The sequence below is a fragment of the Durio zibethinus genome, chromosome 9 (genome assembly GCF_047325235.1).
Source record: "Durio zibethinus cultivar Kanyao isolate XHJ-2024 chromosome 9, ASM4732523v1, whole genome shotgun sequence".
Taxonomy (NCBI): domain Eukaryota; kingdom Viridiplantae; phylum Streptophyta; class Magnoliopsida; order Malvales; family Malvaceae; genus Durio; species Durio zibethinus.
Genome location: NC_143170.1, coordinates 25,202,555 through 25,274,643, shown reverse-complemented (window position 1 = coordinate 25,274,643; position 72,089 = coordinate 25,202,555). Strand labels below are relative to the sequence as shown.

Genomic DNA, 72,089 nt, shown 5'->3' with positions numbered 1-72,089 from the left:
TCATGGTCCACTATCTACTTTAGAGAAACTCTGTTTACAAAATGGCTGTCCACCAATGGAATATTCCTAGTATCAACAAGTTATTAGAGCCATCCAATATCTCTCTTTTACTAAGCCTAACATCTCTTTTGATGTCAATTATCTTTCCTGATTCATGCATTCTCCTACTGCCATTCATTGGTTAGTTGCCAAGCAAGTTTTTCGCTATCTCAAACAAACTATAGCTAATGATCTTCTTTTATGACGTTCATCTTCCATGGCTCTTCATGCCTTTTTTTTATTCAGACTGGGCTAGCGATGCCGATGATAACACATCTATCATAGCTTATGTTGCATTCTTTGGTACCAATCCCATTAGTTGGTCGTCTAAGAAACAACGTAGAATTGCTTGGTCTTCTGTTGAAGTTAAATATTAGGTTATTGCCTCCACTATTGTTAAACTTAACTGGTTTCAAAATCTCTTTCAAGAACTTCATTTTTAACTGTCTACTCCACCCACTATCTACTATGATAATATTGGTAAAATGTATCTTTGTCAAAACTTTATTTTTCACAGTCGTATTAAGCATATCAGGATAGACTTTCATTTTGTTCAATCTCAAGTGTAAAACAAACAGCTCCATGTTGTTCAAGTGCATTCTGCTAATCAACTTACTGACTCCATTACCAAACCTCGTAATCGTCAACAACATCAACGTTAGTGTATCAAGATAGGCATAATGGATACCATGTCTATCTTGTGAGGGCATAACAAAGCATAAACTCCAGTCCCCCACAATTGGCCATAATTCAAGCAATCATATTAGTCAATAATCAACCGAATTTGTGTATAATTATAGGCCTAATTATGTACCAAATATAGATCCTTGATTTACTCTTCATTATCTTTATTTTCTAGTAAAGTTTGTTGTATACAATCCTTACGTTATAATGAAAAAATAGTGAGTCTTATTCCATTTCAATTACTTTTACATATTTTATCTATAATTTTTTACTATAATACTAAAGGTGAAAAAATATCAAGAAAACTAAAAATTGATTCAAAACCGTAGTGTTCAATTCAATTCGATTCGATTTGGATCAAATCGGATTTTTTTATTGGGTTTGAATTAAATTCGAATATTAAATGTATATATATTATATTTGAATAAGATTTTGGATCAAAAAGTAAAAAACCAAAAAAACTTTGAACCAGACCAAATTATATATTTTTATTAGCTTTTATATATTTTTTAAATTTTTATAAAATAAAAATAATTATTTTAAAACTAATCTATTTAAATATATTAAAAATCATATTAAAAAATTTAAAAAAATTTAAAAATTAATGAATCGAATTAAATTAATAAAATTCAATTCAGATTGAATCGAATTGGATCATATAGAGATTTAATTTGGATTCAGATCTAATTTTAAAAATTCATAATTATATGCATTATCCAAATTTTGAATTGAATTAAATATAATCCGAACCATTAACACCTTTATACAATATTACAGTTGTTTAACTACAATAAAAAATTATATAGAGATCCGTCACTTATAAATGTGAATTTTATATAAAATTTTGATAGTTTCCACATAATTCTTAATTATAATTAGTTAATTATATTATAATTTACAATGATATGCTGTCAATTGAAATATACCACTCAAGGTGAAATGCAAGTTTGCAATAATATAAATAAAATATCTTATCCTTGGATATAATTGATCAAGATTTAAAGATTTTTAAATTTATATAAAGTACAGATGTTTACATACGAAATTGATACATTTATCTCTTGTATGTTTAATAGATCCTTCTTCTATACTAGTATGTTCATTTAATTAATGTCGTTAATTTTAAATTAATTTATTTAAAATAAAATAAAATAAAATATTTTTATTTTTATTAATTAAATTAAATTAATTAATTTTAAAATTTTAATTGATTAAATTTAGTTCAATTAATTTAATTAATTTTTGAATTAATTGAGTAATAAAATATATAAATCTCATCTATGGATGCAAAATTTTTTAATTGTCTATTTATAAAATGTATGAAAACTTAAAGTAATATATTATTATATTATTATAATCATTGGATAAATTGACTTAGAAATCATGTTTTGAAAGCATAGAATCAGGTGTTTCTTAAAATTGTTCGACGGATTTATAAAATGTAATGCTATATTTGATTTAAAATGCAATCAACATTTATTTTAATTGTAAAAACACAATATTTTATTTAATTAAAAATTATCAACGGAAAAAAAAAAACAGTTGATGCCTTTCGAAAACTCAATTTTGATTTCTCACTTGCAAAAATATAATATTTTTTTCTGTTTTTAAAGTTTTTAGTTTATTTTTAAATTTTTTTTATTTTATTATATATCTTATTGAAACAAAATTATATATTTAAACTTTATCGATCTCATAATCTTCTAATATCAATTTTAATAATATATTAATTAATTTAAAATATAACCGACAATCGATCGTGTTATTTAATGTATTGTAATTTTATCGTATTTTGAGTTTACGTAATGTACCGAAAAATTACTCATAAATTTTTTTTTGAAAGTATATAATAAAATTTTTTAATTTTTTAATTTTTAAAATATCCGTAAACCCTTGACTAACAATCTGTCTCGGTTCAATCCCATGTCAACCGTCATTTTCTGTCACCTCAAAATTCTTGCACGACCGTAGTAACAACATGCAAAGTCTCTAGGGCCCAGCTTACATCAACATTGCCTTCCCACATTTTTTCTAGGCAGTTGCTGTTCATTTAATATAACTTCTATGTCAGATTTTTAGCTAGCTCTGGCCCTCTCTGTGTATGTGTCCCTTTCGTCACATTTTTTTATTTACAATTATTTTTAGGAAGTCTCAATTTATTTATTTTTTATTTAAAAATTATTTTCTAAAAATATAAAACAAGAAAACAAATAAAATATTAAATGACATTAATATTAATGAAATCAAATTATAAATATAATATATTTTATTAATTAATGATATTAAAAAATATTCAAATATGATTATTTGCAAAATATAAAAAAAAGTAAGCTTTCCCTTTATCTTCATAATTAAAAACATCTTTTTTATTTTCATATTTGAGACTATTTTTATTTTTCTTTCATAAAAATTTTTCAATATTTTAGCTTTTTAAAAAATTATATTTCTTGAATTTTTTAACAATCGGATTTCAATTAAAAAAATAATAAATTTGAATTATTTAGATTTGTTATTTTAAAAATATTACTCCAGAGTTGCAAACACTGTTTAATTTTCAAGAAGTTGCCCAAACTAATGTTTAATGCCGATTTATCTGTTCAAGCCAGCAACCATGTGATGTAACTATCCAAAAAAAGAAAAAGAAAAATACAATCCTGTATGGTGTGATAAAGGTAGCGGAAAGAGAGCTCTGTTGAGATCGGTTGCCTTCATTTCTTTAGGTAATCCCTAGGTTAGCCATGCGGACAAATGTAGTTGAGCTTTGGCAATCATCAGTCTTGACTAGAACAGAGATTTTAGGCTTCAGATAAGACCTCAAAATCACCAGTCCACGAGATTTACTTGAAAAAGGGAAGCAAATCCCACATTGGGCACTGAATAGTATAAGTGGTTGTTTAAGTGAAGCGGAAAGACCCCTGTTGCCCGCCGAGCTGGATAACGTCAGCTTGTTACCCGGGTGGGGGCATGAGGGTGATCGAACATTGGCTCAATTCACCGAGTCGGTTCTGCTGTGGCTCTTCACTGGCCTGCCCGTTCCAAGCAAGGAGTTGAGCACTGGGACTTGTGCGAAGGCTCTGAGTCTCGTGGCTCCTAGAGTGGATGGTACCGCGTGAGGTTGGATTCACAGAGCAGCGAAAACCTCCCTCTCTTTGCAGTGGAAGGATGACAGGCCGGTGCCATTAGGAACCACCATGGCTATGTGGGTTGATCCTAATTGAACCTTCACCTTTTTGAAGCCTCAGGTCAGTTATTTTATTATCTAAAAGTGGATATTCTTAATAAAAGTTTAACTTAGTATTAGATATATGTAAGAAAAATTAGGTCAACTGGTCATGTATTCTATTGAAATTTGAAGTTTAATTTTTTATTATAATTTATAGAAATGTACTCGTTATACTATTTTAATTTAATAATTTTAGTCTAATAAAAAATTTTAATTTTATTAACTCTTATAGTTAAAAATATCGACATGATGTTAGCTTAACGATATTAGTGTTAATTTTACTGATATGATATTGATTTTGCTAAAATGATAACATAGATGAATAAAATTAATTGTCAAATAATACAACTGATTATTATATTCATATGAAATTTAAATTTTTTTTGTTTGGTTTGAAAAATGTATTCGGTAAACGAAAATAAAAATTATTTTCTAAAATTGTAAAACAAGAAAATAAATAAAATATTAAATGACATTAATATTAATGACATCAAATTATAAATATAATATATATTAATTAATTAATGACATTAAAAAGTATTCAACTTGCAAAATATATGAAAAAAGTAATGTATATCTCTTATTTTCATAATTAAGAACATCTTTTTTGTTTTCATATTTTAGACCATTTTCATTTTTCTTTTATAAACATTTGTTTTTCATTTTCTATTAATAAAGATGTTTTCATTCATAGTTTTTTATTTTCCAAAAAAATAAAAAATAAAAAATGACTTTGTGTACTAAAATCAAATATTACATTAGTCTTTTTTGTAAAATTTATGAAAAATCTTGTCCTTGTACAACTTGAATTTGATAATATTAGTCCAATTACTAATAAGATTAATTACTCTCCATTAATTTTGCTTACGTGACTCTAATCTTTTTTTTTAAATCTTAAAATTAAAAAAATCCTAAAAGAAATTTTTAAAAAAATTTAAAAATTTTGATTTTTAAGCTTTTTTGAATTTTTTAAAAACCTTAAAAAAATTATATTTCTTGAATTTTTTAACAATCGGATTTCAATTTAAAAAAATAAAAAATTTGAATTATTTAGATTTTTTTTATTTTAAAAATATTAACTTTATTTTTTTCAATTTTTTATTTTTTAAAAATAATATATATTATTTTAAAAAATTTATATTTCTTGAATTTTTTAACAATCGGATTTCAATTTTAAAAAATAAAAATTTGAATTATTTAGATTTTTTATTTTAAAAATATTAACTTTATTTTTTTCAATTTTTTATTTTTTAAAAATAATATATATTATTTTTAAAAAATTTAAATTTCACTTTTGAATTTATCTAATAAAATAAAAAAAATTTAAAAATAAATATTTTTAATATTTAGTAATTGAACTAATATTATTAAATTCATTTTTTACGATGAAAGGATTTCTATAAATTGTACTAAAATGTTAAAATTCAAATTTTGTATGTGTGGATAAACTATTTACATAATTTGATAACTGATTTCATTCATTTATATTATCATATCAATAAAGTTAATGTTACATTAATAAAATCAACCTCAACATGTCAATGCCTATGTTATCAAACTAATGTCATGTCAATATTTTTAATAATAAAAATTTAATAAAGTTAATAATTGAAATAAAATTATCAATGAAAATAATATGAGTACTATACTTTTGTTAATTATAGTAAAAAGATTAAATTTCAAAATTTAATAAAACACAAACTATTTTCATAATTTGATCAAAAAATTATATGAACGATATGCTTCGATGCGTGTCTGCAAAAACGATGCTGTTCTATTTTAAATGTTTTTATCCGATGGGTGTTTGCTTGTAAAAAAAAAGTAGTTTAGTTAATTTGATCAAAGTTCGAGCTACCATTAACAACTGTTTGAGTGACAAAGTTAGCATAAGCAGGGTCTTGTTCAAGACCGGTTGCTTCTGTTTCTACTAGAAATCCCTAGATTTTTTACTTAACCGTACCATGTTGATCTTTGCTAATCATCAATACTTACTTTGAACATTCATTTCAAGTTTCTGAGAAGGCCTCAAAATTCACTGCCCCAAAAGGGAACCAAATCCCACATCGCGTAGTCTCAAGACATATTTGTTATTTATATTGAACGCAAGCCACTAGAAAACAAGAAGAGTATTTTTGCGCAAGCTTGTAACCCAAGCAGGGCCAATGAGGCGTTGGAACAAGGATGCTAGTGGCTGATATGAAGAATTACATGCTAATGCCCGCTTGAATCCAGTATGGCTGTGGGTTGACCCTAACTAAACCAACGCCTTTTTATTTTTGCCCTTATATAATTTTCTGAAATTGTTCCAAGTTGACAATGTGTGACTGGAATCTGAATGTTTCCATAGTGGCTGTACCGTGAAAATTTTTAACTTAATGGAGAGTCCTACCATTTATTGCTAAGTTTGCTTGTTAATTTCTTGTTCAAGTTTACAAACATTTCCTATGGCGAAATTTTGAAATCTTGAATTCCGATAGCAGATAAAGCAAATAGTATTGCTTTTAAATGCTAAGACTATGAAGCAGTTCACCTTTTCTGATCATGAACCAAAATCTGGATTTAGAATTAATATTCCTTTAAATAGCTAGCTTCTGGCCACAGCAGCCAATTTCAGGGTGCTGGGGACAGGGGTGTTTACTAGATTATTGGAGGACTTTATACAGTTCTGCCTCCTGAATCCTCATTCCACTCCAGCAGCTAGTTTTTGACAGACCATAGCCCCTTGAAGTGAAATACAAATTTATTTCTACATGCTGATACATAGGCATATATACATACCTCTTTGTGATGAATCTAGTAATAGCGGATCTAAGATTTTTTTCTTAGAGGTGTCTAGAATATATATAAAAAAACTGCTCATACAAAGACAGGCAAAGCTAACTGAAGGGTTCCCCTTTCCTCCCTTTACATCTATTATATATATTTATGTTATGTTGTTAATTAAAAGAAATTTTTTCAGGACCTAGATTTATGAATTAAGCATACAACTTAGCATCAACAACATGGCAGAAGTAAGGGAGAAAAATAGTACTTGTTTACTTTGTTTTGTTGCGCTATGAAATCTGGATGGTTCCATTCCATGTATGTTACCATTAAATTAAAGCCATATTTTTCATGTTTCAATATCAGTGGCGGTGCCGCATAGGGGAATGAGGGGCCATGGCCCCCCCAAGAATTTTAAAACTTCTTTAGCCATTTAATATTTTCAATTAATTTTTAAAATATATTTCTCAAAATTAATGAATAGCCTCCTCAAGATAATATAATTATTTTAATTTTTATTTATAAATTTCTAACTTATTATTATTTTTTTAAATCTTGAGTATTATTTATTTTTCAAGTTTAATAAAAATTTAGACTGTCTTCAATAAAAAAAAATTTAGTACAATTGAATATATTTGTAAAGTATGAAAATTTTTTTTTATAAAACAATTTATTATAGTGTTATTAATTAAATAATATAAACACTTTAATACTAAATAAATGATAAGGTATATAAATTTTTAAATAAAATTTGTGAAGTTTACAAGTAAAAATGATTTATACATCATAAGAACTACCACTAAAAATCAAAACTAAAACTACAATTTATTTAAGAGCTTTTGAATGTACCATCTATATGTAAGTTTTGAAAATTTTAACAAGTTACGTATTTTAAATAAAAGTATTTGAATTTCTTTTATTTTTAATAGTTATATTTTTTATTTCAATATTTGAATTTTTATATATTTTGTTTATGATTACAATATGAAATGTTATATTTCATGTATGTTTTCATAACTTTTGATAAAATAATATCATATTATAAGCTAAAAAAATTTTCAAATTACAAATATTTTTTTATATGGCCCTCTCTAAGAAATTTTGAATCCGCCACTGTTCAATATCCTTTGGTTTGTTCTTCCAATAGTTTTTATTAGTATTATTACTGCGGTTTTGGGAATGTAAGGAGTGTTATGGCTTGAAGGGATAATCTCTTACCAAACTCTCAAGGCTCTCATCCCATCCTTGTAATTCATTAAGTCATTCTTATTTGCATTTCCTCATCTATTGGGAAAATGGGAGATTCACTGCAGATTGAAAGTAGGAACTGTTTACTATTTTTATGACTAGAAGTAGTAATGGAGTGAACTGGGGAATTGCAAAGATTATTGTTAGTTGAAGTAAGAACTCCCAAGAAACTGGTTTTGGCAGCTAATGTTTTCAAGCAAAATGGGGCCCCAAGACCATAACTTTTTTTTTTCTTAAAGTTTATTAAGGATAAACAATGAAGAATGTAAAACATGGAAACACTTACGTTTGATATACATAGTTTATATTCTTAACTGCATGCTTCGGAATCCCAGTCAAACTTGGATATAATTAAGGAACAATGAAACATGACAGTTGCACAGGAAGAAAAACACATATTTTTGTCTGTTGTTGGAACTATTTCAGACAAACTGATAAGAAAGAGAACTGGAAGTGGTACTTTGGGGGGGGGGGGGGGGGGGGGCTTTACTGCTGCAGCAAATTTCTAAGAATCTCTGCATCAAAACTAGTTATATCCATGGAACCTGGACGTTGAGATAGTCTTTCGCTCAAATCATCTACCTCTTTCTGTAGTCTTCTGATATAACTGCATGTTTCGTTCAAAACCTTTGTTGCTGATACCTACGGAAAATAAAATTATAGAAACAATGGTTAGTCTTGCCCCTTGAAAATCTTCCCAAGCATAAATAGACATAAAAAAAAAAAAAAATTCACGTGCAAATCCCCACATATCACAACTTTATTCTCTTGATGCAAAGGGGTTTCAGCTGTGGATTTATATTTCATTAATAGGTTCTACCCTGGCATTGCGGCCTTGATTCAGCTGTGGCAGCAATGTTTGTAGTTTTAAGATGAGAGCATTGAGCTCATCATCAGTGATTCTGCTTGAAGCTCTTGATCCATGGCTAAACATGAAGAATTAAACCTTGCTTCTTGCTCCTTTCAAGACTCTCTTTGCGGGGAGTTTTGAAATTGGAGGGCACAGGCACACGCAGCATATAAAGAGACTTTGAGGATGGGAATTGCTCACAAAAACATTTCTGATTTACGTAACGTATACTCAAACAGGAACCCATTTGTCACATATTTCTGTATTACAATGGCCCACAACTACGCAGGCCTTGGTTAATTTAGTCTGCCAAAAATTCCCCGCAAAACTCTTCCATATATATTTTTTATTATATCAGGAGGGTATAGTTTTAATATAAATAAAAGGAAGAGGAGAAATTTGATTTGAAACCAACACTTTAATATATTCTCAAGCGTCTTTAACCATTGAACTAAAGGCGTGAGACAAACTTTATCATATCTTAAAAACCATTTCATTGTTTAGTTTGACGCGTGATTTTGTCGCATGATATATTTTAAAAATTTTATATTATTTTTAATACATCTTATATAAAAAATAATCTCCTTTGAAGTTATTTGATGTTTGACACAAATTTTTTTTAATTTTTATATAATTTATATATTATTAGTATTATTTTTATTAAAACAATTCTTAAAAGGGATTGATTTCTTTACCTATAGTTTTTCAGGTCACGTGATAATTGAAAATTTATTTTTATTTAATTGAAAAAATATCAATTAATAGTTATAATTTTTTAAAAAATGATCCATTGATTGACACATGTCTTATAGTAAATAATGTTTGGAAATGACATTGGCTGCATTCTAGAGTTATTAGTTTAATTTAATTAATTAATAATTAATAATGTGTTTGGATAATAATTTGTATTATAATTAAAATTATAAAATATTTTTCGTATGGATTATGGATTTGGATCCTAATATATTTTGCAAGAATTTTCATATATAAGTTTTATAAGTTATAGCTCCATTGGACACAATAAAAAGTGCATATTTTATTAAAAAATTATCAAATATATTATTAGTGAAATTTTGTAATTTTATAAGCAGAGTTAATAAAATTATATGTATTTTTTAAGGTAATTTAAAAAATTAAAAATAATTAAAAATAATAAGGCATATGTTACTTTGTTAATTTGACTTGTAAAATTAAAAAACTCTATTATCAGTCTATTAAATAAATTTTTTTATTTTTTTATATTTTATATAATAATTAAAATATTATTGGGTGACAAATTTTTATTTTTAAATATTAGATACTATGATTTTTTTATCGAATTGAATAAACAGTGCATATTTAATAAATTTAATTATATAATTAAAAAAATAAATTTAAATATGATTTTATTTATAATTTCAATTAGCTTAATGCGTATAGCAACTTAACCATTTTATACATGCTTATGATTTATCACTTTTTATTAACCAATTTTGCAATTATATATAATTGAAATGGGAGTATTTTAATAGGGCATCAACTCCTATCCTTTATAATCTTCCATAATTCAAGCAACTATATTAGTCAATAACAAATTAGATTTGTATATAGTTATAGGCCTGATTTTGTACCAAATATAGATCCTTGATTTACTTTTCATTCTTTTTATTTTCTAGTACAATTTGTTATATAATCTTTACACTATAATAAATAAGTAGTGAGTCTTCTTTCATTTCAATTACCTTTACAAGGTATCAAAGCCCTATAATTCTAATAAACACAGCCTTTCCACCTTAATAACTTTTCTTTCTCCAACAACCTATGATTGAGATTTTCATTGTAGAATCTCAAAACACCATCATCCAAATAGTTGGTAACAACTCACAAACCAACACTTTAATAACCTTTAATGTAACTTTACAAATTCCTCATAAACTCATAGGTAACAACACATATTCAACTTAGAGAGCACAAATCACCACCTTACTTTATGGATATGATTTAATGGGCTATATTGATGACTTATATCCATGTCCAATTGAATCAACCACTTCTAAATACAAGTTATGGACCGGATAGGATAGCCTCATCCGAAACGCCATCATGGCCTCAATTGATGGCACCATTGTTCCTATAGTTGCAACAGCTAAGATTGCTAAGCAAGCCTGGGGTAATCTCACCACCACATATGCCAATAAATCAGGAACTAGAATTTATTGTCTACATGCAACCTTGGCCAACACTGTCAAACCCATTAAGTGGTTGAATATATACGAGATATAAGAATCATTTCTAATAAATTTACACTACTTGGATCTCCTCTCAATGATGAAAAAACAATGATAAAAGTCTTTATAGGTCTTGAACTCAACTACAAGGAAATCAGTGTTGCCATACGGGCATGTGACTCACCAATAACATATGAAAAACTGTTTAACAAACTTACTGATCATGAAACATTCTTGAAACACAAGGCAAGTAGAATGACTAGCCACCATCATAGCTCAATTCAACCAATGCTTTAACAATTTTAATAAATCCAAAAAAGGTAACAATAATAGTAACAAAAACAAGAAAAATTTCTCCCAAATAGGTGAACAACAAAATGTCAACACTTAGCAAGGGAATTATGCTCCAACCAACCACAGATTTAGTCTTACCTGGCATTCCCCATTACCAACCCCAATGGTAGCTATAATAGAAGTAAAATTCAATGTCAAATATGTGATAAGTTTAGACACTCAACCAAAGTATACAGGTCTTAGATGTCATTCAAACTTTAAGCTCACATCTCAATTTGCACTCCATCATCACAAACAGGCAACTGAATCATGGACTCCAATATTTTTCATCAATCATCTTTGATTTGTAGAACCTTTCAGTGCACTCTAAGTACAATGGTGACAATGATATACTTATTAGTGACAGTAACAATATTCCCATCACACATATAGGTTCTACCATGCCTAATAGACCTCACTATTCATTTTAACTTAACAATGTTTGTGTGCACCTAATATTACGAAAAGTCTTTTATCCATCTCACAATTTTGCAAAAGTAATAATACCTTCCTTGAATTTTTTTCATCTTATTTTGTGGTGAAAGATTTGAGCACAAGGGTATCGCTCATCTACAATTGGAGTAAAGAGAATTTCTATGAGTGGTCATTATCTTCAAAAATAGTTGTTTCTCTTTTACAGTAAACCTATCTATCTTACCTCTATCGATAATACTATCATTTGTCAAACCATTTCTTTTTGGCAACAATGCTTAAGCCATCCTAATCAAAGAACACTCAATCTAATTATCTCATCTTATAGTCATTTTGTCTTACAGAAAGTTTCTTTGGATCCATGTAACTCTTGTTTCTACAATAAAAGTCATAAACTACCTTTTGGTATTTATTCTATTCATAGCTCCAAACCACTTGAATTACTCTACATAAATGTATGGGGTCTCGTTCCCATTACCTCATTTAATCATTTCAAATATTATGTAATCTTTGTTGATTACTTTATCAAATACACTTGCTCTATCATCTTAAACAAAAATCTGACATTGCAAATGTTTATGAGCAATTTAAGAACCTAGTTGAGAAATGCTTTCAACTACCAATTGTTATTGTTTACTTTGATGGAATAGGAGAATATCAGGGTTTTCTCATGATTTTCATCACTTTCTCTATCAACATGGCATTCAACATCTTTACTCTCTCTGCCATACTCTTCAGTATGTTGGCATTGCATAAAGATGGCATCGTCACATCTTTGAAACAACATTAACTCTTCTTCATCATACTTCGCTTTCACTCAAATTTAAAGTCATGCTTGTTAAACTGTAATTTACCTCATAAATCACATGCCGACATCTATCCTCGAAAATCGATCTCTATTTGAAGCCCTCTTCCAAAAAAAGCCAAAATATCAAAATCTCAAGGTATTTGGTTGTCTCTGTTATCCCTGGTTTAAACTATATACTCATCACAAACTAGAATCCAAGTCCAAACCCTGTGTTTTCTTGGGTACTCTATCACTCATCATTGCTACAAATGTTTTGATCCTATGAAATCACATATATATCTCTTAAGACCTATCATTTTTATTAAACATCATTTTTTTTCAATCCTTCTTTTTGTATGCTTATAAAGTAACTAAAGCAAATCAACTTGCCAGGACTTTTTCTCTTCATGATCCTTCTATATCATCTCTCTTTAGCAACTATCTTAATTCAACCACTATAATTTCATCATTCTTTTCCCTTGACCTTATTATCCCAACATAGGTTTCCACTCTTATCAGTTCAGTCTCTGTAATTTCTAAGCAAACAACCTTATAGTTTTTCACCACATCATCAGATTCATCATCTCAAGCCTCCGATAATGTCACCCTGAAGATATTTTTTTCGCTATAGGTAAGTTCTTCTCCTTCACCACCACCTCTCCATATTATTACCAGATCTAAAAATAATATTTTTAAACCTAAAAAGTTTTTTGATTATCTTGCAATTTTTAAAACTTTTGAACCTTTCACACTTATTCAAGCTTAAAAACACTTTTATTGGCATAATGCCATGTGTGATGAATTCGAAGCCCTTATTAACAATCACACTTAGGATTTGGTTCCTCATTATAATACACAAAATGTAGTTCGTTGTAAATGGATTTATAGGATTAAATGCTAACCTGATGGGATTATTGATTAGTATAAAGCCCACTTGGTTGCCAAGGGCTTCACCCAACGTCCTGGCATTGATTTTCATTCCACCTTTAGCCTAGTAATCAATGAACAATAGTGCGTGTTATTCTTTCCCTTGCCATTTAAGTTTAAATGTCCTAAAAATGAATGTTTAAATGTCTTTCAAAAGTAAGTAAATAGATCTGAAACATATAAAATACTATTAATCTGACCATAGACCAAGTTATTATTGTAAAAAGTGGTGAATACAATCAACTATCACTAAAAATTTCATCTTTCAACCAAAAATAAGTAAGGGGTGAAAACTACAAAGAAAAAGTGTACCTACTAAAAAAGTAATTTGTGTAACTGGCATATGGCTTCTTTGTCAATTGGATGTCAACAATGCCTTTCTCTAAGGCAATCTTAAGGAATAAGTTTTCATGTAACAACCTCCGGGTTTTATTCATCCTCAACTTCCTCATCATGTATGTCACCTTTGGAAAGCCCTTTATAGTTTAGGTCAAGCTCTACGAGCCTAAGTATATTGAGCTCAAATAATTTTTCCTCTCTTATGGCTTTCTTAATTCTCAGTCTCAAATTTTTTTTTCATCCTTACTTATGGCCATACATTTACTTTTCTCTTAGGTTACATCAATGACATCACCATCACTAAAAACAACATAAGCATTTTTGAGCAATTGGTTCAATCTTTAGCTAACTAATTCTTTCTCAAGGACTTTGGTGATATTCATTTCTTTCTTAACGTAAAGGTCTTATGCACCAAAGATGGCATTGTTTTATCTGTAAACACTATTTTGTATTTATTATTATTATTTATTTTTTTATATTTTTATATTTTTTTATTCTTTCTTTCTTTTTGCTTCTTTTTTTTCTTACCCGATTCAGTTTAACAAAAGTATGAGTGCATTAAATTCGTCAAAGTCTAAAATCTTAGCCACTGCCACCACCGGCAGCCACCTGACACCCTACCTAACTTGGCATAGTGGATTTTAGCTTGAAAATATGAGATTTGAATCCCAGAAAAGCTCTATAAATAGAGCTTGATTTTGGCACCAAAAAATAAGAAGGATCAAAACAGCTGCTGAAAAAATTTTCAGAATAAAAAAAAACTTTTTGTCAAAAAATGATACCCTACAAAAAATTCAAAAAAAATTTAAAAAAATCTAGAAACACAGTCCCCTGGAATGAGGAACCCAGTGCTTAAAAGCCCTTCAAACAAAAAGAAAAGAAAAGTCAGTAAAAAAATAAAAGTCAAAATAGAAAAAAAAAAGGGTTTGGTCGAAAGTTTGAAAGTCGATCTAGGCTGTTTGGGGCACTTACAAGTAAAACCAAGCTCAGATCTGTGCTCAGGGGGCAAAGAGAAATTTTTTATGATTTTTCGACGACTGGCGATCGATGGCTAACATGGCAGATGACCATTGGCCAATTATCTTAGAGAGAGTCTGAGAGACTGAGAGAGGTTTTTTTCTTTGGGAAAAGGAATAAGTGATCAAAAAAAATTTTAAGGCCCTTTATATAAACTATAAAAGCCAAAATGACGCCATTTCAATAAATACCAAAACGACATCATTTTAGCCCTTGAGAATCTGCGTGTTAACCAGTGACCTGACCTGGGTCCACGCGTATAACCCGATGACCCGTCCATCCCTCAACCTCTAACCGATTCAACTGAACTGACTCAAACTGAATTGAATCGTCCTTGAATCGCTAATGCTGAACCCCCTAACTAGATCGAACCGCTGATGCCAGACTAAACCGTTGGATCAAACCGTGCATTGACTGGTCCGGTTCAGGTAAAAAAATTTTTTTTTAATTTTTTATATATTATTTTTGTTATTTTAATTATTATTCTTAATATTTATGTATGTTATAATGTTTAAATTTAGCAGAATAAATTTTTGTTGTTCATAATAAAAATTAATAAAAATAAATGATGAAATATATAATAAAATGTTTTGATAATTTTGTTATTTTTAAAATAAATCTTATAAAATAATAAAAAATGTAAGGAAAAAAAATTTTTTTATCCGATGATGAGATTCAAAGGTACTTGAGTAATGATACCTATGAAATCTCTAGCTGAAAAAAATTTTTTTAAACACTACCAGTGTATTAGAGTATTTATAAAAAATTTTCAATACAATAAAAATTTTCTTTTTATAAAAATAAAAAAGTAAAAAATTAACTAATTTATTAAAAAACAAAATGATAAAGAAATAGAAATATAAATAAGGAAAAATGAAATTTTATCCAATAATAAGATTCTAAAAGTATTCCGAGTAGTGATACTTTATGAAATTTCTTGGTGAAAAGATTTGTTTTTAAATATTACTAGTGTATTGAAATATTTATAGAAACACTTCAATATAATAAAAATTCTTTTTTTCTTCAAAAAATTAAATTAAAAATAAAAAATAAAATAAAACAATTAATAAAATTTCTAAAAAAGAGAATAAAATGTGTGCATCAACATGGTAACATTCTACGTTGCATGCACGACATAGTATTTTTACGAAAAGTAAATTTGAGCCTCTGAGGATGAGATTCTATAAGATTTCAAGAAGTGATACCTAAAAAATCTCTAGGTGAGAAAAATTTTTTCTAATGTTACTAACGTACTGGAACATTTTAAGAATTATTTCAATAAAAAGGTTCTAATTTATTTTTCTCAAATAAAAAATAAAACAATAAATAATAATATATAAGAAAAAAACTAATAAATGAAAATTCAAGGAAATTATTTTTCAAATACCGAAAATAAGATGATTTTTATTAAAATTAACGGATAACACATAATTAATTGGTACCGTTTTAAATGGGCGTTGTGGGGGTGTTAATCTTTCCCCATACGTAACCGACTATCGAACCCAGATTATTGCACAGATCCTAAAATTATTCTTTTAATAAATTTTAATTAATTTTAAGATTTCATTAAAAGGATATGTTTTAATAGGTGGCCAATCGCATCTAGCCAAAAAAGATTGATGGCAACTCCGTTATTATTTATTTTTTTTTCAAATTCGTCAAGCGAATACAAAACTATTACCATAGGTTGGCAACTCCACTGGGGACACTTTTTATTTTCAAGAGTTAGGTAAAAATTAAGTACATGTTATATTTAAATTTTGATTTAAACAGTCCTAATTGGTTTCTTAGATTTTTATTTTATATTTTGAATAAAAAAATGAAAAAAAATCAAAAACAAAAAGAAAAAATTCACACACGTATATATTATGCCTTTTATGCTTTATTTTTCTGTATATATTACTCTCAATAAATTAGGATATATTTGCATATAATAACACAATGCATCTCATACATGAGCTCTATATCCAGACTCTGTCCCTTATAGGAAGAAATAGAGTACCTATGCCCTCGTGAAGTGATAACATCTGAAATGACAAGCAAAATACTTCCATTCAAATTAAACCATTTTTGTTCATAGCCTGTAATAAATGAGGATTAAGGTGCCTCACTAGGCCAACATGGACAATAGTGAGGAATAATTTGGAAACCTTTAGACACGTGTCAATCTAAACCCAACATGTAATAAGCTTAGGAAACCAACCTTAGGTAGAGCGTCATCCACCTTCTTGTAAGAAATACCTAAGAATAAAAGTTGTGTGTAATACAAAACAAAACAAAACAAAAAAAATCTCAAAACTCAAAAAAATATTTTTTCTCAAATCGCATCCTCACACTAACTCAATTTTGTTTCGTTTTCTTTTTCTTATTTGCATTAATCATATCATATAATTTTGCATCGAGATATTTACTCTATGACATATTTCTCCCAAGAAGTCTTCATGGATCCCATAGAACTATAGATTTGCTCATCTTCAATTAGTATCCTATGTGAGCCGTATAATAAAGTACATGTTTGATAAAAAAAAGCCCAACAAAAGAATGGAAATTGCTTGCCTATTAGCTATATGCCTGAGTTACCCGAGAATGTGCATTTGGATCTCACAGAGAATGATTTAGAAGACTTAGCCATCATCTAGGGTTAGTTAAATGAAGAAAAAAAAGAAAGCTTTTACAAAAAAGGATAGGGAGATTACATCTTTCATTTCAGTAGTGATTGATGAATAGCTGGTCAGGGTGGCTATACAGTTTTGGGATCTATCCTATAGATGCTTCACCTTTAATAAAGAAGATTTGGTATCAACTATTGAGGAGTATTTGATTTTGCTTGGGATAAAACTACAGTGTCTAGATAAAATATTTACCCGAAAGTCAAAATCAAGTTATCATAAAAAGTTAACCAAGCTTATGGGGGTTAAAATAGAAACCATTGATTCTTTCGCAAAGCTTAAAGATGGATATCTCAGCATCTGTTGGGACTTTCTTCGAGATTTTATTCAAGAGCATTAAATGATGATCAAGGCATGACTGTGTTTACTCTATCATTGTATGGCATGATAATCTTTTCAAAGATTTTAGGTTACATTGAGATAACTATGATAGACTTTTTTAAGCATATTAAAACTAAAGCAATTAATCCTGCACCAACAGTTCTAGCTGAAACCATCAGGTTATTGAATTTTTATCGAAGAAATGAAAAAAGATGGTTCATAGGGTGTACACCACTATTATATGTGTAGGTTAGAAGTCATTTCAAGTATAGAAAAAATTCATTTTCAAAATCGTATCTATAGAACAAAACACCAATTGAAGAGTTCTGTAAAAGTCGATGGCCAACATTGAAGACTAAGAAAGAGTGGGTCTTTTTCTTGCAAAGGCTTATCGGGGATGAAATTGAGTGAATGGTGCCTTAGATGCCTCATGCGCCTTTGTTGTATCGTGGAGAAAACGAGCTGTGGATATCGTTGTTACGACTATGGGGTGTTATGAGTTATGCTCCGTTGATGGTACTTAGGTAATCTGGTGTAAAGCAGTGTGTTCCTGCTACTCATGGCTTGATTCAGGTAGAATTCATTTACGGAGAACCAAATCCACCAAGAACTTCGGAGCAGTTGATTCAAGCATGAAAGAAAACTTGAAGAATGAGATTAGGGCCTTTCATTGACAAAGTCACCCCTGATTATCAAATTTGAAAGGTAAAACTACTTAGAGACATAATACTTCCTCTTGATGACAGTCTATATCAATCGATTAATCTTTTGAAATAAATGTAATTATCAAAAGTTGAGTTTGTCAAGAAAGAATTAGAAGCTAAAAAAGAAGAAATAAGAAGAGACAATTTGAGACTTAATGAGAATGTGAGACAATTGAAATATGAGGCAGAGATACAAAGGAGTAAATTGGAAAAAGTCATAAAAAAATGAGATGTGGCTAATAATAATTTGAAAAATCTGCACTAAAAAATTAAGAGATTGCGAGTTCAATTCAAAACTAAAAAGGTCACTAAGTTTTACCTTAGTTGGTAATGCGAAGTGGATGAACTCCGATAAGAAATGAACCAATGAAAAGATAAAGCTCAAGAAAAGTAAGAGAAGACCATCAGAATTTCTCAATAATGTTAGAATTGGAAGGGTTTATATACTACGACTTCAACAAGATTGGTTGAATGTAAAAAAAAAAAGAAATGTTGAAGGCTATGGTCACAAAATAGAGAAAAAAACACTTAGAAGTACTGAATGAGAAAGAATCACTTAACCAGGTGATCCAAGGGTTAGAGTTACAATTACAAGACCACAAGAATCGTATCTCAGCAATAATAAATGAGTGGCAGCGAAGGAAAAAAGATTGAATCTTCACATGTGATTCAAAAAGAAATGTCCACATGAGATGAAAGGTAGAAAGTTTAGAGAGGTAACAGTATATAAAGTACATAACCAGTCAAGTTCGTAAGGTAGTAAAAAAAGTATGAGAGATGGTTGAAAAGGTAAAAGCGTTAAGAAGAGAGGTCAATCCCATAGCAGAATATGGACAATGCCTAGTAAACTTTTTAGACAGGGTGAAGGACCATTATGAGTAAGTCAAACATTTCTATAGATATAATTCTAGGATGATAAATCTCATGTAATAAAAGTTATATGGAATTACTGAAAATTTATAGTGCTGAAATTTATCTAAGAGCAAATATCTCCCATTTGCATTCATGCATCATCTACATTATTTTTGTTTTCTTTCAAAAAATAAAAAATAAAATTTCGATACATGACATTTTGATTTTAAAAAAAAAAAATTTTTTAGTAATAAAGGTTCAAGAATAGCTCGCCCTTCAAAAATTTTGACTCAACCCACTCGTCATTCATACAACACTAGGATTTAAATAAGAATTATGGAACAAGAATAGGCCAGTCGATTTGAGAAAATCGAGAAATCATAAGAAAAACTAAAAGGGGATCTTAATATAATAATGGAGATGATAAAAAAACTTGACAAAAAAAAGCAGTGGAAGGAAATCCTAGCCTTCAAGAGCAATCACCAAACATGACAAATCCTATACACCTTTCAAGGTTTGAGTTGCGACCAACCTAATCTTATCAATGAACTAGAGTACAAAGGCATATTCCCGATGAATATTTTAATCCTTATCCAAGAATGACATCCACACCTACTCCAGGACAATTCCAAAATTTTGTTAATCCTATTATGATGAAAAAATCATCTAAGCCAATCTTGGTTTCTGATTTGGATGATCCCAATAAGAGAGAAAAGTTAAGGATGAAGACACTTGAGAAAGTAAAAGATATCAGTGCCTAGGAAAAGATGAAGTTATTAGAAGAAAAGCTTAGGGTCGTAGAATGAATGAATTTTTATGGCTCCACAGATGCATTCGAGCTTTGTTTGGTTCTAGATGTGGTCATTCCTTCAAAATTTAACGTTTCTGAATTTAAAAAATATGATGGCATGAAATGCCCAATGACTTATGCCATCATGTATTATTGTAAAATGGTGATGCATGCTTATGATGAAAAGTTATTAATGCATGTATTTCATAATAACCTTACAGGATGTATAGTCAGATGATATGTTTAATTAGACAGGACTCGTATTCATTTTTGGTAAAAGCTCACAAGGGCATTTCTTACACAATATCAACATGTCATGGATCTAGCTCCAGACCGTCTATCTTTACAGAGTATGAAAAAGAAAGTAACTGAAAGCTTCAAAGAATATGCATAAAGATAGAGAGATATGGCCGCACAAGTACAACCTCTTCTCACTGAGAAAAAAATAACTGTCTTGTTTATGAACACCCTGAAAGTACCATACTATGAGGGATTGATAGGCAATGCAACTAAAAACTTTACAGATATGGTGATATTAGGTGAAATTATTAAAAATACCATAAAAAATGATAAGCTCGATGCAAGAGAGACAAGTGGATCAACGAAAGACGGAGCTCTTAAAAATAAAAAGAATGAAGCCCAAGTAGTGAACTATATGAAGCGACAGATCAGAGGCTTCACGTGATACCCCGCACCAATCTACCAAACTCATTACCCTCCTATAACAATGTTACATCTACCTCTCTGTCTTATCAACCCTACCAACCTCTACAATAACCAGTTTATCCACTTCAGTTCTAACCATCTTTTTGGACACCCACTTATTCCTACAACTGTCCTATTGTACCTACCTAATCAGAATGGAGGCCTAGTCCAAATAATGGTCTAAGAACTTCAAGAAATACCTATGAAAAACCCACTTTTAATCCCATTCTTATGACATAAATAGATTTGTATCTCTGACTTGTTGAGAAATATTTACTCACTCCTATTATTGTTGAGCTTTTGAAACCTTCATTTCCTAAATGGTATGACCCCAATGCGCATTGTGATTATCACTATAGAAATTTAGGTTATTCCACTAAGAATTGTACTGCTCTGAAATGTAAAGTGTAAAGGTTGATTAATGAATGGGTGTTAAACTTTAAGACCAGCCAACAAAGGACTCTAAATGTTAATAGAAACCCTCTATCGAACCATACCAGACCATCAATAAATGCCTTAATTGATGGGAAAACAAGCCACATAAAAAAAAAGATAGATGAAGTTAAGACTCCAATGGCTAAGGTATTTGAAGCCTAGGTTAAAGCTGATTTGTTAAAGTCAATAGAACCTCAAAATTACTCTGAAGTGATAAACTTAATCGAGAGTTGTAATTATCACAAAGGTACTTTAGGGCATTCTATCGAGAGTTGTCATCAATTTCGTCAAGAGGTGTAGAAGTTAATGGATATGGGTCGGATAGAGTTTTACGAAAAAAAAAGAGTTGATGAAAGTTGAAATTTCTACCATTAATAGATTTGTGAGTAAATCGGTAACTATTTATTATGATGAAAAACTGACATCGAGGCCAAAAAAACCCATCTCATGATTAATAGTGACAATTAAAGTTTCTGGCCCTTTTTTATATTAAAATGATAAAGTAATATCATGAAAGTATAATTGTGATGTCGTAGTTAATTCAGATATTACAAACATAATAGGTGTAGAAGGTATGACTCGAAGTAAAAAATGTTATACTCTAGAAGCTTTAGAGAAAGCTAGAAAAGAGAAAGTAAAAGTGGAAGAAGAAGAGAGAAGTTAGAATAATCCTATTGTAGTCTCAGAAAAAAAATGTCAGAAGCCAATTTCTGAGAGTGAAGCTTATAAATTTTTAAAGCTAATAAAACATAACAAGTATAGCGTGGTAGAACAGCTTAACAATATGCCAGCTAGAATTTCGTTATTGTCATTATTGCTAAGTTTAGAATCATATCATAATGCTCTACTGAAGGTGCTGAATCAAGCATATATGTCCCACAATATCTCTGTTGAATACGTGGAATAGCTTATTGACAATCTGATAATTTTAAACTATATCTCTTTCAGTAATGAAGAGATTTCTTTTAAAGGTCAAGGAGCTACCAAGACTCTTCACATTACTGTAAAATGTAAAAGTCATATAATGGTTAAGGTTCTGATCGATAATGACTCATCCATCAATGTTATACCCATGACTACTTTCAAAAAATTACCTGTGAATGAATCTTATATGAAACCTAGTCATATGATAGTTTGAACCTTTGATGAGACCCGAAGAGAGGTGCTATGAGACATAAAAATGCCATTGTAGATTGGCCCATCATTTTCAATGTGAAATTTTAAGTTATGGATATCTCTCTCTCATAAAGTTGCTTGTTAGGTAGGCCATGGATTCATATGATGGGTGCTGTTTCGTTCTCATTACATAACAAAGTCAAATTCATTATTGATAGAAAATTGACATATATGGTAAAAGAAAAAGATTTATTGGTCACCAAACTGATAAATACTCATATAAATATTTTGAGATTGGTAACGTAACAATATGACTGAAGGATCTAAATTATATTCGTCACACCTAACTACGACTATTAAAATGGTCGTTAAACAACTCACTAGAATGGGATGGTAACTTGGAATTGGACTAAGGAAGAATTTACAATGGATCATGAAGTTGCCATCAATATATGAAAAGAAAGACAGATTCAGCTTGGGTTATAAACCAACAAGAGGGGATAGAATGAAAATGATGAGTGAAAAGAAAGAAAAAAGAATGGCTAATCTCAAGGGATATGAGCCAGAATCAGAGCCCATAGTCATTTCCTACCTCTATTATTTTTTTTGTTCGGAAGGATGTATCTACCCAGATTCACCAGAAACCCTAAGTGTAGAATCTATGAAAGGGTTTTTAGAGCTAGCCATTCAAATGGTGGATGAGAAAGAAAAGAAAAGTCAAAATACAAAATTGTTTGTGCATCCTCGTCCTCCAAATTTTGAGCTAGATAATTGAAAAGTCATAAAGCTACCTACTGTCTTTAAAACTTTTGAAAAGTAATGTATTATGAAACTTTAAATCCTTGATTGCTTTTTACAAGCATTATGAGATCTTTTGTGACTTGTTTTTGTTTGTCGTTTTAATAAAAAACTTAGAAGATGTATCATTATGCCTTAATCATTTTCTTGCCATTTCATTTTTGTATGCCAATGTTCTCTCCATTTTACCCTTTTCAGGGTATCAAATAATGAACATGAGGATAATCATGAGAATAATCTCGAATTCAATTTTGAAAACTTAATTCATATTGACGAACTTGATAATAAAAAATATTCAGATAATTACACACTACCTCATGATTTGTTAAAATTAATAGAACATAAAGATAAGCCAATAGAGCCCCACCAAAAAATTACTGAATTAGTGAATTTGGGGGACAATGAAAATAAAAGAGAGGTCAAAGTTGGTATATCCCTTTTATTAGCTGAAAGGCAAAAGCTAGAATAGCTACTCCAAAAATATGTAGATGTGTTTGCATCATCTTATCAGGATATATCTATACTCAACACTGATATTATAGAGCACAAGTTATCTTTAAAATCAAAATACAAACCAGTATAGTAAAAGTTAAGACGCATGAAGTCAAAGATACTGTTAAAAATTAAAGAGGAAGTGAAAAAGCAATTTGAAGTTAGATTTTTAGAGGTGATAAAATATCTCGAATGGGTAGCCAACATAGTGTCAATTTCCAAAAAAGATGAAACATTGAGATTGTATGTCAATTATCAAAACCTGAATAAGACGAGTCTTAAAGATAATTTTCTTCTGCCCCATATCGATACTCTAGTGGATAATACTGCTAGACACTCTATATTTTCTTTTATGGATGATTTTTCAGGCTATAATCAAATCAAAATAACTTGAGATGATATGAAGAAAATCACAGTTGTGACCATGTAGGGGACATTTTGTTACAAAGTTATGTCTTTTGGGTTAAAAATACTGGTGTCACTTATTAAAGAGTAATGGTGACTCTTTTTCATGACATGATGCATAAAGAAATAGAAGTATATATAGATGATATGATTATAAAATCTCGAGAAAGAGAAGATCATGTAGTCAATCTCAAAAAGTTGTTTAACAGGTTGAGAAGATTTCAGCTAAAGTTGAATCTTGCCAAATGTACATTAGATGCTAAATTAAAAAAAATTATTAGGTTTTGTGGTTAGTGAAAGAAGAATCCAAGTGGACCCGAATAAGATACAAGCCATCCAGAACTTATCTCCTCCTCGTACCCAAAAGAAGTGAGAAGTTTCTTATAGAGATTGAACTATATTGTTTACTTCATCTCTCAACTCACCTATAAGTGCGATCTTATTTTCAAACTTCTTAGAAAACATGATCCAGGAGAATGGAATGATGAATGTCAAGAAGCTTTTGATAAGATCAAAGAATTCTTGTCAAATCTACCTATGTTGGTGCCGTCAATCCCAAGAAAACCTTTGATTCTGTACTTAATAGTGCATAAAAATTCAATGGGATGTGTGCTGGAGCAAAAAGATGAAACTAATAAGAAAAAATGAGCAATTTACTACGTGAGCTAGAAATTCACTGATTATGAGTCAAGTATTCACCATTAGAGAAACTGTATTATGTATTGGCCTAGATAGCTCGAAGGCTTTGATAATACATGTTTTATCATACCACTTAACTTATAGTAAAGTTGGATCTTATTAGGTATATATTCGAGAAGCTGTCATTGACAGGGAGAATAGCACGGTGACAAGTTATTCTTTCAGAATATGATATTATTTATATGACTCAAAAGGTTATTAAAAAAAATGCAATAGCCGAGTTTCTTATCGATAGTGCAACTGAAGATTATGAGCTAATGAAACTAGATTTTTTTTATGAAGATGTGATGGCCATTGAAGAGAATAAACCTATTGAAGAGTTTTGGAAGATGTATTTTGATAGAGCTACTAATACTTTAGGTCATGGTATTGGGGTAATTTTGATATCTCCTGATGAACACTATTATCCTATCACAGCTAGATTGAAATTCAATTGTACAAATAATGTGGTTGAATATGAGGCTTGTGTCATAGGTTTACAAGCAGCAATTGAAAGGAAGATCAAGGATTGGATGTGTTTAGAAATTCAGCATTGGTCATTTATCAGTTACGAGGTGAATGAAAAATAAAAGATTCCAAGTTGATCTGATACCATAAATACATCTTTGAGTTGGTCAAGCAATTTGAAAAAATTCAGTTTAAGCATTTGCTCAGAAAAGAGAACCAAATTACTGATGTATTGGTTACTTTAGCTGTAATGATAAAAATAGATGCAAATACAGAGATTCGACCCATCAAGCTAGATGTGAAAGAGGTACCAGCACATTGCTTAAGTGTCAAAAAAAAAGTTGATGAAAAGCCATAGTTTCATGATATTATGCAATATATTAAAAGTTAGCAATACTCAAAACATACGACAAAAAATGTTAAAAGGACTATTAGAAGGTTAGCTATGAGTTTTTTCCTGGATGGAGATGTCCTTTACAAAAGAGGTTGAGATCAAGTGCTCTTAAGCTGTGTGAATATAGCTGAAGCAAAGAAAATTATTGAAGAAATGCATGATGGGGTTTATAGGACACATGCAAATGGTCATATGATGGCTAGACAAATTATAAGGGTTGTTACTATTGATTGACAATAGAGAGTAACTGTATTGATTATGCTAGAAGATGTCATAAGTGTTAGATCTATGCTAACAAGATTCAAGCTTTTCCATCAGCATTACACATTTTAGCTCCTCCACGACCATTTTTTTTCTATGTAGGGCATGGATGTCATTCAACCTATCACTCCAAAAGCTTCGAATAGGCATAGATTCATCTTTGTGATAATCGATTATTTCACGAAATAGGTAGAAACTGCATTGTATGCTAGTGTAACCCGATCTGTGGTATGCAAGTTCATAAAAAAAGAAATAATATATAGATATGGGCTTCCAAAGATAATTATTTCTGATAATACTAAAAACTTGAACAATAAAATGATGAAGGAAGTGTGCACTCAATTCAAGATCCATCATTGTAATTCGATACCATATTGCCCAAAGATGAATGGGGTAGTGGAGGCTGTAAACAAAAATATCAAAATAATCTTGGAGAAAATGATTGATACTTACAAAGATTGACATGAAAAGTTACCTTTTGCTTTGCATGCTTATAGAACATTAGTCTGAACATCTACTGGGGCCACCCCGTTCTCTTTGGTATATGGAATGGAAGTTGTGTTACCGATCGAAGTGAAAATTCTCTCGTTAAGAGTCCTGATGGAAGTAGAGTTAGAGGAAGCAGAATGGGTTCGAAATCGCTACGAGCAATTGAACCTCATTGAAAAAAAAAGACTTACAGCACTCTATTATGGTCAATTATATCAAACAAAAGATGATGAGAGCACATGATAAGAAAATTCATCCTCATCGCTTTAAAGAAAGAGACTTAGTGCTGAAAAAGATCTTTTTAAATCAACATGACGATAGAGAAAAATGGACACCAAATTGGGAGGTCCCGTATGTGATGAAAAAAGCCTTTTCAGGTAGGTATTGATTTTGGCAAAAATGGATGGAAGTGATTTACCTACTCCAATAAATTCAGATGCTGTGAAAAAATATTTTGCTTAAAGAAAAAAAAACTTATCTAAGCTGAAAACTTGAAAAGGCAACTTGGACATACTTACAATATATAGGGCAAGAGTAATTTAACGAACTCTAAAAAATCAAGAAAGTCATCTGATTTAGTTTTAGAGAAAGAATCTGGAAATATTTTGTTCATGATTATCTTACGATCGTTTCTTGGGCACCTTTGTTTTGACTCAAACACTTTTGTTGTCAGCACTTATTATCAGTGTAATGAAATATGCTAGCTTTCCTTTGAAAATAACACATATCCATTCTTTTATTCTCATTTGATATCTTTGTTCACTGTACAAATAAGAGAAATGTGTAATTGCATTTTATTTGTCTTGAACTTAAAATGATGAAAAGAAAAACAAACACGAAAAATCTTAGCATTACTTTTTCAAAGTTGACAAAGGCAAATAAAAAAGGATAAGAAAAGCATGATAAGACATTGATGTTGCAGACTTTTGAAGAAAAATATTGTTAAGAAAGAATATAATGGTCAGATGTTAAGAACAGATTGATCATATGGCAATTGTTAAGAATTTTGATAAAAGAAGCAAAAAGCAAGAGATTTCGATAACTTTTTTACTACAATAAATAATTTTAATTGCATTATATGTATTACATTTAGAGCACTCAGTACATTCATCCATGAGCAGTTATAATAAGGACAAAGACTTTTCATTCCAATGAAAAATAAGATTTTGATCTTCAGGTAAAGATAATAATCAAACAAGAGATGTCAAAAGAGAGAAATTTGCTTGTTTAAAGATGAAAAATCAATTTCGAGAAAAAATGAATCTTTAAAGTTGTTGAGCCTCTGCTGAGAGAAAACTTTCCAAGATAAATTTTAAAAGTTGTTGAGCCTCTACTTAAAGAAGCTTTTTCAAAATGAATTTTTAAAATTATTGAGCCTTTGCTAAGAAGAGCTTTTCCAAGATGAATTTTTAAAGTTGTTGAGCCTCTACTGAGAGGAGCTTTTCCAATATAAGATTTTAAAGTTGTTGAGCCTCTACTGAGTGGAGCTTTTCTAAGATAATGAGACTTTAAAATTGTTAAGCTTCAGATAAGATTTTTAAAGTTGTTAAGCCTTTACTTAAAGGAGCTTTTTCAGGATGATGAATTTTAAAGTTGTTAAGCCTCTGCTTAGATGAGCCTTTTTAAATTTTTTAAAGTTGTTGAACCTCTGTGAGAGGAGCTTTTCTAAGATGATGAGATTTTAAAATTGTTGAGCCTCTGCTAAAAGGGACTTTTTCAATATGAGATTTTAAAGTTGTTGAGCTTTTGCTGAGAGGAGTTGTTGAGCCTCTGCTGAGAAGAGTTTTTTCAAGATGAGATTTTAAAGTTGTTGAGCTTCTGCTAAGAGAAACTTTTCTAAAAGGAAAGTTTTAAAGTCATTGAGCCTTTGCTTAGACGAGCTTTTCCAGATAAGATTTTTAAAGTTGTTGAGTCTTAGCTTAGAGGAGCTTTTTCAGTATAATCATTAAAAAGATATATTTTAATAGGTGATCAATCGCATCTAGTTAAAAAAGATTTGTGGTGACTCCATTATTATTTATTTCATTTTCAAATTCGTCAGACAGACACAAAACTTTTACCACACTCTCTCAATGAAAATATATCACTGATCTCTTTCATAAACATAATATGAATGATGCTAAAAGTGCTCATAGTCCACTCTCTACTTTAAAGAAACTCTATTTACAAAATGGCTTTCCACCATTGGAATATTCCCAATATCGACAAGTTGTCGGAGCCCTCCAATATCTCTCTCTTACTTAGCTAGACGTTTCTTTTGCTATCAATTATCTTCTTTTGCTATCAATTTTCTTTCTTAATTCATGCATTCTCCTACTACCATTCATTGGACAATTGCCCAGTAAGTTTTTTTCTATCTTAAACAAACTATAGCTCATGGTCTTCTTCTATGATGCTCCTATTCCATGGCTTTTCATGCCTTTTTTTATGCAGACTGAGCTGGCAACGTTGATGATAATATTTTTACCATAACTTATGTTGCATTCCTTGGTGCCAATCCTATTAGTTGGTCATTTAAAAAACAATGCACAATTGCTCGATCTTTCACTGAAACTGAATATCGGGCTATTGCCTCCACTTTTGCTAAACTCAATTGGCTTCAAAATCTCCTTCAAGAACTTTATTTTTCATTGTCTGCTCCACCTACAGTATATTGTGATAATGTTGGTAGAACGTATCTTTGTCAAAACCCTATTTTTCACAGTTGTATGAATCATATCAAGATAGACTTTCATTTTGTTTGATCTCAAGTGTAAAATAAATAGCTTTACATTGTTTAAGTGCATTATGCTGACCAACTTACTGACTCCCTTACCAAACCTCGTAGCCACCAACAACATCAATGTTAGTGTATCAAGATAGGCATAATGTCTACCACGTCTATCTTTCGAGGGCATAACAAAGCATCAACTCAAATCGCCCACAATTTGCCATAATTCAAGCAATCATATCAGTTAATAATCTACCAAATTTGTATATAGATATAGGCCTGATTCTATACCAAGTATAGATATTTGATTTACTCTTCATTATCTCTATTTTCTACTAAAGTTTGTTGTATAATATCCTTACACTGTAATGAATAAGTAGTGAGTCTTCTTCCATTTCAATTACTTTTACATATTTTATCTACAATTCTTTTACTATAATACTAGAGGTGTAAAAAAAAAGAAAAAATTGAAAATCGATTCAAAACCATAGTATTCAGTTCAGTTAAATTTGGATCATATCAGTTTTTTCTTATTGGGTTTAGATTAAATTTGAATATTAAATGTATATATTATATTCGAATCAGATTTCAGATCTAAAAGTGAAAAACCAAAAAAAATTTGAACCAAACCAAATTATATACTTTTATTGGCTTATATATATATTAAATTTTTTTAAAATAAAAATAATTATTTTAGAACTAATCTATTTAAATATATTAAAAATCATATTAAAAGAATATAAAAAAATAAAAGACATTTAAAAATTGATGAATTAAATTAAACTGATAAAATTCAATTTGGATCAAATCAGATTGGATCATACAGAGACTCAGTTTGGATTTGGATCTAATTTTACAAATTCATAATTTTATGCATTAATTGAAAAAATTGAATCGAATCAAATCAAATCAAATCTAATCTGAACTGTTATCACCTATATACAATATTACAATTGTTTAATCACAATAAAGAAGCATATCGAGATCTACCACTTATAAGTATGAATTGTATATGAAATTTTGATAGTTTTCACACAATTCTAAATTATAATTAATTAATTATATTATATTATATTATAATTTACAATGATATGCTCTCAATTGAAATATACCACTCAAGGCGAAATGCAAGTTGCTCAATAATATAAATAAAATATCTTATCTTTGGATGTAACTGATCAAGATTTAAAGATTTTTAAATTTATATAAAGTACAGATGTTTATATACAAAATTGATACATTTGTCTCTTTTATGTTTAATAGATCCTTCTTCTATAATAGTATGTTCATTTAATTAATTTTGTTAATTTTAAATTAATTTATTTAAAAATAAATTAATTAAATTATTTTATTTTTATTAATTAAATTAAATTAAATTAAATTTAAAATTTTAATTGATTAAATTTAATTCAATTAATTTAATTAATTTTTGAATTAATTGAGTAATAAAATATATTAAATCTCATCTATGGATGCAAAATTTTTTAATTGCCTATTTATAAAATTTATAAAAACTTAAAGTAATATATTATTATATTATTATAATCATTGGATAAATTGACTTAGAAATCATGTTTTGAAAGCATAGAATCATCTTAAAATTGTTCGACGGATTTGTAAAGCGTAATGTTATATTTGATTGAAAATACAATCAACATTTATTTTAATTGTAAAACATAATATTTTATTTAATTAAAAATTATCGACCAATAAAAAAACAGTTGATGCCTCTCAAAAACTTGATTTTGATTTCTCACTCGCAAATCTATCGTGTTATTTTTTCTTTTGTTTTTAAAATTTTTAATTTATCTTTAAAATTTTTTTATTTTATTATATATTTAATTTAAAAAATTACATGTTTAAATTTTATTGATTTCGTAATTTTAAAATATTAATTTTAATAATATGTTAATTAATACAAAAGATAATCAACCTTCTATCGTGTTATTTAATGCATTGTAATTTTATCGTTTTTTGAATTTACGTTGTGTATTAAAAAATTTCTCATAAAAAATTTTTTTGAAAATATATAATAAAATTTTTTATTTTTCAATTTTTAAAATATCCGTAAACCTCTTGACTAACGAATCCGTCTCGGTTCAATCCCATGTCAACCGTCATTTTCTATCACCTCAAAATTCTTGCACTACCGTACTAACAACATGCAAAGTCTATAAGGCGCAGCCTACATCAACAGTGACGTCCCGCATTTTTCTAGGCAGTTGCTGTTCATTTAATTAAACGATAATGTCCGATTTCTAGCTAGGTCTGGCCCTCTCTATGTATATATCCCTTTCGTCACATTTTTTTATTTGTAATTATTTTAAGGAAGTCTCAATTTATTTTTTTTTTGTTTAAAAATTATTTTCTAAAAATATAAAACAAAAAATAAATAAAATATTAAATGACATTAATATTAATAACATCAAATTATAAATATAATATATATTTATTAATTAATAACATTAAAAAATATTCAAATATGATAATTTGTAAAATATAAAAAAAAAAGTAAGTTTATCCTTTATTTTCATAATCAAAAACATCTTTTTTGTTTTTATATTTCAAACTATTTTATTTTTCTTTTATAAAAATTTGTTTTCATTTTCAATTAATAAACATATTTTTTTTATAATTTTTATTTTTTAAAAAATAAAATAAAAAATGGCTTTGCTTGCTGAAAGCAAATATTACATTCGTCTTTTTAATAAAATTTATAAAAAATTTTGTTAATGTGCGGTTTGAATTTGACAATGTTAATCCAATTATTAATATAATTAATTACTCTTCGTTAATTTTGTTTATGTGATTCTAATTTTTTTTAAAACAATTTTAAAAGAAATTTTTTTAAAAATTAAAAAAATTGATTTTTAAGCTTTTTTGAAATTTTTTTAAAAGATTAAATTCAAAAGTTTTCCAATATTTTAACTTTTTAAAAAATTATATTTCTTGAATTTTTTAACAATTGGATTTCAATTTTAAAAAATCAAAATTTTGAATTACTTAGATTTTTTTATTTTAAAAATATTGACTTTATTTTTTTCAATTTTTATTTTTTAAAAATAATATTTATTATTTTTAAAAAATTTAAATTTTACTTTTGAATTTATCTAATAAAATCAAATTTTTAAAAAAATTAAATATTTTTAATATTTAAGAATTGAACTAATATTATCAAATTCAATTTTTATGATGATGAGATTTTTTTATAAATTATACAAAAATGTTAAAATTCAAATTTTATGTGTGCGAATGGGCTATTTACATAATTTGATAATTAATTTTATTTATCTGTATTATTATATAAACAAAGCTAATGTTACATTAAAAAAAATCAACCTCAACATGTCAATGCCTTATATTATCAAACAAATAATCACGTCAATATTTTTAATAATAAAAATTTGATGAAGTTAATAATAGAAATAAGATTATCGATTAAAATAATGAGTATTACACTTTTATTAATTACAGTAAAAATATTAAATTTCAAAATTTAATAAAACACAAACTATTTTCATAATTTGATCAAAAAATTACATTAACGATAGTGTTTGAGAAAACGATACCGTTCTACTTTAAATGTTTATATTCGATGGGTGTTTGCTTGTAAACAGAAAGTGGTGTAGTTAATTTGATCAAAGTTGGAGCTACCATTAGCAACTGTTTGAGTGACAAAGTCAGCATAAACAGGGTCTTGTTCAAGACTGTTTGCTTCTGTTTCTACTAGAAATCCCTAGATTTTTCACTTAACCATACCATGTTTATCTTTGCTAATCATCTAAACTTACTTTGAACATTCATTTTAGGTTTCTGAAAAGGCCTCAAAATTCACTACCCCGATAAGATGCTTTCAGAAAAGGGAACCAAATCCCACATCGCGTACTCTCAAGACATATTTGTTATTTATATTGAACGTAAGCGAGCAGATATAACTGCCGAGCTTGTTAGCACAAGCTTGTAACCCGAGCGGGGGCAGTAAGGTGTTGGAACAAAAGTACTATTCACGCAGTCCGGATGCTAGCGGCTTTTAACTGGTCTGCCCGTTTCAAGCGAGGAGTTGAGCTATGAGACTGGAGCGAAGGCTCTGGGTCTCGTCGGTCCTAAAGCGGAGGGTACCGCGTGAGGCTGGATTCACAGAGCAGCGAAAACTTCCCGCTCTTCGCAGTGGAAGGATTACAGTCTAGTGCCGCTTGAATCCAGTATGGCTGCGTGGGTTGACCCTAACTGAACCAGCACTTCTTTTTTTTGCCCTTATATAATTTTCTGAAATTGTTCCAAGTTGACAATGTGTGACTGGAATCTGAATGTTTCCATACTGGCTGTAAGATGAAAATTTTTAACTCTATGGAGAGTCCTACCATTTATTGCTAAGTTCGCTTGTTAATTTCTTGTTCAAGTTTACAAACAATTCCTATGGCGAAATTTTCAAATCTTGAATTCCGATAGCAGATAAAGCAAATAGTATTGCTTTTGAATGCTAAGACTATGAAGCAGTTCACCTTTTCTGATCATGAACCAAAATCTGGAATTAGAATTAATATTCCTTTAAATAGCTAGCTTCTGGCCACAGCAGCCAATTTCAGAGTGCTCGGGACCGGGGTGTTTACTAGATTATTGGAGGGCTTTATAGACTTCTGCCTCCTGAATCCTCATTCCATTCCAGCAGCTAGTTTTTGACAGATCATAACTCTTTGAAGTGAAATACAAATTTTTTTCTACATGCTGATACATAAGCATATATACATACCTCTTTGTGATGAATCTAGCTATAGCAGATCTAAGTTTTTTTTATTAGAGGTGTCTAGTTATAATATGTACGAAAAAACTGCTCATACAAAGACAGGCAAATCTAACTGAAGGCTTCCCCTTACCTCCCTTTACATCGATTATATATATGTGTGTTATGTTGTTAATTAAAAGAAATTTTTTCAGGACCTACATTTATGAATTAAGCATACAACTTAGCATCAACAACATGGCAGAAGTAAGGGAGAATAATAGTCGTTGTTTACTTTGTTTCGTTGCGCTACGAAATCTGGATGGTTCCATTCCATGGATGTTACCATCAATTAAAGCCATATTTTTCATGTTTCAATATCATTGGCCGTGCCACATAGGGGAAGAATTTTAAAAGTTCTTTTAACCATTTAATATTTTCAATTAATTTTTTTAAATATATTTCTCAAAATAAATGAATAGCCTCCTCAAGATAATATAATTATTTTAATTTTTATTTATAAATTTCTAACTTGTTAATTTTTTTAAATTTGAGAGTATTATTTATTTTTCAAGTTTAATAAAAATTTAACCTGTCTTCAATAAAACAAAAAATTTAGTACAATTGAAGATATTTGTAAAGTACAAAATTTTTTTTATAAAATAATTTATTTATTATAGTGTTATTAATTAAATAGTATAAACACTTTAATACTAAATATATGATAAGGTATATCAATTTTTAAATAAAATTTGTAAAGTTTACAAGTAAAAATGATTTATACATCATAAGAACTACCACTAAAAATCAAAACTAAATCTACAATTTATTCAAGAGCTTTCTGAATGTACTATCTACTTGTAAGTTTTGAAAATTTTAACTGACATATTTTAAATAAAAATATTCGAATTTCCTTTATTTTTAATAGTTATATTTTTTATTTCAATATTTGAATTTTTATGTATGTTTATGATTACAATATGAAATATTATATTTCACATATGTTTTCATAACTTTTGATAAAATAATATCAGATTATAAGCTAATAAAAATTTTCAAATTACAAATTTTAGTTTTATATGGCCCCCTCTAAGAAATTCTGAATCCGCCACTGTTCAATATCCTTTTGTTTGTTCTTCCAATAGCTTTTATTATTGTTACTGTGGTTTTGGGGATGTAAGGAGTGCTATGGCTTGAAGGGATAATCTCTTACCATCCTCTCAGGGCTCTCATCCCAACCTAGTAATTCATTAAGTCATTCTTATTTGCATTTCCTCATCTCTTGGGAAAATGGGAGATTGACTGCAGATTGAAAGTAGGAACTGTTTACTATATACATGACTAGAAGCAGTAATGGAGTGAACTAGGGAATTGCAAAGATTATGTTAGTTGAAGTAAGAACTCCCAAGAAACTGGTTTTGGCAGCTAATGTTTTCAAGTAAAATGGGGCCCCAAGACCATAACTTTCTTTTTTTTTTTAAGTTTATTAAGGACAAACTAGGAAGAATGTGAAGCATGAAATCCCTTACGTTTAATATACATAGTTTATATTCTTAACTGCACGCTCTCGGAATCCCAGTCAAACTTGGATATAACTAAGGAACAATGAAACATGACAGTTGCACAGGAAGAAAAACACATATTTTTGTCTGTTGTTGGAACTATTTCAGACAAACTGATGAGAAAGAAAACAGGAAGTAGTACTTGGGGTTTTACTGCTGCAGCAATTTTCTAAGAATCTCTGCATCAAAACTAGTTATATCCATGGAACCTGGACGTTGAGATAGTCTTTCGCTCAAATCATCTACCTCTTTCTGTAGTCTTCTGATATAACTGCATGTTTCGTTCAAAACCTTTGTTGCTGATACCTACGGAAAATAAAATCATAGAAACAATGGTTAGTCTTGCCCCTTGAAAAATCTTCCCAAGCATAATATAGACAGAAAAAAAAAAATTCACGTGCAAATCCCCACACAGCACAACTTTATTCTCTTGATGCAAAGGGGTTTCAGCTGTGGATTTATATTTCATTAATAGGTTCTACCCTGGCATTGGGGCCTTGATTCAGCTGTGGCAGCAATGTTTGTAGCTTTAAGATGAGAGCATTGAGCTCATCATCTGTGATTCTGCTTGAAGCTCTTGATCCATGGCTAGACATGAAGAATTAAACCTTGCTTCTTGCTCCTTTCAAGACTCTCTTTTTGGGGAGTTTTGAAATTGGAGGGCACAGGCACACCCAGCATATAAAGAGACTTTGAGGATGGGAATTGCTCACAAAAACATTTCTGATTTACGTAACGTATACTCAAACAGGAACCCATTGGTGACATATTTCTGCATTACAATGGCCCACAACTATGCAGGCCCTGGTTAATTTAGTTTGCCAAAAAGTCTCTGCAAAACTTTATCATGTCTTAAAAACAATTTCATTGTCTAGTTTGACACGTAATCTTGTCACATGATATTTTTTAAAAATTTTATATTATTTTTAATATACCTTATATAAAAAATAATCTCCTTTGAAGTTATTTGATAATTGACACAAATTTTTTTAATTTTTATATAATTTATATCTTAATATTATTATTTTTATTAAAATAATTCTTAAAAGGGATTGATTTCTTTATATGTGGCTTTACAGGCCACGTGATAATTAAAAAATTATTTTCATTTATTTTTATTTAATTGAAAAAATATCAATTAATAGTTATAATTTTTAAAAAAATGATCCATTGATTGACACATGTCTTATAGTAAATGATGTTTGGATATGACATCGGCTGCATTCTAGAGTTATTAGTTTAATTTAATTAACTAATAATTAATAATGTGTTTGGATAATAATTTGTATTATAATTAAAATTATAAAAGATTTTTCGTATGGATTATGGATTTGGATCCTGATACATTTTGCAAGAATTTTCATATATAAGTTTTATAAGTTATAGCTCCACTGGACACAATAAAGAGTGCATATTTTACTAAGAAATTATCAAATATATTGATAGTGAAATTTTGTAATTTTGCAAGCAAAGTTAATAAAATGATATGTATTCTTTAAGGTAATTTAAAAAAAATAATTAAAAATAAATGAGGCATATGTTACTTTGTTAATTTGACTTGTAAAATTAAAAATTCTATTACAGTTTATTAAATAACTTTTTATTTTATTTATATTTTATATAATAATTAAAATATGTATTGGGCAATAAATTTTTATTTTTAAATATTAGATACTATGATTTCTCTATCGAATTAAATAAATAGTGCATATTTAATAAATTTAATTATATAATTAAAAAATAAATTTAAATATGATTTTATTTATAATTTCAATTAGCTTAATGAGTATAACAACTTAACCATTATATAAATGCTTATGATTTATCACTTTTTATTAACCATTTTTGCAATTATATATAATTGAAATGGCAGTATTTTAATAGAGCATCAACTCTATCCATTTTAATCTTCCATAATTCAAGCAATCATATTAGTCAATAATAAACTAGATTTGTATATAGTTATAGGCCTAATTTTGTACAAAATATAGATCGTTGATTTACTCTTCATTCTTTTTATTTTTTAGTACAATTTGTTGTATATAATCCCTACACTATAATAAATAAATAGTGAGTCTTCTTTCATTTCAATTACCTTTACATGGTATCAAAGCCTTATAATTCCAACGAGCATAGCCTTTCCACTTTAAAGACAACTTTTCTTTCCCTAGCAACCTATGATTGAGATTTTCATTGCAGAATCTCAAAACACCATCATCCAAATAGTTGGTAACAACTCTTCCAAATAGTTGGTAACAACTCACAAACCAACACTCTGATAACCTTCAATGTAACTTTACAAATTCCTCATAAACTCATAGGTAATAACACATATCCAACTTAGAGAGCACAAATCACCACCTTACTTTATGTATGATTTAATGGGCTATATTGATGGCTTATATCCATGTCCAACTAAATCAACCACTTTTAAATACAAGTTATGGATCAAATATGATAGCCTCCTCCGAAATGCCATCATGGCCTCAATTGATGGCATCATTGCTTTTATAGTTGCAATAGCTAAAACTACTAAGTAAGCCTGAGGTAATCTCACCACCACATATACCAACAAATCACAAACTAGAATTTATGCTCTATGTGTAGCATTGGCCAACACTGTAAAAAACACTAAAACTATCGTTGAATATCTGAGAAAAATAAGAATCATTGTTGATAAACTTACATTGCTTGGATCTTCTCTCAAAGATAAAAAAATGGTGATAAAAGTCTTTGCAGGTCTTGGACTTGAATACAAAGAAATCAGCATTGCCATACGAACATGTGACTCACCACTAACATATGAAAAACTACTTAACAAACTTACTAATCATGAAACATTCTTGAAATACGATGCAACTAAAAAGGAGCCAGCCACCATCGCAGCTTAATTCAACCAATGCTTTAACAATTTTAACAATTACAGAGAAGGTAATAATAACAGTAACAAAAAGAAGAAAAATTTCTCTCAAATAGATGAACAACAAAACACCAACACTTAGCAAGAGAATTATGCTCCAAGCAACCACGAATTCAGTCCTACCTGGCATCCCCTATTACCAACCTAAATGGTGGCTATAATGGAAGTAAAATTCAATGTTAAATCTATGATAAGTTTGGACACTTAACCAAAGTATATAGGTTTTAGATGTCATTCAAACTTCAAGCTCACCTTTCAACTTGCACTTCACCATTACAAACAAGTAACCAGATTATAGACTCCAGTGTTTCTCATCATATCACCATTGATTTATAGAACCTCTCAATGCACTCTGAGTACAATGACAATGATGATATATTTGTTAGTGACGGTAACAATATTCCCATCACACATATAGGTTTTACCATGCCTAATACACCTCATTATTTATTTTAACCTAACAACATTTTGTGTGCACTTAATATTAGGAAAAATCTTTTATCATTCTCACAATTTTGCAAAAGTAATAATACCTTCATTGAATTCTTTCCATTTTATTTTGTGGTAAAAGATTTGAGCACGGGGTATCATTCATCCTCGATCGAAGTAAAAGGAATCTCTATGAATGGTCATAATTTTTAAAAGCAGCTGTCTCTCATTTACAGCAAGCCCATCATACCTCCACTGACAATATTATCATTCGTTAAACCATTTTTCTTTGGCATCAATGCTTAAGCCATCCTAATCAAAGAACACTCAATCTAATTTTCTCATCTTATAGTCTTTCTGTCTCACAGAAAGTTTCTTTTGATACATATAATTCTTGTTTCTATAATAACAATCATAAACTACCTTTTGATATTTTTTCTCTTCATAGCTCTAAACCACTTAAATTACTCTACATAAATGTATGGGGTCATGCTCCCATTACCTCTTTTGATCATTTCAAATATAATGTAATCTTTGTTGATTACTTTGCCAAATACACTTGGCTTTATCCTCTTAAACAAAAAATATAACATTACAAATGTTTATAAGTAATTTAAAAACCTAGTTGAGAAATAATTTAAACTGCCAGTTGTTATTGCTTACTTTTATGGAAGAGAAGAATATCAAGGTCTTTTCATGGTTTTCATCACTTTTTTTGTCTACATGGCATTTAACATCTTTACTCTCCCCACCACACTCTTCAACATGTTGGCATTGCAAAAAGATGGCATCGTCATATCTTTGAAACAACATTAGCTCTTCCTCATCATACTTTGCTTCTACTCAAATTTTAGAGTTATGCTTATCAAATTGTAGTTTATCTCATAAAATAAATGCTGACACCCATCCTCCAAAACCAATCCTCATTTGAAGCCCTCTTTCAAAAGAAGCTAAAATATCAAAATTTTAAGGCATTTGGTTGTCTCTACTATCCTTGGCTTAAACTATATACTTATCATAAACAAGAATCTAAGTCTAAGCCCTATGTTTTTCTTGGGTACCCCACTACTCATTGTTGCTACAAATGTTTTGATCCTACCATATCACATATCTACCTCTCAAGACCTATCATTTTTATTGAAACATTATTTTTTTTTCAATCCCTCTCTTTAAATGCTTTTAAAGTAACTGAAGCAAACCAATTTGCCTGGACTTTTTCTTCTCATAACCTTCTTATATCGTCTATTTCGAACAACTCTCTTAATTCAACCACTGTAATTTCATCATTCTTTTCCCTTGACCCTATCATCTCAGCTCAAGTTTCCATTCTTATCAGTTCAATCTCTACAGTTCCTAAACAAACAACTTTATAGTTTCTCACCACATCATCAGATTCTTTATCTCAAGCCTTGGATAATATGGCCCTCAAGACATTTTCTTCCTTGTAGGTAAGTTTTTCTCCTCCTCCACCACCTCTCCACATTATTACCAAATCCAAAAATAATATTTTTAAACCTAAAAAGTTTTTTTATTATCTTGTAGTTTCTGAAACTTTTGAAACTTTCACACTTATTCAAGCTCAAAAACACTCATTAAAGCAATGCCATGAGTGATGAATTTGAAACCCTTGTTAACAATCACACTTAGGATTTAGTTCCTCATTCTAATACACACTCATCATTCTAATACACAAAATATAGTTGGTTGCGAATGGATTTTTAGGATTAAATGGAAAACCTAATAGGACTATCGATTGGTATAAATCTTGTATGGTTGCCAAAGGCTTCACTCAATGTCTTGGCATTAATTTTCATTCCACCTTAAGGCCAATAATCAAGCCAATAATAGTGCACATTATTCTCTCCCTTGCCACTCAAGTTTAAATGTCTTTCAAATGAATGTTTAAATGTCTTTCAAAAGTAAGTAAATAGATTTAAAACATATAAAATATTGTTAATCTGACCATGGACCAAGCTATTATTGTAAAAAATGGTGAATGGAATCAATTGTCACTAAGAATTTCATCTTTAGACCAAAAACAAGCAAGGGGTAAAATACTACAAAAAGAAAATGTACCTATTAAAAAAGTAATTTGTGTAATTGGCATATGGCCTCTTCATCAATTGGACATCAACAATGCCTTTCTCCAAGGCAATCTTGAGAAAGAAGTTTTCATGCAACAACCTTATGGTTTCATTCATCTTTAACTTCTTCATCATGTATGTCACCTTCAAAAAGCCATTTAAAAGTTAGGTCAAGCTCTATGAGCCTGGTATGCTAAGCTTAAATAATTTTTCCTCTCTTATGGCTTTGTCAATTATCAATCTAACACTTTTTTTCATCCTCACTCATGGCCAGACACTTACATTTCTCCTACTTTACGTCGATGATATCACCATCACTGGAAATAATATAAGCATTATCAAGCAAGAGGTTTAATCTTTAGCTAACCGATTTTTTTTTAAGGACCTTAGTGATATTCGTTTCTTTTTTGGCATAGAAGTCTTACGCACCAAAGATGGCATTGTTCTTTCCCAACAAAAATATATCACTGATCTCTTTTATAAATAAAATATGAATGATGCTAAAGGTGACCATAGTCCATTCTCTACTTTAAAGAAACTCTGTTTACAAAATAGCTTTCCACTAATGGAATATTCCCAATATTGATAGGTTATTGAAGCCATCTAATATCTCTCTCTTACTTAGCCAGACAACTCTTCTGCTGTCAATTATGTTTCTCATTTCATGCATTTTCCTACTACCATTCATTGGTCAGTTGCCAAGCAAGTTTTTCGCTATCTCAAACAAACTATAACTCATGGTCTTTTTTTGTGATGCTCATCTTCCATGACTTTTCATGCTTTTTCTAATATAGACTGGGCTGGCGATGTCGATGATAACACTTTTACCATAGCTAATGTTGCATTCCTTGGTGCCAATCCCATTAGTTGGTCGTTTAAGAAAAACATATGATTGCTCGATTTTCTACTAAAGCTGAATATCGGGCTAGTACCTTCACTATTGTTGAACTCAACTGGTTTCAAAACCTCCTTCAAGAACTTCATTAATTGTTGTCTACTCCACCCACTCTCTACTTTGATAATATTGGCAGAACATATCTTTGTCAAAACCCTATTTTTCATAGTCGTATGAAGCATATCAAGATAGACTTTCATTTTGTTTGATCTCAAGTGTAAAACAAACAGCTTCGTGTTGTTCAAGTGCATTATGTTAATCAACTTGCTGACTCTATTACCAACCTTACAACCGCCAACAACATCAACGTTAGTGTATTAAGATAGGCATAATGGATACCATGTCTATTTTGCGAGGGCATAACAAAGCATCAACTCCAATCCCCCACAATCAACCATTATTTAAGCAATCATGTCAGTCAATAATCAACCAGATTTGTATATAGTTATTGGCCTAATACTGTACCAAATATAGATATTTGATTTACTCTTTATTATTTTTATTTTCTAGTAAAGTTTGTTGTATATAATCCTTACACTGTAATGAAAAAGTCGTGAGTCTTATTCCATTTCAATTACTTTTACATATTTTATCTACAATTCTTTTACTATAATACTAAAGGTGAAAAAATATCAAAGAAATTGAAAATTAATTCAAAACTATAATGTTCAGTTCAATTCAATTCGATTTGGATCAGATCAATTTTTTTTATTAGGTTTAGATTAAATTCAAATATTAAATGTATATATTATATTTGAATCAGACTTCAGATTAGAAAGTAAAAAACCAAAAAAATTTTGAACCAAATCGAATTATATATTTTTATTAGCTTTTATATATTTTTTAAATTTTTATAAAATAAAAATATTATTTTAGAACTAATCTATTTAAATATATTAAAAATCATATTAAAAGAATATAAAAAAAGATTTAAAGTCGATGAATCGAATCGAACTAATAAAATTTAATTCAGATCGAATCGAATTGGATCGTATGGAGATTTAGTTTGGTTTCGAATCTAATTTTAAAATTTCATAATTTTATGTATTATAAAAAAAATTGAATTGAGTTAAATCTAATCCAAATCATTATCACCTCTATACAATATTATAATTTTTTAATCACAATAAAAAATTATATAAAAATCTACCACTTATAAATGTGAATTTTATATAAAATTTTGATAGTTTCTACACAATTCTAAATTATAATAGTTAATTATATTATAATTTACAATGATATGCTGTCAATTGAAATATACCACTCAAGACGAAATGCAAGTTGCTTAATAATATAAATAAAATATCTTATCCTTTGATGTAACCAATCAAGATTTAAAGCTTTTTAAATTTATATAAAGTACAGATGTTTACATACAAAATTGATACATTTGTCTCGTGTATGTTTAATAAATCCTTCTTCTATATTAATACGTTCATTTAATTAATTTCGTTAATTTTAAATTAATTTATTTAAAATTAAATTAAATTATGTTATTTTTTATTAATTAAATTAAGTTTATTAATTTTTAATTTTTAATTGATTAAATTTATTTCAATTAATTTAATTAAATTTTGAATTATTTGAATAATAAAATATATTCAATCTCAATGTATAAAAACTTAAAGTAATATATTATTATATTATTATAATCATTGGATAAATTGACTTAGAAATCATGTTTTGAAAGCATAGAATCAGGTGTTTCTTAAAATTGTTCGACGGATTTATAAAATGTAATGTTATATTTGATTGAAAATGCAATCAACATTTATTTTAATTGTAAAACTCAATATTTTATTTAATTAAAAATTATTGACGAATAAAAAAATAGTTGATGCCTTTCAAAAACTTGATTTTGATTTCTCACTTACAAATCTATCATGTTATTATTTTTTTAAGTTTTTAATTTATCTTTAAATATTTTCTATTATATTATATATTTGATTAAAAAATATTACATATTTAAAGTATATCAAATTCATAATTTTTAAATATTAATTTCAATAATATATTATTTAATCCAAAAAATAATCGACAACCTATTAATATTATTTAATGCATTGTAATTCTATCATTTTTTGAGTTTACGTTGTATACTAAAGAATTACTCATAAAAATTTTTTGAAAATAAGTAATAAAATTTTTTTATTTTTTAATTTTTCAATTTTTAAAACATCCGTAAACCAGTCCTTGACAAATGAATCCGCCTCGGTTCATTCCATGTCAACCGTCTTTTTCTGTCACCGAAAAATTCTTGCACTACCGCACTAACAACTTCCAATGTCTATAAGGCCCAGCCTACATCAACAGTGCCGTGCCACATTTTGTAGGCAGCTGCTGTTCATTTAATTTAATTCATATGTCAGCTTTCTAGTCACCTCTGTCTCCCTCTGTATATATATATCCCTTTCGTCCCTTTTTTTTTATTTATAATTATTTGAAGGAAGTCTCAATTAATTTATTTTTTATTTAAAATAAATAATAATTACATTTAAAATTTTAAATTTATCCTTTTTTTATTATCAATTAATAACATTACACAAAGTTAAATAAAATAACTATAATGCCTAAGAGATGCCAATACCACATATTTTGCAAAAAAGTAGTATTTATTTGAAAGATTGACATGAAAAAGGTAAATTTGAATTTAAGTTTTTAAATTTTGAATAAAAAATATTAAAATATATTTTTCTTAAGTTTGCGTAAATTATTAGAAGAAGCCGGCGTAATAATAATTTTGATGTGTAAGTGTTTTTGTCTTCATTTACCGCCCTCATAATTTGGCCCAAAATTGCCGGTTGCTGAGCTGACTGTTTCACTTGGTTGACATTGTATGGATAATGGACATAGGCATGTGAGCATGGGAGTCGATTGATGCGATGCATGAAAGGCTTCCCTTTGAGGCTGCTTCTCTTCTCTAACCTTTGTGACAGAAAGCAGTACAACGGCTGTCGTAATCCTGACTACTTTTTCTGTAATAAACTTTGAGCAAGGATTGCGACATTTGGTTTAACTATTTTAACGGTATAACTGTAAAATAAGTCTGCTGTTAAAATTGGAAAGAAAACCCAAATATAATTTCTAAATTACTTACTGATCAGATGAATGCATGAATAGTTTTTCTCTGTTTAACTGAAACTATCTTATTATGAACTTTTTTTTTTTTGAAAACTTAACATCATATTTTTGAGTTGAATATTTTAAATATTAACTATTGATGATATATTTAATTTTAGAGAATGATTTAATTAGACATAACTCAAAAGAGTGATAATTAGTCTTAACATGCAAAGTCCTTTTTATTACAAGAGTTATGCATGTAATTTTCAATGATCAAGATTAAAAATTAAAATTTAGTTATATAATAATGAAGAAAATTTCATTATTTTTTTATTACACTGTGATATTATTTTATAATTAAATTTTTAAAAATTTAAAATTTAAACAGTTACAATGCAATGAGGGCTACCAAATGAACCCATTTCAAAAAATTGAACCTCGACAACTCTTAGATAAGATGTCTTATAAGTAATGTATAATAAATTTCGTCTAATTACTATGTGTAGACACTCATTTCGTGATTTTTTTTGGGGTAAATTTCATATAAGGATAATCCAAATTAAGAAAAGAATAAAAATAAAGCAGAGTTTCAATTCTATTAAAACTTTAGGATAAAGGAATTTCAATTTGGAAATTGTGATAAAAAAGTTTTTGAAAAAGGGATAACAAATGAAAGGATAAGAGGATTCTGATTTTTGAATCCTCGAATAGCCCTATATAAACTCTTAATGATCACAAAGGATAGATGGGGGGAAAAAAAATAAGAGGCAGTCAGAAAAATTCGAAGCTATAGTTTGTAGTAGGAAGTTTATGGGAAATATTGTTTAGATTGGAAGATTTTTTTTTTTTTTTTGGGAATTTTCTACACTTTTCTGGAAATTTTCTGGAAATTAGAAAATTCGTTGAATTTTTCATTGAAAATTCAAGTTTTTCAGTGACTTTTTCAACGAAAAACCTTGTTTTTGGCGATAAAGCCCAGAAACCGATGAGAATTTCACTAGCATTATTTGTATCTATATAGAGATGTAGAGAAAACTAAAGAGAAAATAGAGAAAGGGGAAGGAGCATTTGAGGAAAAGAAATTTTTTTGTCTTTTATACCAACGCGAAATGACATCGTTCTGAGAAGTCAATAGTGGGCATAATTCGCGTGTCACCCAAGGTCGGGTAGTAGTGCATCGACCCGTTTACCCGCTTCATTCAGCCCTTGTTGAGCCGTTGAGCCAAGCCACACACTGAACTATTTCAGCTACATCTGTCTCTGGAGCCACATCCCAATCAAGTTCAGCAGAGCCCACCAAAGGTTTTTTTTTTCATTTAGTTTTATTTTTTTTATTTATTTATTGAATAAATTGAAATAATTTATTTATTTAATTAAACATCCTTAAATTTTCAATGATTTTTTTAAATAAAAATTCTAAAAAAATATTTTTGAGGAAAGGTCAAAAGTATCAATTTTTTTAAAAAATCAAAACTTCAAAATATATATATTTTTTAGGAAAAGTTGAAAGTATCAATTTTCCTTGAAAATAAAAATATCAAATGCTTTAAGAAAAAGTTAAAAGTACATATTTTTCTTGTATAAAAGCATGAGTTTTTTTTTCTTATAAAACAACATAATAAAAAAGGATCTCTATCAAAGTTGAAGCATTATTTCTTTTTTCTTTTCCTTTCTTATTTTTTTAATATCAAATAATCAAACGAAGGAGCCTCTACAAGTGAAATAGTAGTTTTCTTATATACTCTTGAAGTGAGAGAATTTTTTTAATTTTCTGTCAAAAGTATTGGAGTAATTAAGAATAATCACTTGGTAAAGTTTTTAAGGCTTAATGGATAACACGAAATCGAGCTGGTACCATCTTTCGATGGGCATTATAAGGGTGACATAACTTTTTTCACATATAACCGTACTCCCTGACCTAGTTTTGATTTTGCAAACATTGAATCTACCTTTTAAATATACCTAAGTTAAACTTAGGATTTCTCTTTAAAAAGAGACAAATTCAGTCAAGTGACCAATCGTACCTAAACAAAAAGATTAGTAGTGACTCCTCAAGTCAATATTTAGCGATAAGTCCACAGATCTAGACGTTATGATAGTTTGGCGACTCCACTGGGGACTAGTCAAGAGTCAGGCTAGCAAATAAATTTGTGTTATCCAAAAGCCTAATAAAATTAATCTTTTTGTAAAGATTTTTCATTCATTCATTCTATTTATTTACTTTGATAACTATGTCATTCATATGCATGAGCATAAGATGAGCTCTATACCGAGCTCTGTCCCTTTAAGAGAGAATAAAATACCTATGCTTTCATGATGTTTTAAGGCCTCCGTAATAGCCAGCAAAATACTCCCACTCAAATTAAACATTTTCTGCTTGTAGCCTATAATGGGTAAAAATTTGGGTGCCTTACTAGTATGTGATGGATAATGATGTACAAAGCAATTTGGAAACCTTTATATTTCAACCTCAAACATATACAGTGAACCTTAGAAATGTCTAACCTATAGATAGAACCATCTTCTTTCTTTTAGAATTAACCAAAGTGTAAGATTCATTCCTTTTATTGTGTATGATGTTTTTATTTATATAGTTATTTATTTATTTATCTCTCTTTATTTGATGTACTAACCTCTTCTCTTATCCATTTTGCATGATTCATGCTTATATCATAATGTTGCATAAAGAATATTTACCTGAAAGAGAGTCTTCAACAAAAAGTTTTTCATAAACTCCACAGAACGATTAGTCTACTCTTTATCAGTATTAGCTCATTGTGAGTCACCTAACAAAGTAAAAGTTTAGTAAAAAAAAATCTAACAAAAAGAGGGAGATTCTCTACCCATTGGTCATACTTATACTTTGTTTCAAAAAACATATGTCCTCTTTAAACAAAACAATCTAGAGGATTTGATCGATATATGAAAGAAGATGAGTCCATCAAGATAAGAAGAATTTTGCTAGAGACATAGACATATAGCATACCTTCTTGTAGTAAATGTTGAGAATCAACTAATTAGAGCTACAGTGCAATTTTGAGATCTTTCATAAAGGTTTTACATCTTCAATAAAGTTGATATGACACCAACCATTGAAGAATATTCGACTTTGTTAAGGTTACACCTTAAAGCTCCTAACAAGATATATGTCAAAAAATACAAATAAGATTTTGTAAGAATCTAGCCCATCTTATAGGGATAAACAAGAAGATTATGGATTCTCATACAAAGAAGAAACAAGAACTGGTTTGCTTACCTTGAAAGTTCTTTCATGATTTTTTAGTACAACATGCCGACGAGAAGTGAAGTTTAGACGTGTTTGCCTTAGTCATATATGAAATGGTAATTTTTCTAAAGGTTTTAGGTTATATTAAAATAGCAGTGGTTGACTTCTTCAAAAGCGTGATTAATGGCTACAACCTTTCAACAATGATATTGACAGAGATTATCAAATCATTGAGTTACTGTCACCAGAATGAAGAATGTTTTACAGGCTGTATACAATTATTGTATTTATGAACGAAAAGCCATTTTAAGTGTAAAAGAAGTGCATTCTCAAAATTGTATTTTCGTAATCAAGCTCCAATTAAAAAATTTTATGAAAGTGAGTGGCCAGAATAAAAGTTTAAAAAAAATGGGTAACATTCTTACAAAAGCTGACTAGCATTGAGGTAAAATGGTTGGTCCTATTGATGAATAGGAAACTCATGCTTTATCAATGTAGAGACAACATCGTGGTTCTACTTTTGGGTCGATGAGGAGCAACAAGTTATGTACCACTATTAGTAAGAAGACATTTTGGGGTGGAATAGTTCATTCCCATGACATATAAACTTCATCAATCATATTTTTCTTATAGTAAGCCAAAAGTATTTCAAAGGATGAACGATGTGATTAAAGCATGAAAAAACCCCCACAGGGTGAGTCATGTACTGTTCACTAATAAGGTCACTCATGGGTACTTGGTTTGGAGAGCAAGATAAGGATAAAAAGTGGTATTCATTCTTGAAGGCTTTTAATAACCAATAAGAAAAATGCTTGAAGAAATACCATTAGAAGTGAAGCTTGCGAAAAAAGAGTTCGAGATAAAAAAAGATAAGCTAAAGTAAGAAATTTAAAAACTTCAAGAAGAGAAGGATCAATGAAAAAATAGAGCTAAAAATCATGAAGTCAAAGTTTGTAAGATTGCTAGAAAATGCAATATAGCTGTTAAAGACCTAGTGGAGCTACACTAAGAACAAAGAGGTTGTGTGAAGGTAACAGCCAAGGAGATAACAATTGCTAAGCTAACTGATGAGAATGAGTGATTTAAGTAAGAATATGCTAAATTGAAGGAAGAAAGTACCCAAGTGCAAAAAGAAAATAATATGCTAAACAGTTACATAAGTAGGTTGCGACAAAGGTTGAATGAACAAGAAAAATATATCTCTGTATTTGCTAGAGAGCATAGAGAATTATAGTACCAAGTATAGTGTGGTAAAAGGGAGACAGAGGTATATTGAGCACTTAACAACCCAAATTTACAAATGGGTGTGTAAGGCAAGAGAAATGGTCAAAAAGGTGAAACACTGAAGCAAGTCGTGGCCCCAATAGGAAAACATGGATAGCACATGTTTTATTTCATTGAGGAAGTAAGAAACCAGTATGACCAGATCAAGTGATTCTATGGTTATAACTCTATGATGATAAATTCTATGTAAACAATGTTCTTGGAATAAATGAAAACTTTTGGTTGAACACTATTTTAAGGTAAATGTTTTTACATGCATGACTTTTCATTCATTGCATTTCCATTCATTACATTTAACAAAATAACCATCTTAGGTTTTCATGAGATAGTTATATAAACTTGCGAATTCTAAGATATGGTATTAAAGGTTCAATGATAGCTCAATTATTGACAAATTTAAGCCAACCTACACATCACCCATATAATACTTGATCGTAAGCAAGGCAAATGGAATAGGAACAAAATACCCATATGGACAAGATCGAGAAGGCTCAGGAAGAGATAAAAGAAGAGTTGACAAAAATGATGAAAATATTGAAAAAACTAGATAAAGGTAAGATAGTATAAGAAACCCCTAATCTGAATGAAAGATAAGATATTGTAGATCTTTTCTACCCTCCTGGGTTGGGTCTAAACCAAGGTCAATCTTCTTAGGAAACACAAGCCCTACACATGCCATTTTCTGAGGCATATGCTTACACCTATCCTGAAGTGCCATATCATAGTTATACTAACCCCATTTTTAAGGTAAAAATAGCAGACTCAATTGAAGTTCTCGATTTTGATGACCTTAATTAGAAGGAAAGGTCAAAAGTAAAAACCTCTAAAGTAATAGAATAGTCAAGCTCCCAACAAAAAATGAACATTTTGGAGGAGAGAGTTCGAGCCATTTAGGGTATAGATTATTTCAGCTCTATGGATGCAGCCCAATTATGTTTAGTCCCAGATGTGGTCATTCCACCGAAGTTTAAAATCTTTGAATTTAAAAAATACGATGGGACTAAATGCTCGATAACCCATGTTACCATGTATTGCCATAAAATTGTTGCCCATGCTCATGATAAAAAACTATTAATGCATGTCTTTCAAGATAACCTTACAGATTTCGCGATGAGATGGTACGTGCAATTAGATCGAGCCCGTATCCGATCCTAAAATTATTTGGCAAAAGTATTTGTAACCCAATGTAGACACATAATGAACTTAGCACCTGACCATCTCTCTTTACAAAGTATGAAGAAGAAAACCATAGAAAGTTTCAAGCAATACGCTCAAAGATAGAGAGATATTGCTTTTCAATTCCAACTACCCCTCACAAAAAAAAAGGTAATAGTGATTTTTGTTAATTTTCTTAAGTCTCCCTATTATGAAAGATTAATAGGAAATGCTACAAAAAATTTTGTTGACATGATCATATCAAGCGACATGATTAAAAACACCATTAAGAATGATAAATTAAATGGATGAGAGAAAACTGGTGCAAAAAAAAGTTGCCTACCCAAGAAAAAAAAAAGAAGCTCATACTGTGAATTATGAGGGCCAACAATTTAGAAGTTATGTTCTTTTTTACAACCAGCCCATGTATCCAACCTAGGTAATCATTACCCACTACCCATATCAACCATCATACTAGCAGATTTATAGGCCCATGCTTTAACCACAACCATCCGCTCACATATACAACTCATCTATCATACCCCAAGCAAGATTTATCCCCAAACCAAATACCTAGCCAAGCAATTCAAAAAGATCGTGAAACAATTAGGAAAAAGTTACATTTGACCTGATCCCTATGCCTTATACAAACTTACTCCCATTACTCGTAAAGAAAAATTTAATAGCTCATGTCCCTGTAGATCCCGTGAAATCAATTTTTCCTAAATAGTATGACCCAAATGCTTATCATGATTACCACTACAGGGTTACAGGCCATTCCACTGAGAATTATATCTTTTTGAAACATAAGGTGCAAAACTTGATAAAAAAAAGGTCTAATAAGCTTTGAAGAAAAAAGGGGCACCTAATGTCAATAGCAATCCTTTGCCAACCTATACTAGGGCAATAATTAATGTCAAACATAAAAAACAAGCCAGTCGAATCAAAAGAAGAGTAGATGAGATTAGGGCCTTTTTAGCTAAGGTGTTTGATGCCTTGTTTGAGGCAGAGATGTTGTACCTAATAGACCTATGTACATACCGTGGAGTATAATTCAACCCAAAGGTGTAAATACTATAAGAGAGCTGTGAAGGCATTCGATTGAAACTTGTGATCAGTTTCACTAAATGTTACAACAATTGATGGATTCATTCCAAATCAAGTTTTATAAAGATGAGAAAGGCTCAAGAAATGCAGAGATATCCACCACCAAGTAGGTTTCAAAACCTATCTCAAAACCAATAACAATATATTACAAAAGGCCAAAGCTAGTGGAGAGTCAACCTACTTCTAAATCGATTATAACTTTTAAAATTCCTAGTTCCTTCTTGTACCAGACTAATAAGGTAGTAAAATGGAAATACAACTATGATGTTATAATGACAGGGTCAAATAAAGGAGTTATGTCAAGCAATTTTGGTACGATAAATATAATTGGAGTAGGTGGTATGACTAGAAGTAGAAGGTGTTACTCTCTAGAAATATTAAAAAAGGCCAAGCAAAAGTTGGAAAGGAAAAAAAGAATAGAAATATCTTATGGCAGCACCAAGTCAGAGTATCAAAAACCCATTTTTGAAAAAGAAGCTTGTGAGTTCCTGAGATTAATCAAACATAACAAGTACAGTATGGTGGAATAGCTAAACAAATGCTAGCTAAGATCTCACTTTTATCACTATTGTTGAATTCAGATCTTCATCGTAATGCTTTATTAAAAGTTTTAAATCAGGCATACGTATCTCATAATGTATCTATAAAATACGTAGATAACATTGTAAGAAATTCGGTAGCCTCAAACTATATTACTTTCAATGATGATGAGATTCTTCCAAAAGGAAAAAGAAGTACTAAGGCTCTTCATATTACGGTCAGATGTAAGAGCCACACAATGGTGAATGTTCTTATTGACAATGGATCCGCAATTAATGTGATGCTTATTTTTACCCTGGTTAGGTTACCTGTTGACATGTCTTACATGAAAATTAGCCACATAGTCGTCAGAGCTTTTAATGGAGTTAAGCGAAAGATGGTAGGCGATATTGAATTAAACTATAGATCGGGCCATGTAATTTCAATGTCAAGTTTCAAATGATGGATATTTCACCATCATATAACTCTTTATTAGAAAAGCCATGGATTCACATGGTAGGCACTATCCCATCCTCGCTGTACCAAAAAATAAAGTTCATTGTTGATGGAAAGCTTGTGTGTGTATCAGAGGAAAAATATTTACTTATAACCCAGCCAATAAATACCTTATATGTGGAAGCTACAGATTAAGCTGTAGAGTGCTCTTATAGGTCTTTTGAGCTTATTAATGCAACTTATATTGGTGAATGATCTAAGCTGTATACACCATAATTATCAATAGCTATCAAGATGGTTGTTAAACAGACAATTGAGAAGAGGTGGCATACCGAAAAAGGACTAGAAAAAAAATAAAAAATTTAAAAGCTACCAGTTATGATCAATAACTAAGAGAGATTTGGCTTAGGGTATAAACCTACTAAGATGGATAAGGAGAAGCTGATGGAAAGCAAAAAAAAAAAAAAAGATGGCCAAGTTTAAAGGACAAGAGCTAAAGTCAGGAAAAATGTCTATTCCCTATCTTTATGACACTTTTCGATTAGGGGGATGTATTTATCCTGGAGATGATAATCGTGTTGTGGGGTTAGAAAAATCTTTTTTTGAACTTATCATTCAAATGGTGGAAGGGGAGGCATTTGATAGACCAAATAAAGAGCTACTGGTGTATCCAACCCTACAAGGTTCAAAGTTGAAAAATTAAGAGATCATAAAGTTGCCTATTGTCTTTGAATCTTTTCAAAAGTAATGTAGTGAATGAAATTCCTATACTTCTACTTAAAAGTAGTATGATGTTTTTATGTATGGGCCATTCATTCATTTCAATAAAAGATTGATGTGTTGCATTTTCGTTTGTTTTTTTCATTCTCTGAATTTCATTCCATGCATTTTACTAACATATCTCCTTTCTCACTTTCTCTCAGGTACCTAAACAATAAATATAAAGATAATCATGATAGTAACCCAGGGTTTGACTTTAAAAATTTAATCTATACTGATGAACTTGATCATAAAAGCGATTTAGATGATGACACTTTGCCTCCTAACCTAGTGAAATTAGTAGAACAAAAGAAGAAACTAATGAACCTCACACAGAAGATAGAGAATTAATAAAACTGAAAGATGATAATAATAAAAAAAAAAGTTAAATGGGCACATCATTACCCCCTAATGATAAGTAAAGGTTAAAAGAGTTACTTTGTGAATATATAGATGTCTTTGTGTGATCTTACCAAGACATGTTTGGACTTATTACTGAAATAGTATAACATAAGCTACTTTTAAAGCCATAATGTAAACCGGTGTAACAAAAATTAAGATGAATGAAGCCTGGAATGTTATTGAAAATTAAAGAAAAAGTGAAAAAATAATTTGATGCAGGCTTTTTAGAGGTGGCTAAGTATCTAGAATGGGTAGCGAACATAGTCCTAGTATTGAAGAAAGATGAAAAAGTTCATATGTGGGTTGACTATCGAGATTTGAAGACAAACCCAAAAGATAACTTTCCCTTACCTCATATTTACACTTTAGTAGACAATACGACCAAACACTCTATATTTTCTTTTATGGATGGATTTTTTAGGTATAATCAAATTAGTATGGCTAAGGACGACATGGAGAAAACTACATTTGTCACTATGTGGAAAACTTTTTGTTACAAAGTAATGCCTTTTAGGTTGAAAAATGCTAAGGCTACTTATCAAAAAGCTATGGTAACTTTTTTTCACAGCATGATGTATAAAAAAATAGAAGGGTATGTAGATGACATGATTACAAAGCCTAGAGAAAGAAAAGATCATGTTGCTAACCTCATAAAATTATTCGAGAAATGAAGAAAATTTTAGCTAAAATTAAACCCATCAAAATGCACATTTAGGGCTAAGTCAATAAAGCTATTGGGTTTTATAATCAATAAAAGAGGAATAGAGATAGATCCTGATAAGATTTAGGTCATCCAAGACTTATCACCTCCATACACACCTAAAAAGGTATGAGATTTTTTAGAAAGATTGAATTATATATCTCGATTTATTTCTCAACTCACTCTTAATATGATCTTATTTTTAAACTCTCTTATAAACATAGGTCTGGCAAATGGGATGATGAATATCAAAAAACTTTTGATAAGGTCAAAGAGTATCTATCAAAACCACCTGTACTAGTACCATATATTCTAGAAAAATCATTGATTCTATATTTAACAGTGAACGAAAACTCGATAGGATGCATACTGGGGCAATAGGATGAGACAAACAAGAAAGAGTAACCCATTTACTATTTAAGTAAAAAATTCACTAATTATGAGTCATAGTATTCCTTATTAGAAAAAATGTGTTGTGCCTTAGCTTGGATGACTCATCGGCTTAGGCAATATATGTTATACCATACCACGTGGCTCATAGCAAAATTGGATCCTTTCAAATACATTTTTGAAAAATCCTCTTTATCTGAAAGAATCACTCGATGGTAGGTAATGCTTTTCGAATACGACATCATCTACGTAACTCAGAAAGTAATCAATTGAAGTGCTATAACTAAATTTTTGATAAAATAAGTTGCTAATGATTATGAGCCAATAAAGCTTAATTTCTCGAATGAATACCTAATGGTTGTTTCCCAAGTTGATAAGGAAAAGTTTACTGAGCAACCTTGAAAGATGTACTTTGATGGAGCTGTAAACACTTTAAGACATAGAATTGAGGCAGTCTTGATATCTCCAAAAGGGAATTATATCCCTATCACAGCAAAATTGAACTTTAATTGCATTAATAATTTAGTTGAATACAAAGCCTGTGTTATGGGCTTATAAGCTACAATTGAAAGAAAAATCAAAGTACTAAAAGCCTATGGAAACTCAACCTTGGTTATTTACTAGTTAAGAGGAGAATGGAAAGCAAGGGATGCAAAGCTGATAAAATACCAAAGTATTTCACTGACTTGGTTAAACTGTTTGAAAAGATTCAATTTGAACATCTGCCTAGAGAAGATAATGAAATTGCTGATGCCTTAGCCATATTGGCAGTTATGATCAAAGTGGAAACAAATATTAAAATTCAACTCATAAAGCTTAATGTAAGAGAATTCCCAGCGCATTATTCAAATGTCGAAGAGGAGGTTGATGGGAAGCCTTGGTATCATGACATTTTGTAGTATCTGAAGAATCAACAATACCTAGAGCATGCTAATGAAAATGATAAGAAGATCATTAAAAGATTGGCCATAAGTTTCTTTTTTGACAGAAATATTTTGTATAAGAGGAATCAAGATCTAATTCTCTTGAAATGCGTAAATGTAACAAAAGCACGAAAGATCATGGAAGAAGTTCATGATGGGAATTGTGAAGCTCATACAAGTGACCACATGATGGCAAGACAAATAATGAAGGCAAGGTATTACTAGTCGATCATGAAAAATGATTGCATAGATTATACTAAAAAATGCCATAAGTGTCAATCTACTTAGATAAAATACATGTCCCTCTAAATGCTCTACATGTTATAGTGCTCCCATGGCCATTTTTTATGTGGGGCAAGGATGTTTCAGACCTATAGCGCCAAAGGCTTCAAATGGACATAGGTTCATTTTTGTAATGATTGACTATTTCACAAAATAGGTTGAAGCTACATCGTATACCAGTGCAACCCGATCAGTGGTATGTAAGTTCATTAAGAAAAAGGTAATATGTAGATATTGGCTCCCGAAAAGAATTATCTCAAATAATATCAAGAATATTAATAACAAGATGATGAAAAAAATATGTGCCCACTTTAAGATCAAGTATCACAACTCAACACTTTACTATTCGAAAATGAATAGGGTAGTAGAAGCAACAAATAAGAATATTAAAAAGATTTTTAAAAAAATAACTGAGACCATAAATATTAGCATGAGAAGTTGCCTTTTGCTTTGCATGCTTATTAGACATCAATACGTACCTCTACCAGAGCAACCCCATTTTTTTTTTGTCTATGGGATGGAAGCCATGTTACTAGTGAAAGTAGAAATTCTTTCTTTGAGAATCTTAAGGGAATTCAATTTCGAAAAAGTCAAATGATTCGAGAGCGTTACGAGCAACTAAATTTTATTGAGAAAAAAAGATTAACAACACTATATCATAGTCAGTTATACCAAAAGAGAATGATGCGGGTGCATGACAAGAAAATTTGACCACAATGTTTTCACAAAAGAGAGTTGGTTCTGAAAAGAATTCTTTCAAATCAACATGATAATAGGAGAAAATGGACACTAAATTGGGAAGACCCATATGTTGTTAAAAAAGTGTTCTTGGGAGAAGCTTTAATCCTAACAAAAACGGATAGAGAAGACTTGCCCGATCCAATAAATTTAGATGCTGTGAAAAAGTATTTTTTTTAATAAAAAAAAGATCTCAAATTGAAAACCTATAAAGGGCAATTTAAGTTCAAAAAAAAAAAAAAACTCAAATTGAAAACCTGTAAAAGGCAGTTTGAGTTCAATAAAAAAAATTCAAATTGAAAACTCGTAAAGGGTCATTTAAGTTCAAAAATAAAACAAAAAAAAAAGAAAAATAGCTTAAATTGAAAACCCTAAATGGCAGTTTGAGTTCTAAAAAAAGGGGTTCAAATTGAAAACCCACAAAGAGCAGCTTGAGTCAAGAAAAGATATCTAAAGTGAAAGCTCGAAAAGGCAGCATAAAGGTTCAAGACATTATTTTCATAGCAAGGGGCAAATGTGATTTGGTGAACTAGATAGGATTAAGGACTTCAGCTAGATGGTTTTTGATAAGAGCTTCAGGTTACTTTAATCGTGATTATCCGATAGCCCATTTTAGCCCATCTTTAAAACTCAGTTCCATTCAATTAATAAATTTATTTCTTTCTTGATGTCAACTCTAACCTCTTTTATTATTTTTATTTTCTTTTGTCTGCCCCTTACTTGGGTCAAAAGAAATGTGCATTTACCTTACATCTGTCATTATATTGAAATGATGATGAATGAACAAATAATGATATGAAAATTCTCTTCATTACTCTGAAAAGCTAAGAGTGGCATGGGTAAGTGAAATGAAGGCAATGGAAAGTTAGCGAAATGGTGATCTCAGTTTAGTTGAAACTAAAAAACAATGATAGTTTGATTCCTTAACCGAATATGTTCAGAAGTTAAAAGATCCATCACTGGTGTGAAAATAAAAACATCAAAGAGCTTAAGAATCTTTTTACCATAATCAGATAAGCCTAACATCTCATAACATTTCATATAGGCATTCCAAGAAAATTAGCATTTCGTAGCACTTCTTGTACACATGTCATTTACTTTTACAGGAAGGTGTTCAACATCACAGATGATTGGAGTTATCAAGAATGAAGCAGTAGTTATTTTAAACTTTTGATATAACCTGTACTAACGTATGTTAGCTTAGTCCAGATTATTCATTTTAGACTTCGGTTCAATCTAGGTCATTTTATTTTCGGGTTTTGACTTATGTCAAATACTTCTTTGGCTTAGTCTAAGTTATTCATTTCAAACTTCGATTCAGTCCAAGTTATTTTGTTTTCGGGTTTTGATTTATGTCAAATTTTTTTTCAGTTTAGTCCAAGTTATTCATTTCAGACTTCAGTTCAATCCAGGTCAATTTGTTTTTAGGTTTCGACTTATGTCCAGTCCTTCTTCAACTTAGTCCAAGTTATTCTTTTCAGACTTCGATTCCATCTAGGTCATTTTGTTTTAAGGTCTCGACTTGTGTTAGATCTTTTTTCGGCTTAGTCCAAGTTATTTTTTTTAGACTTTGGTTTCATCTAGGTAATATTATTTAGGATTTTAGCCTATGTTAGATCTCTTTGACTTAGTCCAAGTTACTTATTTCAGAATTCGGTTCAATCCAAGTCATTTTATTTTTAGGTTTCGTCCTATGCCATATCTCTCTTGGATTTAGTCCAAGTTATTCATTTCAGACTTCGATTTAGTCCAAGTTATTTTGTTTTTGAATTTTGACTTATGTCAGATCCTTCTTCGACTTAGTCCAAGTTATTCTTTTTAGACTGCAGTTTCATCCAGGTCATTTTATTTCGAATTTTGACCTCTGTCAGATCTCTCTTCAGCTTAGTCAAGTTATTTATTTCAAACTTTGGTTCAGTCCAGGTCATTTTGTTTTCGGGTTTCGACTTATGTTAGGTCTTTTTTCGACTTAGTCTAAGTTATTCATTTCAAACTTTGATTTAGTCCAGGTCATTTTAGCATGTGTTAGATCGTTCTTCAATTCAGTCCAAGCCATTTATTTCAGACTTCGATTTAATCCAGGTCATTTTATTTTAGATTTTGATCTATGTCAGATCCACCTTTGAGTCATTCCATTTTGGATTCTATTCAATTTATGCCTACGTGTTTTCTTTCTTGAATGAAGTCATGATGGGTTTTTACGTCTTTGCATAATTTCTGTTTTCTAAAAAATATGCAAATAGGGGCACCTGTAGACACCCATTTTGTGATTTTTTTTTCTTTTTGGCAAATTTCAAATAAGGATAATCAAAATTAAGAAAAGAATAAAAATAAAGTAAAATTTCAATCCTATTAAAACTCTAGGATAAAGGAATTTCAATTTTAAAATTAAGATAAAAAAGCTTTTAAAAAAAGGATAACAGATGAAAGGATAAGAGGATTCTGATTTTTAAATCCTTGAGTAGCCCTATATAAACTCCAATAATGATAGATGACAAATGAGGAGGAAAAAGGAGAAAATAAGAGGCAGTCAAAAAAATTCAAAGCTATAGTTTGCAGTAGGAAGTTTCTAGGAAATATTGTTTAGATTTGAAGATTTTTTTTTTTGGGAATTTTTCTGTAATTTTTTGTAAATGTTTGGGAAATTTCATAATTTGTTGAATTTTTTCTTGAATATTCAAGTTTTTCGGTAACTTTTCTAACGAAAAACTAAGTTTTCGATGATAAAACCCAAAATTCGACAAGAATTTCACCAACATTCTTCATGTCTAGAGAGAGACATAGAAAAAATTGAAGATAAGAGAAAGAAAAGGGAAGATGCATTTGAGGAAAAGAATTTTTTTTGCCTTTTATACCAACACGAAACAACATCATTTTGAGAAATCAATAATGGGCAAGATCTGTGCATCACCCAAGGTTTGACAGGACCCACAGTGCATTGACCCACTTACCCGTTTTATTCAGCCTTTATTGAGCCGCTAAGTCGAGCCGCACACTAAGTCATTCCAGCTACGTCTATCTCTGGAGCCACGTCCCAATAAAGTTCAGCCGAGCTGCGCCAAAAGTTTTTTTTTTCATTTAGTTTTATTATTTATTTATTTTTTTTTACTGATTAAATTGAAATAATTTATTTATTTAATTAAGCATCCTTAAATTTTCAATGATTTTTTTTAAAACAAAAATTCTAAAAAAATATTTTTGAGGAAAAGTTGAAAGTATCAATTTTTTTTAAAAATAAAAACTTCAAAAAAAATATTTTGAGGAAAAGTTAAAAGTACCAATTTTTCTTGAAAATAAAATTTTCAAAAAAAACATTTTTAAGTAAAAGTTGAAAGTATTAATAAAGCATTTTTTAGGAAAAGTTTAAAGTACCAATTTTCTTTGAAAATAAAATTTTCAAGAAAAACATTTTTAAGAAAAAATTGAAAATATCAATTTTTTTTTTAAATAAAATTATCAAAATGCATTAAGGAAAAGTTGAAAGTATCAATTTTCCTTATATAAAAGCATGAGTTTTTTTTTTCTTATAAAACAACATAATAAAAAAGGATCTCTATCAAAAGCATTATTTTTTTTTCCTTTCCTTTCTTTTTTTTTTTAATGTCAAATAATCTAACGACGGAGCATCTGCAAGAGAAACATTAATTTTCTTATATACTCTTAAGTGAAGAAATTTTTTTAATTTTTTGTCAAAAGTATTAGAGTTAATTAAGAATAATTTTCAATAATTAATTACTTGATAAAGTTTTTAAGGCTTAACAGATAACACAAAATCGAACTGGTACCATCTTTCGATGGGCATTGTGGGGGTGTTATAACTTTTTTCACACGTAATTATACTCCCGGACCTAATTTTGATTTCGCAAACATTGAATTTATCTTTTAAAAATACTTAAGTCAAACTTAAGATTTTTCTTTAAAAAAGAACAGATTCAATCAAGTGACTCATCGCACCTAAATAAAAAGATTGATGACGACTCCTTAAATCAATATTCAACAATAAATTCATAGATCTAGATGTTATGATACTATGAAATTCCCTTTACTTTTGCATTGTGATTTGCTTGGACTTTTGGAGTTAAAGTATCAAACTTGATCGACCAGAATATTCTAAAAGCTGGAGAAAGAGAAGAAATTCTAGCAATCTCCTTAAGCAAGTAGTGTTTAATTAGTCAGACATTGAAATCTAGCCACTTAAAATCCTGGAATACTGCAACATTTAGCTTTTGACTCTCAGAAATAAGAAATGAAAGCTGGCCAGCTGTGCCTGTATCTACAAGTTCGCTTCTTCCCATTGGTCTAAGTTTTCTATGCACAAGGATACACCAAATATGGATTGCGGAGAACTAGAGAAGGGATCAGCAGATTTTTAACAAGGAAATTAAAAATATAAAACTTGCTTGGTTGTGAGGGAATCTCAAAAATGTTTTAGATCAATATTATTGTTTGTGATTGTGACTATAAATGATAAGTCCAAGACTTAACTCTACATCTGTTATATTTTTTTGGGTATAAAGAACGACTGTAATTTGAGAATAAGAGAAAATATTGTAAGTATTAAAATTTGAACTCAAAACATATTAAATGTTACCCGTCAAGGTCATCTGTCAAAGGTAACTGCATGAACTAACTGAATTGAATTTCCTATTCCATTTGCTGAATTTTTGGCACAAGAGAATGAGATGTAATGTTGTTCGTGCATAAAAAGTCTTCCTGAACGTAATAAAAGGATTTCTAGGATATAATTAGGAACACTGGCCGCTGATTCAGCAATGGATTTCAGTACCCCAAAGAAAAATCCATTCGACAAAAAGACGAAAGGATACTGGATGTAGGACGGTTAGAGAGACAGGACAAACTTAGCAATGTATTTGTCTGTCAATGTTCTAAAACAACATGATTTACTTTAAGCAGCACAAATAATAAACCTCGATAAGTTTAAATCTGAAAATTTTACAATTAATAACAATGCTGATGCTCAAAATATGACAAAGCAATTTCATTTTTCTTATTATTGTATTATTTTCTCAAACAAATGGGTTAATCAAAGAGAAGAAGAGCCTATGTCTCCAAGTCCACTGTATATTCAACTACAATGATAAGAATGGAACCAAAATTCAAAATCCTTCTACTTTGTAAATACTCTGTTCTTCCCAATCTTTTCAATCTCAGCTACACTCAAATGCCTAATTCCATTCTCCTTCATCCATTTCTCCCCTCCTGTCGGGATACCTTGAAGTTGCTTCTTTTCCATCTTCAACAACTTCAACCCGTCACTTGCTTTCAGGAAGAAACCTTCGGGCCTCAGACACCATGCCCTGAAAACACCAAATAGGACCTCTAAATCATACCCGAATCTCTCCACTCCGTCATCATGAAACTTCACATTGCTCATAAGTATGCCATTAAAAATCAATCGATCTACACCGGCTGCCAGACTCCTCCAGATCCCAGCAAAGTCTAGCCTGTTTAAATTTTCTTCGATTACTGACATTTTCCCCTTCAAATAATCCAGGGCCCCAACCAATGTTCTCGATACCGTCCAACCTTCTTCACTCTTTTCTTGCCATTGTCGCCTGTTTTTCATGTAATCTCTGCATCGGGCATCAAATCCTCTCAAAACAACTATAGATATCTTCTCAACCCACTGTGTTCTGAAATCCTCATAGTTAACAATCTCCTCATGAAAAATACCATTTCCATAATCTTCAATTGGAACCTTGCTACCACCATATTCAGCAATAGACTCTCCAAGGTCATCACCTTGATCCAATCCCATCTCAAGGAAAAAAACATCCTCACACCATTCTTTTAAAATGGATTCAGCATGGTGAGCTGCATTAATGGAGTTTGCAACTTTGATTAGAGCATCATCATCTGTTAAGGCAGTCAATCCTTCCGCTTCTTGGCATCTGAGAAGTAAGCAATCCAAAAATTTTTTTATGACTGGTGTACCAGCTAATCTCAAAAACCTTGACCTCAAGGAAACTGTAGGCAATGATCGACATCGATCAATCAAAGATGATAAACACTGAAAAAAGCTGCTGGAAACTGCAGGACACTTATAATCATCAGAATTAGAAAGCACTGCCCCCTGAACTTTCTTAGTCCAGTTTTTCTCTTCTTCCATCTCTGGTTTTAGTTTTTCCATTGTGTCAGCTAGCTCTATTTCGGCCCATAAATCAAGCCAGTCCGGTCGATCACAGAAGACAGAGGCAGAGGAAATCTTACACAGAGTCCCATCTTCCCTAAGGGAAAGCAAGATCCCAGACTGTTCTACAAGAGACTTTATTCTTTTATCAAAAGAGATCATCAAGTCAACAAGGTTGAGCCAAGATGTCCTAGCCTGTGATCTGATACCAGTCACACTCTCTTCCTCCAGTTGACCAACATAGATAGGGAATATCTCTTGAGCCAAGTATGTTGATAAGGAGGCTACCATAGCGGAAACCCATTCTTCTCTACAACTGTACCCTGTTAGCATTGCTTCGTCAACCAATGGTTGTAATAACTCGTCCATAGAATCAACATAATCCCGTGTAATTTTATACACCAGAGCAAAAATGAATTCTGGTTTATCAATCCACTTTGAAAAATGGCTTTGGGATGCAACAGATACAGGATTGACAAGCTCTTCAATTGCCCAAAGTGGTTGGTGAAGAGCAACCTCCCAATTATGGCCCTCAAGTTGCCGAGATTTTCTTTGTCTCTGCAACTCCTGCAGGCGGCACAGGGCAAGAAAGTTTTCACGGTACTGGTGTTTGAGATCACCTTGCATTGTAAAAAGAGGATTTGGGACTTCATTTGATTTCCTTGTATCCAGACTTGAGGAAGTCAAATTGGAAAGTGGTGGTGGCCATCTAAGGGATGTTAGAAGGGCTCGATGATCTGCGATTGCCTGGGGTCTTAATATTGCTAGAGCTCGATCTACTCTGTGATCAACAGCTGAGACTAGACGTGCCCATTGGGGGCGTGCCTTTGTGACTGAAGTTAACAAGTCTTCTGTCAGTTTGAGTGTTTTAATAGCAACCAGGCGGATTTCCTGCAACATTAAGAAAGTTAAAGATTTATGCAAGAAAATAGTTTCCATAAGAGTGTGTGTGTGGTATTTTTCTGATGGGATGCTTACTTCTGAATTTTGTGTGGAATCCTTTCTTAAATTTTTGTTTATAGTAGAAGACACAGCATCTTCAATATCACCAACTAAATTATCAAGCTTTGACGCTATCTCTGAGAAGAAAGATTGTTTTAAAAGAAAAAAAAAAAAGATGGGTGAGAGTGCTAGATCACACTTGTATGCAGAGGCAACAAAAGGAAACAACAGAAGGGAAAATCTAGCTAAAATTAAAATATAAGAAAGATTTGGCTGCATTATTCTGAAGATCTAGCTAATTAGTTTCTTTTCCAATCAAATCAATCCTCTTCATCCAATTTCATGAAGAAATAGTCACATCTTTAGCATAAGATTATGTCATCTTGTACTCTAAAAGCAAGAAAAGAGCATAGTACGAAGAAAGTTCTACAGGACCAATGAGCATCTATAGTTGACACAGCAAAAAGATATTTAGCTTCATTGGACCAATCATGATGTACCACTTCATTTTATGATTAGCCTCATTGTTCTCAAATCAAAACAGAGTCTGTATTTGAACAATTATTGGATGATACCATATCAAAAAGCATAGAAATCTAAAGCAACAACGGACATGACATGAGTGTGTTACATAGATTCTACCATACATCACAATTGATGCAAACAACATTATTGATCAAAGATCTAACTAGAAATTGAAGTACAGGTGCATGTGGCCCAGCATAAGCACCTTTGTATAATCAATTTGAAACATGAACAACATTAAGAAATAGCTAACTGGTTTCAACAAACAACATTCACTGATAGAAATACAATTTTGCTTAAAAAAGAGATCAGTAGATCCCAATCAGCAGCTGCAAGAGTGATATCTGTATCACTAAACCATCCTAACCATGCACTTAGCAGCAAAAGGCACACTTATGACACAATAACTCTATCAGCAGCACATTAATCAATCTATTAAATATCAGGATTCTATAAGGATACTGAACAAATAAGACTACAACCTATGCACCAAATATAATTTTTACTCATTACACCCAATTGCTAAATTTTGCTGCAAGGTAGATATAAGCAAATGTGTCACTGGTGGCTAAAAGACTAGACCACCATTGATAGACCCAAAAGAAACACAAATCAAAGCATCAAACAAACTGAGCCTAATATAAATTTACCTTAATTTCAACCACTGAAACAACAAAACCACCTTTATTTTATATTGAAACACAACTGAAATCCCAGAAAAAATATAAACAATAATAATTCTTAGGTTATCCAAAAGAATCAAATTTTGTTCTTTCTTTAGATTCAATCCGCAGTTCAGAATTCCAATAAGCTACGATCTTTAAGAACCCTCACCTGCATATGCTCGGACAGTTTCCACCCTCGCCACCTCCTTCGCCAATGCCGGCAGCTCCTCTCCCAATCCTTCTCCATCTATAACAAATCAGTTTACACAAAGAAAAATTATAATAATAAAATAAAACCGATGCTATCCGTGGCACAAATTCCAAAATATGCCTAAACTTTCCAACAAAATTAGACAAAATCAATATCAAAGTCAAAACTTTAAATTGGCTCGAACCTGAAAGGGAGCTCCGAGAACAAAAGGAGGAGCCGAGATCGGTCAATTTCGAATTCACATCGCCAAAGAGGTTGCCAACGCGATCGGAGAAGGAAGCGTAAGATGCTATTCTTGATTCGAGGGTGCGATTGAGGTGGATTAGGCTTCGGTCCAAATCATCGCACTGAGTCAGAAACTCAGAGACGAGACTCGGTGCTTGAGTTAGGTCGTAGTCGGTGCGGAGTTTAGCGTTGAGGATGGAAGAGGCCGAGGTGGAGAGACTCGAGAGTTCAGGGAGACTTTGCAAAGAGTCCATTTCGGGTCAAACCATGCAGGAGTTGGACGGCGAGGGAAATTAGATAGGAATTGGTAATTACGAAGTTCCTAATTGGAGAGAAAGTGTACCAGAATCGGCTGACTCGTTGCGTCCATTGCGGAGATACTGAGTCCAATTCTTACCAAAAGAGAAAAGGGCTCGATTCGGGTTTGTATCGGGTCAACCCAATACCAGATAGGCTTTAAAGGAGGCGTGGACTTTTTTTTTTATTAATTTTTTGTTAGTAAAATTATTTAATTATTTTTTTTCATGTAAGTTTTCGAAAATAAATTTATGAAAATCATATAATTTTTTAAAAATTTATTTTTAAAAAATTATAAAACTTCAAAAAGTTATGAAAAAATTAATTAAATAATTTCATTTAAAATTTTTAAAAAAAAATTTGAGGTGTGAAAAAAATGAAGGTGCAGTACTTTTTTTTATTAATTTTCAAGTCAATATTGTTAAAAGAAAATTGAAATATACACTCTAATAGAAAAAAATCATAAATTCAGATAAAAAATAAAAAAGAAAGGGCGAAAACAACAATAAATGAAAAAGATAAACTATTTTAACTTTAAAACTAAGGAAAAATTAATCAAGCTACATTTTTTTAATAGAGAAACGCTTAAATCAATTATCGAACCAAATTATTAAATCAAATGTCACATAAATTGGTAAAGGTAAAAAATTTAATGATGGCAATGAATTGAGTCAGGATGGATTTTTATCGACTCTAATTCTAATTCAATTTTAAAAAGATTTTATCTAACTCTAATATGATATCGTTATAAGGATATTCATAATTTAATTTTAATTAAATTAATTAATCAAACTAATTTAATTTGATTAATTGATCGGTTAACGAATTAATTTTTGTTAATTATTAAAAATAATTTTAGAGAAATTTTAATTTTTGGTTAATTAGATTTGAAAATCATATTAACCAAAATTTTAATCGATATATAATAAAGCATATATATATATATAACTAAAAATATATAAATTATCCATTTCATTTTAAGTTATTAGAGTTTTTAATTTAATATTTTTATAGTTGAATATTTTTGTTAGATAATTTTTTTTAATTTGTTTCACATATGAGAAATTAAACTTTAAAATATATTTTAACTTAATATATTTTATTATTCAATTGATCAAAAAACATTAATCAAATTAACAGAATTAATTTCAATCAATTAATTTTTGAAATTAAAAAATTTGATTCAATTAATGAAAATAAAATAACATAATTCAGTTTTGGGTTCGGTTTGATATTAATCGAACCAACCGAATGAATACAAATAGTAGTGCAAAAATTTTAGTGAATAACCACTAAAGTTATGATCTAGAAGCCCTAGATTCTGTGAACTACAAATAGTAGATTCCACCAATATTATTAGGGTTAAACCAATAATTTACACTAAACAAGATGTAGATGAATTTGAAATACAAATTTTTGATCTCTTATCTAAAGGATTAATAGAACCAACTAATAGTTCTTATTGCAATCATGCATTCTTGGTAAGAAATCATGCAAAACAAAAACATGAAAAACCTTGAATGGTAATCAACTAAAAGAGATTAAATCAAAATCTTGTTTTTGATGGATATTTTATTCCACCAAAAGATGTTTTAATCAATTTAGCAAAAAATGCTAAATGTTTCTCAAAATTCAATTGTAAATCAAGTTTTTGGCAAATCATACTTTCTAAAGAGTCAAAACCACTAACTATTTTCAGTGCTCCTACGGGCCATTATCAATGGACTGTAATGCTTTTTGAATTATGTAATGCCCCTCAGATATTTCAAAGGTGGATGGATAAAATATTTTCTAAACATAAACAAAACTATTGTATTTATATAGATGATATCTTAGTATTTTTTGAAAATCTATACAATCACAGGAAACACCTGAATTGTATCTCTCAAGAATTTATACAACATGGTATTATACTTAGTCCAAAAAAGATTGTTTTAGAAAAAGCAGATATAAAATTTTTAGGATTAAATCTTTCCAATAACGGTCTTACACTACAAGATCATATTATTGTTAAAATAAAAAATTTTCCAAAACAACTGAAAATAAAAAATATTTACAACAATTTTTTGGTCTACTTAACTATGGTAGACAATTTTTCAAAAATCTTTCAAAAAGAAAGAAATATTTACAAGAAAAACTTAAAAAAGATGTTGAATTTTTTTGGTCCTCTGTAGATTCAGATATTATTAAATAAATAAAATTTGATCTCATTAACATTCCTAAAGTTTATTTACCTAAACAAGGTGATCTTTTAATTTTAGAAACAAATGACTCAAATGAACATTGGGGATATGTCCTTAAAGCTAAAAATCTTCATAAAAAAATGAATTGATTTATGACTATAATTTTGGTAAATTTCAGCCAAACAAAATCAAATATATTATTTTTGAAAAAAAGTTACTTGTCATAAAAAATGCAATAATTAAATTTCATATATTCCTTACTCCTGAAAATTTTATTATCAGAACAGGTAATCAATTTGTTAGAGATTTTCTTAAAAATAAAAAATTATCTGATAATCCCAGGATAATAAGATGGTATAATTTATTATGCCAATATAATTTTATTATCGAATTCATTAATAGAGATAAAAAATTTTTTGCAAATTTTTTAAACAGACCAAATGGATTAAGGTAAAAAGCCTCCACAGCAGCAGGAAGTATGGAGAACTATCCAGAAGAAATAGACTAAAAAGGTCACTTAATCTTCCTCCTCATGTCCATCATCTTTTCAAAATCTTAACCTAGGATTTACACCTTTTCATGGATATCTTCCACATCTTCTTTCTCATAGGCCTATACATGCTTTCAAACTAAAAGCTTATTTACAACCAATGATACAAATTTTTTCTTAATTTGCATAGGATCCAAATCAATGGACATCTGTTTCTTATTCTCAAATTTTTAAACAAACTGAAAAACTCAAACAGAGTTTTGAAGTTAAAGATTTTTATAATCCTGATCTTAACCCAGAGACTTATGGATTACTTAATCATATTTGAAAGTCCCATCTATTAGAAAACAAATCTGTATTTCAAAAAAAGATGACCAAACTCGCTAAATTTCTAGTCAACCAAACTAAAGAAAAATAATAATTTGATGAATTAGTTTTCAAAAATCTCTATTCTTTATATATGCTAAAACAACAGGATGTTGACTTTTTTACAACTGAAGAAAACCAATAGTCGATTCAAGAAATAAATAATTTCTTAGAACTTTCTAAATATTTCAATAATCGAAATTCCTCTCAAATAATAAAATTAACAAGAGTTTTATTATTTGAAAAAGCTGTTATTCTTTTACCAAAAGAAATATTTCAATAAATCAATAGACACATAATTTTACAAACAAAAAGACTATTGCATGAAAAATTCTTTGAATATTACTTTTCTTTATATCTTGAAACCTTTTTTTTAGGAGAAAAACTTCCTAAAATAAAGTTTAAACTCGATCATGACACATTCGATGTAAAAAGCATTGAAATGGGTCTTGTTGGAGAAATAATTGTTCAAAATTTTTCTTTCCAACATATTGCTAGTTTCCCAGCTTTCATTAATTCTCAATTCCATCGATACATAAAAAACGATCGATTCTTTTTCTACATATACATTAACATTTATAGCCTGATAGGATCTTTTATAAGAAAAAAATTCTATCAGCCATATCAAATCTGAGAAGTTGAAAAACTAGTTTTTGGCCCTCCTACTGAACAACCAACAGAAGCTATTGAAAATCCTAATCTACTACATCAAGCAATTCACAAGTATTCCAATTCATCTCCATATTATTTTCAAATAGGAATTAATATAATGGAATATAGTAAAAATATTCTTCAAAAAACTCATTGTTCTTTATTTCTAAAATATTTCCTTCAAACATATGGTCAAAGAATTTGGGCAAAAAATGTTTACTCTGAAGCAGAACTTCAAAATGTTTCAACAGAACCAGAAACAATACATCTGCTTAGAAGACTTTTTGAAATAAAAGACATTGATCACCCTCAGCATCTTTTTTATCAATATCAAGAAGGGTGACAGATATGGAATAAATCTAGGATAAATTCACCACAGTCTTTTAATCCAAAAAATGAAAAAGGATTTAACATGGATAACATACAAGAAGGATATGCTATTCCAAGTAAGAATAAGCTCACAGTGCCTGCCGACAAGTCAAAATAGCTTGGTTCGGAGCCATAGATAGACAGCAGACAGATAGCAATCAACTACAGTTAGCAATATTAAAAAGATAAACAATCAGTTATTGTTATAGACAACTGTCACTGTAGATACTATAGTTAGTTACTATTGAGTCAATTACCATATATTAAATTTTTGTCTATAAATAGACACTCACTGAACTTGTTAAGGCAAAGTCTTCTAGCAGCTTTTTACTGCACTCTCTCTCAACTTTTTTTCTTCCACTCCACCAATATAAAGTTTCTTCTATCTCTTTCTTTTTTTTTATTTTTCTATAAATGATATCAGAGCCTATATACTAACACATAGTTTGTTTTTGTAATCATTTAGATATATATATCGAAGCAAGCTATCTTTCTAAGTTTTTTTTACTTTTATGTTTATCTCTTTTGTTTCTATTTCATGTTTTGAAGCTTATTTCACCTAGTTTCTTGGTTTCTTTATTGGTATTTGTGGCTTGAGTTATCTTAGTTAACTGGCTTTTATAAAGCTTTTAAAAGAATCTGGCACTAGTTTTAAGCCCCTAAAATATGGAACAAAATGAAAAAGATAATTGTATCTGTAAAGATAAAACTTATAATCATAGTTTGCATATAGATCTGTGAATCACATAATATTGCTATAAATAGAATTATAAATTGTTTTATTGATCTTTGTTCTTCTTTTTTTAAAAAACTCTTTTATAAAAATTGATAATATTAAATAAAAAATTGATAATATTTCTACTAAAACAGAACAAAAATAAGAAACTACTGATTTTGGATCTTTATTTTATGGAAATACTATCTTAGCCTCTAATGATAAACGATCATCATCCTCTAAGTTTAACCAAGACCTTATGGACTTGAAATCTTATAAATATCTTATTGAAAATTTTAAGCTAAAAATGAACCAAACAACACTCTAAACAAAAGGTCGAATATCTCCAAGAAATTGAAAAACTTTATAAAACACATAAAGATCTTTTCAAAGAATATAATTATCACTATATGCTAAACTATAACACAACCAAAAAAAGTAGTGAAGATGAAACGGTAAATGACAATTTTAATATTCTGACAACTAATCCAATTGTCAAAAATGAAGATACTTCTGAAGATGAAACCATATCTGAAGGAAAAAAAAAATTCTCCCTCTGCAAAAGCTGATTAAGGAAAAAGAAAAGTAAGAGAAGTCTTACTTTTAATTTCTCATATATGTATTATTTTTACACTCGCTTTTGATCTAACTAATATATGTCTAATTTAAGTTTGACCCACATTTAATCCAAAATATTTTAAATTATAATATTAAATAATAAATTTATTAATATATATATATATAATTAAATAAACAATAAAATATATATTTTTATAAATATCTTAAAAGAGGTAAAAGTGGAATATTCTAAAATTTGCCTTCAATTCAATCCTAATTTGTTTTAAATACCCAATCAATTTTCAACCTAACCCCTTATTTAAAAAACAATTCTTCAATAAAAAAATAATAAATCATAATCAATTAGATTAAAATTATTTTATCATATTTGTTGTCACAAATTTTGAAGACTTTGATAACTTTTTTTTTTTTTTGGTTCATAAAAAAGTAAACGTTTGTATAAGGGGAAAGGATGATGACGAGATTAAAACCCACACCCACATGTCTTTTTTAAAGCTTCTTAACTACTAGGTCAAGAGGTGAAAGACAAGGCTTTGATAACTTTGTTATTTCTAAAAGGATCTTGAGAAGAACCTCACCTTTGAAATGATCTAGCTTTTTTTTTTTTTTTTTTTGTAAAATGATGAGGTTATAAATAGTCCAAAATTTTCACCAAACCAAAAGAAAGAAAACCCCGTTAAAATAAAAGGTAGAAACATAAATTTCAGCAGCACACAAATAGTAAAAGAGAAATACCAATGCAGCAAAAGCAAAAAGTTGTCAGTTTTTTTGGCTTTCAATTAAGTCATCAAACAAAGAACAGATTGAACATCCAAGTTTAAACGGCAACTTCACAAGCAGAAAACGCACAGCAGAGATGTGTTAATGCAGCATCATGTAGACCACCATCCATGTGAGCCCCCCACCCCCACCCCACTGCAGGCAGCATGCTCAAGGCCTAACCCCTCTGCCTCTGCCTCTCCCCACAAAC

General features: G+C 29.8%; 2 protein-coding genes and 2 non-coding genes across 5 annotated transcripts; 2 read left to right on the top strand and 2 right to left on the bottom strand.

Moving 5' to 3' along the window:
• The first annotated feature begins 3,647 nt into the window (after positions 1–3,647).
• LOC149516892 (signal recognition particle RNA) lies at positions 3,648–3,953 on the top strand. Its single transcript, XR_016345441.1, has one exon.
• A 4,490-nt stretch (positions 3,954–8,443) lies between these two features.
• Positions 8,444–9,061, bottom strand: LOC111317395 (transcription factor ILI3-like). The gene is made up of 2 exons (XM_089766216.1): positions 8,770–9,061; positions 8,444–8,597 (listed from the first exon to the last, which is right to left on the bottom strand). Exons 1-2 carry the CDS (start codon positions 8,889–8,891, stop codon positions 8,444–8,446), a joined length of 276 nt encoding a protein of 91 aa, XP_089622342.1. The 5' UTR covers positions 8,892–9,061.
• A 24,012-nt stretch (positions 9,062–33,073) lies between these two features.
• LOC149516891 (signal recognition particle RNA) lies at positions 33,074–33,379 on the top strand. Its single transcript, XR_016345440.1, has one exon.
• Positions 33,380–61,736: 28,357 nt separating this feature from the next.
• On the bottom strand, positions 61,737–65,848 carry MAG2 (RINT-1 / TIP-1 family). 2 transcript variants are annotated; one of them, XM_022912686.2, is made up of 4 exons: positions 65,429–65,848; positions 65,203–65,280; positions 63,880–63,980; positions 61,737–63,792 (listed from the first exon to the last, which is right to left on the bottom strand). In XM_022912686.2, exons 1-4 carry the CDS (start codon positions 65,721–65,723, stop codon positions 61,879–61,881), a joined length of 2,388 nt encoding a protein of 795 aa, XP_022768421.2. In that variant the 5' UTR covers positions 65,724–65,848; the 3' UTR covers positions 61,737–61,878. The 2 variants fall into 2 exon arrangements, with proteins under 2 accessions (XP_022768421.2, XP_089622074.1); XM_089765948.1 differs by lacking the exon at positions 63,880–63,980.
• Between the last annotated feature and the right edge of the window lie 6,241 nt (positions 65,849–72,089).

What these genes read in the sequence shown, in the direction of transcription:
- LOC111317395 (XM_089766216.1), bottom strand. Translation starts at nt 8,891, where the DNA reads ATGTTTAGCCATGGATCAAGAGCTTCAAGCAGAATCACTGATGATGAG. An exon ending in CGCAATGCCAGGGTAGAACC is followed by an intron (nt 8,598 to 8,769) that starts TATTAATGAAAT and finishes TTTTCCGTAGGT; the next exon opens with ATCAGCAACAAAGGTTTTGA.
- MAG2 (XM_022912686.2), bottom strand. Translation starts at nt 65,723, where the DNA reads ATGGACTCTTTGCAAAGTCTCCCTGAACTCTCGAGTCTCTCCACCTCG. An exon ending in AACTGTCCGAGCATATGCAG is followed by an intron (nt 63,981 to 65,202) that starts GTGAGGGTTCTT and finishes CTTTCTTCTCAG; the next exon opens with AGATAGCGTCAAAGCTTGAT. An exon ending in ATTCCACACAAAATTCAGAA is followed by an intron (nt 63,793 to 63,879) that starts GTAAGCATCCCA and finishes TTAATGTTGCAG; the next exon opens with GAAATCCGCCTGGTTGCTAT.